The following is a 72089-nucleotide window of genomic DNA, read 5'->3' on the forward strand; positions in this document are numbered from 1 at the left end:
AAAGATGCATGTGCATGCTTAACAAGTGCTGTACAACAAATCGATACATGTGTGCTGAAAAGAGCAGCATGGGCGTGCTTGGCAGGTCCTTTGGAAGAAATTCACGTGCGCGCTCTCCCAAAAGCAGCATGTGCATTCTTAGCTTGTGGTTGGACAGAAAACAACGTGCACGTCTACCGAAAGATGCATGTGCATGCTTAACAAGTGGTTTACCACAAATCGATGCGCGTGTGCTGAAGAGAGCATAATGGGCGTGCTTAGGACGTGTATTGGTAGAAATCCACATGCGCGCTCTACCAAAAGCAGCATGTCCTTGCACAACTTGTGGTTTGGCAGAAAACAACGTGCGCGTCTACCGAAAGATGCACGTGCATGCTTAGCAAGTGGTTTGGCACAAATCGATGCGCGTCTGCTGAAAAGAGCAGCATGGGCGTGCTTAGCACGTGGTTTGGTAGAAATGCACATGCGCGCTCTGCCATAAGCAGCATGTGCATGCATAACTTGTGGTTTGGCAGAAAACTACGTGCTCATCTACGGAAAGATGTCTGTGCATGCTTAACAAGTGGTTTGGCACAAATCGATGGGCGTGTGCTGAAAAGAGCAGCAAGGGCGTTCCTAGCACGTTGTTTGGTAGAAATCCACATGCGCGCTCTGCCAAAAGCAGCATGTGCATGCTTAACTTGTGGTTAGGCAGAAAACAACGTGCGCGTCTACCGAAAGATGCATGTGCATACTTAAAAAGTGGTTTAGCACAAATCGATGCGCGTGTGCTGAAAAGAGCAGAATGGGCGTGCTTGGCACGTCGTTTGGCAGAAAAACACGTGCGCGCTCTTCCAACATCTGCATGTGCATGCTTAGCATGTGGTTTGGCAGAAAACAACGTGCGCGTCTACCAAAAGATGCATGTGCATGCTCAGCAAGTGGTTTGGCACAAATCGATGCGCGTGTGCTGAAAAGAGCAGCATGGGCGTGCTTAGCACGTGGTTTGGTAGAAATGCACATGCGCGTTCTGCCAAAAGCAGCATGTGCATGCTTAGCATGTGGTTTGGCAGAAAGGACGTGCGCTTCTACGGAAAGATGCATGTGAATACATAACAAGTTATTTGCGACAAATCGATGCGCGAGTGCTGAAAGGAGCAGCAAGGGCGTGCTTAGCACGTCGTTTGGTAGAAATCCACATGCGCGCTCTGCCAAAAGCAGCATGTGGATGCATAACTTGTGCTTTGGCACAAAACAGCGTGCGCGTCTACGGAAAGATGTCCGGACATGCTTAACGATAGGTTTGGCACAAATCCATCCGCGTGTGCTGAAAAAAGCAACATAGGCCTGCTTAGCACATGGTTTGGTAGAAATCCACGTAAGCGCTCTGCCATACGCAATATGTGTATGCTTAGCTTGTAGTTTGGTAGAAAACAACGTGCGCGTCTACCGAAAGATGCATGTGGATGCTTAGCAAGTGGTTTACCACAAATCGATGCGCGTGTGCTGAAAAGAAAAGCATGGGCGTGCTTAGCACATGGTTTGGTAGAAATACACGTGCCCGCCCCGCCAAAAGCAGCATGTGCATGCATAACTTGTGGTTTGCCAGAAAACAACGTGCGCGTCTACCGAGAGATGCATGTGCATGCTTAACATTTGGTTTGGCCAAATAGATGCGCCTGTGCTGAAAAGAACAGCATGGGCGTGCTTAGGCCGTGGTTTGGCAGAAATCGACGTGCCCGCTCTGCCAAAAGCAGCATCTGCATGCTTAACTTGTGGTCTGGCAGAAAACAACATCCGCTTCTACCAAAAGATGCATGTGCATGCTTAACAAGTGGTTTGGCACAAATCGATGCGCGTGCGCTGAAAATAGCAGCATGGGCGTGCTTAGTGAGTGGTTTGGTAGAAATCCACACGCGTGCTCTACCAAAAGCAGCATGTGCATGCATAAAACTTGGTTTTGCAGAAAACAACGTGCGCGTCTACCGAAAGATGAACGTGCATGTTTAACAAGTGGTTTGGCCAAATCGATGCACCTGTACTGAAAAGAGCAGCATGGGCGTGCTTAGCACGTGGTTTGGTAGAAATCCACGTGCGCGCTTCGCCAAAAGCAGCATGTGCATCATAACTTGTGGTTTGCCAGAAAACAACGTGACGGCCTGCCGAAAGATGCATGTGCATGCTTAACAAGTGGTTTGGCACAAATGGATGCGCGTGTGCTGAAGAGAGCAGCATGGGCGTGCGTAGGACGGTGTTTGGTATAAAACTAATTGGGCGCTCTGCGCAAAGCAGCACGTGGATGCATAACTTGTGCTTTGGCAGAAAACAGCGTGCGCGTCTACGGAAAGATCTCTGTGCATGCTTAACGATAGGTTTGGCACAAATCCATGCGCGTGTGCTGAAAACAGCAGCAAGGGCGCGCTTAGTAGGTGGTTTGGTAGAAATAGACGTGCCCGCTCTGCCAAAAGCAACATCTGCATGCTTAACTTGTGGTCTGGCAGAAAACAACATCCGCTTCTACCAAAAGATGCATGTGCATGCTTAACAAGTGGTTTACCACAAATCGATGCGCGTGTGCTGAAAAGAGCAGCATGGGCGTGCTTGGCACGTCGTTTGTCCGAAAACAACGTGCGCGTCTACCGAAAGATGGATGTGCTTGCTTAACAAGTGGTTTGGCACAAATCGATGATCTTGCGCTGAAAATAGCAGCATGGGCGTGCATAGCACGTTGTTTGGTAGAAATCCACACGCCTGTTCTGCCAAAAGCAGCATGTGCATGCATAACTTGTGGTTTGGCAGAAAACAACGTGCGCGTCTACCGAAAGATGCATGTGCATGTTTAACAAGTGGTTTGGCCAAATCGATGCAGCTGTGCTGAAAAGAGCAGCATGGGCGTGCTTAGCACGTGGTTTGGTAGAAATCCACGTGTGCGCTCTGCCAAAAGCAGCATGTGCATGCTTAATTTGTGGTTTGGCAGAAAACAACGCCCGCGTCTACCAAAAGATGCATATGCATGCTTAAGAAGTGGTTTACCACAAATCGATGCGCTTGTGCTGAAAAGAGCAGCATGGGCGTGCTTGGCACGTCGTTTGGCAGAAATCCACGTGCGCGCTCTGCCAAAAGCAGCATGTGCATGTTTAGCTTGTGGTTTGGCAGAAAACAATGAGCATGTCCACCGAAAGATGCATGTGCATGCTTAACAAGTGGTTTACCACAAATCGATGCGCGTGTGTTGAAAAGAGCAGCATGGGTGTGCTTGGCACGTCGTTTGGCAGAAATCCACGTGCGCGCTCTGCCAAAAGCAGCATGTGCATGTTTAACTTGGAGTTTGGCTGAAAACAACGTGCGTGTCTACCAAAAGATGTATGTGCATGCTTAGAGAGTGGTTTGGCACAAATCAATGCGCGTGTGTTGAAAACGACAGCTAGGGCGATCCTAGCAAATGGTTTGGTAGAAATCCACATGCGCGCTCTCCCAAAAGCAGCATGTGCATGCATAACATGTAGTTTTGCAGAAAACAACGTGCGCGTCTACCGAAAAATGCATGTGCATGCTTAACAAGTGGTTTACCACAAATCGATGCGCTTGTGCTGAAGAGAGCATAAAGGGCGTGCTTAGCAGGTGTATTGGTAGAAATCCACATGCGCGCTCACCTAAAAGCAGCATGTGCATGCGTAACTTGTGGCTTGGCAGAAAACACCGTGCGCGTCTACCAAAGATGCATGTGCATGCTTAACAAGCGGTTTGCCACAAATTGATGCGCGTGTGCTGAAAAGAGCAGCACGGGCACGTGGTTTGGTAGAAATCCACATGCACCCTCTGCCAAAAGCAGCAGGTGCATGCATAACTTGTGGTTTGGCATAAAACAACGTGCGCTTCCACGGAAACATGCATGTGCATGCTTAACAAGTGGTTTGGCACAAATCGATGCGCGTGTGCTGAAAAGAGCAGCACGGGGGTGCTTAGCACGTGGTTTGGTAGAAATCCACATGCCCGCTTTGCCGAAAGCAGCATGTGCATGCTTAACTTGTGGTCTGGCGGAAAACAACGTGCGCTTCTACTGAAAGATGCATGTGCATCCTTAACAAGTGGTTTGGCACAAATCCATGTCCGTGTGCTGTAAAGAGCAGAGAGGGCGTTCCTAGCGCGTGGTTTGGTAGAAATCCACATGCCCGCTCTGCTAAAAGCAGCATGTGCACGCTTAGCATGTGGTATCGCAGAAAACAATGTCGGCGTCTACCAAAAGATGCATGTGCGTGCTTAACAAGTTGTTTACTACAAATCAATGCGCCTGTGCTGAAAAGAGCAGCAAGGGCGTGCTTATCACATGGTTTGGTAGAAATCCACATGCGCGCTCTGCCAAAAGCAGCATCTGGATGCATAACTTGTGGTTTGGCAGAAAACAACGTGCGCGTCTACGGAAAGATGCATGTGCATGCTTAACAATAGGTTTGGCACAAATCCATGCGCGTGTGCTGAAAAGAGCAGCATGGGCGTGCTTAGTAGGTCGTTTCGTAGAAATCGACGTGCCCGCTCTCCCAAAAGCAGCATGTGCATGATTAACTTGTGGTCTGGCAGAAAACAACGTCCGCGTCTACCAAAAGATGCATGCGCATGCTTAACAAGTGGTTTACCACAAATCGAAGCGCGTGTGCTGAAAAGAGAAGCATGGGCGTGCTTAGCACATGGTTTGGTAGGAATACACATGCGCGCTCCGCGAAAAGCAGCATGTGCATACATAACTTGTGGTTTGACAGAAAACAGCGTGCGCGTCTTCCAAAAGATGCATCTGCATGCTTAACAAGTGGTTTACAGCAAATCGTTGCGCGTACGTTGAAAAGAGCAGCATGGGCGTGCTTGGCACGTCGTTTGGCAGAAATCCACGTACGCGCTCTGCCAAAGGCAGCATGTGCATGCTTAACTTGTGGTTTCGCAGAAAACAACGTCCGCGTCTACCAAAAGATGCATGTGCATGCTTAACAAGTTGTTTACGACAAATCGATGCGCCTGTGCAGAAAAGAAGAGCATGGTCGTGCTTAGCACGTGGTTTGGTAGAAATCCACATCCGCGCTCTGCTAAAAGCGGCATGTGCACGCTTAGCATGTGCTTTGGCAGAAAAGAACGTACGTTTCTACGAAAAGATGCGTCTGCATGATTAACAAGAGGTTTACCAGAAATCGATGCGCGTGCGCTGAAAAGAGCACCAAGGGCGTTCCTAGCACGTGGTTTGGTAGAAATCCACATGCGCGCTCTGCCGAAAGCAGCATGTCCATGCATAACTTGTGGTATGGCAGAAAACAACGTCCGCGTCTACAAAAGATGCATGTGCATGATTAACAAGTTGTTTACGACAAATCGATGCTCGCGTGCAGAAAAGAGCAGAGAGGGCGTTCCTAGCACGTGGTTTGCTAGAAATCCACATGCGCGCTCTGCGAAAAGCAGCATGTGCATGCATAACTTATGGTTTGGCAGAAAACAACGTGCGCGTCTACTGAAAGATGCATGTGCATCCTTAACAAGTGGTTTGGCACAAATCCATGCACGTCTGTTGAAAAGAGCAGCATGATGGTGCTTGGCACGTGGTTTGGCAGAAATACAAGTGCGAGCTCTGCCAAAAGTAGGATGTGCATGCTTAACTTGTGGTTTGGCAGAATAGAACGTGCGCGTCTACCAAAAAAAGCATGTGCATGCTCACTAAGTGGATTACCGAAAATCGATGCGCGTGTGCTGAAAAGAGCAGCATGGGCGTGCTTGCCACGTTGTTTGGCCGAAATACACGTGCGCGCTCTGCCAAAAGCAGCATGTGCATGCTTAACTTGTGGTATGGCAGAAAACAACGTCCGCGTCTACCAAAAGACGCATGTGCGTGCTTAACAAGTTGTTTACGACAAATTGATGCGTGTGTGCGGAAAAGAGCAGCTAGGGCGTGCTTAGCACGTGGTTTGGTAGAAATCCAGATATGCGCTCTGCCAAAAGCAGCATGTGGATGCATACCTTCTGGTTTGGCAGAAAACAACGTGCCCGTCTACGGAAAGATGCATGTGCATGCTTAACAAAAGGTTTGGCACAAATCCATGCGCGTGTGCTGAAAATAGTGCAAGGGCCTGCTTAGCACGTGGTTTGGTAGAAATCCACGTACGCTCTCTGCCATAAGCAACGTGTGCATGCTTAGCTTGTGGTTTGGCAGAAAACAACGTGCGCGTCTACCGAAAGATGCATGTGCATGCTTAACAAGTGGTGTGGCACAGTCGATGCGCATGTGCAGAAAAGAGCAGCATGGGCGTGCTTAGCACGTGTTTGGCAGAAATCCAGGTGCGCGCTCTGCCAAAAGCTGCATGTGCATGATTAGCTTGTGGTTTGGCGGCAAACAACGTCCGCGTCTACCAAAAGATACATGTGCATGCTTAACAAGTGGTTTACCACAAATCGATGCGCGTGTGCTGAAAAGAGCAGGATGGGCGTGCTTGGCACGTCGTTTGGCAGAAATCAACGTGCGCGTTCTGCCAAAAGCAGCATGTGCATTCTTGGCTTGTGGTTTGTCAGAAAACAACGTGCGCGTCTACTGAAAGATACATGTGCATGCTTAACAATTGGTTTCGCACAAATCGATGCGCGTGTGCTGAAAATAGCAGCATGGGCGTGCTTAGCATGTTGTTTGGTAGAAATACATATGCGCGCTCTGACAAAAGCAGCATGTGCATGCATAGCTTGTGGTTTGGCAGAAAACAACGGGCGTGACTACCGAAAGATGCATGTGCAAGCTTAACAAGTGGTTTGGCACAATTCGATGCGCGTGCGCTGAAAAGAGCAGCATGGGCGTGCTTAGCACGAGGGCTGGGAGAAAGTCACGTGCGCGCTCTGCCAAAAGCAGCACGTGCATGCTTAACTTGTGGTTTGGCAGAAAACAACGTCCGCGTCTACCAAAAGATGCAAGTGCATGCTTAACAAGCGGTTTACCACAAATCGATGCGCGTGTGCTGAAAAGAGCAGCATCGGCGTTCTTGGCACGTGGTTTGGCAGAATTCCACGTGCGCGCTCTGCCAAAAGCAGCATGTGCATGCTTAGCTTGTGGTTTGGGAGAAAACAATGTGCGCGTCTACAGAAAGATGCATGTGCATGCTTAACAAGTGGTTTACCACAAATCAATGCGCGTATGCTGAAGAGAGCATAATGGGCGTGTTTAGCACGTGTATTGGTAGAAATCCACTTGCGCGCTCACCTAAAAGCAGCATGTGCATGCATACCTTGTGGTTTGGCAGAAAACAACGTGCGCGTCTACTGAAAGATACATGTGCATGCTTAACAATTGGTTTGGCACAAATCGATGCGCGTGTGCTGATAAGAGCAGCATGGGCGTGCTTAGTCCGTGGTTTGGTAGAAATACACGTGCGCGCTCTTCCAAAAGCTGCATGTGCATGCTTAGCAAGTGGTTTGGCAGAAAACAACATGCGCGTCTACCAAAAGATGCATGTGCACGCTTAACAAGTAGTTTGGCACAAGTCCATGCGCGTGTGCTTAAAAGAGCAGTATGGGCGTTCTTGGCACGTCGTTTGGCAAAAATCCGCGTGCGCGCTCTGCCAAAAGCAGCATGTGCTTGCTTAGCTTGTGGTTTCGCAGAAAACAACGTGCGCGTCTACCGAAAGATGCATGTGCAAGCTTAACAAGTGGTTTGGCACAAATCGATGCGCGTGTGCTGATAAGAGCAGCATGGGCGGGCTTGGTCCGTGGTTTGGTAGAAATACACGTGCGCGCTCTTCCAAAAGCTGCATGTGCATGCTTAGCAAGTGGTTTGGCAGAAAACAACATGCGCGTCTACCAAAAGATGCATGTGCACGCTTAACAAGTAGTTTGGCACAAGTCCATGCGCGTGTGCTTAAAAGAGCAGTATGGGCGTTCTTGGCACGTCGTTTGGCAAAAATCCGCGTGCGCGCTCTGCCAAAAGCAGCATGTGCTTGCTTAGCTTGTGGTTTGGCAGAAAACAACGTGGATGTCTACCGAAAGATGCATGTGCAAGCTTAACAAGTGGTTTGGCACAAATCGATGCGCGTGTGCTGATAAGAGCAGCATGGGCGGGCTTAGTCCCTGGTTTGGTAGAAATACACGTGCGCGCTCTTCCAAAAGCTGCATGTGCATGCTTAGCAAGTGGTTTGGCAGAAAACAACATGCGCGTCTACCAAAAGATGCATGTGCACGCTTAACAAGTGGTTTGGCACAAATCGATGCGCGTGTGCTGAAAAGAGCAGCATGGGCGTGCTTAGCCCGTGGTTTGGTAGAAATCCACTTGTGCGCTCTACCAAAAGCGGCATGTGCATGAATAACTTGTGCTTTGGCAGAAAACAACGTGCGCGTCTACCAAAAGATGCATGTGCATGCTTAACAAGTGGTTTAGCACAAATCGATGCGCGTGTGCTGAAAAGAGCACCATGGGCGTTCTTAGCACGTGGTTTGGTAGAAATCCACATGCGCGCTCTGCCAAAAGCAGCATCTGGATGCATAACTTGTGGTTTGTCAGAAAACAACGTGCGCGTCTACGGAAAGATGCATGTGCATGCTTAACAATAGGTTTGGCACGAATCCATGCGCGTGTGCAGAAAAAAGCAGCATGGGCCTGCTTAGCACGTGGTTTGGTAGAAATCTACGTACGCTCTCTGCCATAAGCTAAATGTGCATGCTTAGCTTATGGTTCGGCAGAAAACAACATGCGCCACTACCGAAAGATGCATGTGCATGCTTAACAAGTGGTTTACCACAAATAGATGCCCGTGTGCTGAAAAGAGCAGCATGGGCATGCTAAGCACGTGGTTTGGTAGAAATCCACATGCGCCCTCTGCCAAAAGCAGCAGGTGCATACATAACTTGTGGTTTGGCAGAAAACAACGTGTGCTTCCACGGAAAGATGCATGTGCATGCTTAACAAGTGGTTTGGCCAAATCGATGCGCCTGTGCTGAAAAGAGCTCCATGGGCGTCCTTAGCATGTGGTTTGGTAGAAATCCACGTGCGCGCTCTGCCATTGGCAACATGTGCATGCTTAGCTTGTGGTTTGGAAGAAAACAACCTGCGCGTCTACCGAAAGATGCATGTGCATGCGTAACAAGTGGTGTGGCACAAAACGATGCGCGTGTGCTGAAAATAGCAGCATGGGCGTGCTTAGCACGTGGTTTGGTAGAAATCCACATGCGCCCTCTGCCAAAAGCAGCATGGGCATGCACAACTTGTGGTTTGGCAGAAAACAACGTGCGCGTCTACCGAAAGATGCATGTGCATGCTTTACAAGTAGTTTACCCAAATCGATGTGCCTGTGCTGAAAAGAGCAGCATGGACGTGCTTAGCCTGTGGTTTGGTAGAAATCCACATGCGCGCTCTGCTAAAAGCAGCATGTGCTCGCTTAGCATGTGTTTTGGCAAAAATCCATGCACGTGTGTTGAAAAGAACAGCATGATGGTGCTTGGCACGTGGTTTGGTAGAAATCCAAGTGCGAGCTCTGCCAAAAGCAGGATGCGCATGCTTAACTTGTGGTTTGGCAGAAAACAACGTCCGTGTCTACCAAAAGATAGACATGCGTGCTTTACAAGTTGTTTACGGCAAATCAATGCGCCTGTGCTGAAAAGAGCAGCAAGGGCGTGCTTAGCACGTGGTTTGGTAGAAATCCACATGCGCGCTCTGCCAAAAGCAGCATCTGGATGCATAACTTGTGGTTTGTCAGAAAACAACATGCGCGTCTACGGAAAGATGCATGTGCATGCTTAACAATAGGTTTGGCACAAATCCATGCGCGTGTGCTGAAAATAACAGCATGGGTGTGCTTAGCACGTGGTTTGGTAGAAATCCACACGCGCGCTCTGCCAAAAGCAGCATGTGCATGCATACCTTGTGGTTTGGCAGAAAACAACGTGCACGTCCACCGAAAGATGCATGTGCATGCTTAACAAGTGGCTTGGCCAAATCGATGCGCCTATGTTGAAAATAGCAGCATGGGCGTGCTTGGCACGTCATTTGGCAGAAATCCACGTGCGCGCTCTGCCGAAAGCTGCATGTGCATGCTTAACATGTGGTTTGGCAGAAAACAACGTGCGCGTCTACCAAAAGATGCATATGCATGCTTAGCAAGTGGTTTCGCACAAATCGATGCCCGTGTGCTGAAAAGTGCAGCAAGAGCGTTAATAGCACGTGGTTTGGTAGACATCCACTAGCGCGCTCTGCCGAAAGCAGCATGTACATGCATAACTTGTGGTTTGGCAGAAAACAACGTGCGCTTCTACGGAAAGATGCATATGCATGCTTAACAAGTGGTTTGGCACAAATCCATGCGCGTGTGTTGAAAAGAGCAGCATGAGGGTGCTTGGCACGTGGTTTGGTAGAAATCGACGTGCGCGCTTTGCCAAAAGCAGCATGTGCATGCTTAGCTTGTGGTTTGGCAGAAAACAACGTGCGCGTCTACCGAAAGATGCATGTGCATGCTTAACAAGTGGTTTGGCACAAATCGATGCGCGTGTGCTGAAAAGAGAAGCATGGGCGTGCTTAGCACATAGTTTGCTAGAAATACACATGCGCGCTCCGCCAAAAGCAGCATGTGCATGCATAACTTGTGGTTTGGCAGAAAACAACGTCTGCGTCTACGAAAAGATGCATGCGCATGCTTAACAAGTTGTTTACGACAAATCAATGCGCGTGTGCTGAAAAGAGCAGCATGGGAGTGCTTGGCACGTCATTTGGCAGAAATCCACGTGCACGCTCTGCCACAAGCTGCGTGTGCATGCTTAACATGTGGTTTGGCAGAAAACAACGTGCGCGTCTACCGAAAGATGCATGTGCATGTTTAACAAGCGGTTTGGCCAAATCGATGCGCGTGTGCTGAAAAGAGCAGCATGGGCGTGCTAGCACGTGGTTTGGTAGAAATCCACGTGCGCGCTCTGCCAAAAGCAGCATGTGTATGCTTAATTTGTGGTTTGGCAGAAAACAACGCCCGCGTCTACGAAAAGATGCATATGCATGCTTAGCATGTGGTTTACCACAAATCGATGCGCGTGTGCTGAAAAGAGCAGCATGGGCGTGCTTGGCACGTCGTTTGGCAGAAATCCACGTGCGCGCTCTGCCAAAAGCAGCATGTGCATGTTTAGCTCGTGGTTTGGCAGAAAACAATGAGCACGTCCACCGAAAGATGCATGTGCATGCTTAACAAGTGGTTTACCACAAATCGATGCGCGTGTGTTGAAAAGAGCAGCATGGGCGTGCTTGGCACGTCGTTTAGCAGAAATCCACGTGCGCGCTCTGCCAAAAGTAGCATGTGCATGTTTAGCTTGTGGTTTGGCAGAAAACAACGTGCGCGTCTACCAAAAGATGCATGTGCATGCTTCACAAGTGGTTTGGCCAAATCGATGCGCCTGCGCTGAAAAGAGCAGCATGGGCGTGCTTAGCACGTGGTTTGGTAGAAATCAATATGCGCGCTCTGCCAAAAGCAGCATGTGGATGCATAACTTGTGGTTTGGCAGAAAACAACGTGCGCGTCTACGGAAAGATGCATGTGCATGCTTAACAATAGGTTTGGCACAAATCCATGCGCGTGTGCTGAAAAAAGCAGCATGGGCCTGCTTAGAACGTGGTTTGCTAGAAATCCAGGTACGCGCTCTGCCATAAGCAACATGTGTATGCTTAGCTTTTAGTTTGGCAGATAACAACGTGCCCGTCTACCAAAAGATGCATGTGCTTGCTTAACAAGTGGTTGGGCACAAATTGATGCGCGTGTGCTGCAAATAGCAGCATGGGCGTGCTTAGCACGTGGTTTGATAGAAATGCACGTGCGCGCTCTGCCAAAAGCAGCATGTGCATGCTTAACTTGTGGTTTGGCAGAAAACAACGTCCGCGTCTACCAAAGGATGCATGTGCATGCTTAACAAGTGGTTTACCACAAATCGATGCATGTGTGCTGAAAAGAGCAGCATAGGCGTGCTTGGCACGTTGTTTGGCAAAAAAATCCACGTGCGCGCTCTGACAAAAGCAGCATGTGCATGCTTAACTTGTGGTTTGGCAGAAAACAACGTCTGCGTCTACCAAAAGATGCATGCGCATGCTTAACAAGTTGTTTACGACAAATCGATGCGCGTGTGCTGAAAAGAGCAGCATGGGAGTGCTTGGCACGTCATTTGGCAGAAATCCACGTGCACGCTCTGCCAAAAGCTGCGTGTGCATGCTTAACATGTGGTTTGGCAGAAAACAACGTGCGCGTCTAGCGAAAGATGCATGTGTATGTTTAACAAGTGGTTTGGCCAAATCGATGCGCGTGTGCTGAAAAGAGCAGCATGGGCGTGCTTAGCACGTGGTTTGGTAGAAATCCACGTGCGCGTTCTGCCAAAAGCAGCATGTGCATGCTTAATTTGTGGTTTGGCAGAAAACAACGCCCGCGTCTACCAAAAGATGCATATGCATGCTTAGCATGTGGTTTACCACAAATCGATGCGCGTGTGCTGAAAATACCAGCATGGGCGTGCTTAGCACGTGGTTTGATAGAAATCCACGTGCGCGCTCTGACAAAAGCAGAATGTGCATGCTTAACTTGTGGTTTGGCAGAAAACAACGTCTGCGTCTACCAAAAGATGTATGCGCATGCTTAACAAGTGGTTTACCACAAATCGATGCGCGTGTGCTGAAAAGAGCATCATGGGCGTGCTTGGCAGGTCATTTCGCAGAAATCCACGTGCGCGCTATGCCAAAAGCAGCATGTGCATGCTTGGCTTGTTGTTTGTCAGAAAACAACGTGCGCCTCTACCGAAAGATACATGTGCTTGCTTAACCAGTGGTTTGGCACAAATCGATGCGCGTGTGCTGAAAATAACAGCATGGGCGTGCTTAGCACGTGGGCTGGGAAAAGTTCACATGCGCGCTTGGCCGAATGCAGCATGTGCATGCGTAACTTGTGGTTTGGCAGAAAACACCGTGCGCGGCTACCAAAGATGCATGTGCATGCATAACAAGTGGTTTACCACAAATTGATGCGCGTGGGCTGAAAAGAGCAGCATGGGCGTGCTTAGCACGTGGTTTGGTAGAAATCCACATGCGCCCTCTGCCAAAAGCAGCGGGTGCATGCATAACTTGTGATTTGGCATAAAACAACGTGCGCTTCCACGGAAACATGCATGTGCATGCTTAACAAGTGGTTTGGCACAAATCCAGGCGCGTGCGCTGAAAACAGCAGCAAGGGCGTGCTTAGTAGGTGGTTTGGTAGAAATCGACGTGCCCGCTCTGCCAAAAGCAGCATGTGCATGCATAACCTGTGGTTTGGCAGAAAACAACGTGCGCGTCTACCGAAAGATGCATGTGCGTGCTTAACAGGTTGTTTACGACAAACCGATGCGCATGTGCTGAAAAGAGCAGCAAGGGCGTGCTTAGCACTTGGTTTGGTAGAAATCCACGTGCGCGCTCTGACAAAAGCAGCATGTGCACGCTTAACTTGTGGTACGGCAGAAAACAACTGTCCACGTCTACCAAAAGATGCATGTGCATGCTTTACAAGTAGTTTACCCAAATCGATGTGCCTGTGCTGAAAAGAGCAGCATGGACGTGCTTAGCCTGTGGTTTGGTAGAAATCCACATGCGCGCTCTGCTAAAAGCAGCATGTGCTCGCTTAGCATGTGTTTTGGCAAAAATCCATGCACGTGTGTTGAAAAGAACAGCATGAGGGTGCTTGGCACGTGGTTTGGTAGAAATCCAAGTGCGAGCTCTGCCAAAAGCAGGATGTGCATGCTTAACTTGTAGTTTGGCAGAAAACAACGTCCGCGTCTACCAAAAGATACACGTGCGTGCTTAACAAGTTGTTTACGACAAATCAATGCGCCTGTGTTGAAAAGAGCAGGAAGGGAGTGCTTAGCACGTGGTTTGGTAGAAATCCACATGCGCGCTCTGCCAAAAGCAGCATCTGGATGCATAACTTGTGGCTTGTCAGAAAACAACATGCGCGTCTACGGAAAGATGCATGTGCATGCTTAACAATAGGTTTGGCACAAATCCATGCGCGTGTGCAGAAAAAAGCAGCATTGGCCTGCTTAGCACGTGGTTTGGGAGAAATCCACGTGCGCGCTCTGCCATAGGCAACATGTCCATGCTTAGCTTGTGGTTTGGCAGAAAACAACGTGCGCGTCTAAGAAGAGATGCATGTGCATGCTTAGCAAGTGATTTACCACAAATCTATGCGCGTGTGCTGAAAAGAGCAGCATGGGCATGCTTGGCACGTCGTTTGGCAGAAATCCACGTGTGCGCTCTGCCAAAAGCAGCATGTGCATGCTTATCTTGCCGTTTGGCAGAAAACCACGTGCGCGTCTCCCGAAAGATGCATGTGCATGCTTAACAAGTGGTTTGACCAAATCGATGCGCGTGTGTTGAAAAGAGCAGCATGGGCGTGCTTAGCCCGTGGTTTGGTAGAAATCTACAGGCGCCCTCGGCCAAAAGCAGCAGGTGCATACATAACTTGTGGTTTGGCAGAAAACAACCTGCGCTTCCACGGAAAGGTGCATGTGCATGCTTAAAAAGTGGTTTAGCACAAATCGATGCGCGTGTGCTGAAAAGAGCAGCATGGGCGTGCTTGGCAAGTGGTTTGATAGAAATCCGCGTGCGCGCTCTTCAAAAAGCTGCATGTGCATGCTTAGCATGTGGTTTGGCAGAAAACAACGTGCGCGTCTACTAAAAGATGCATGTGCATGCTTAGCAAGTGGTGTGGCAAAAATCCATGCGCGTGTGCTGAAAAGAGCAGCAAGGGCGTGCTTAGCACGTGGTTTGATAGAAATCCACGTGCGCGCTCTGCCAAAAGCACCATGTGCATGCTTTACTTGTGGTTTGGCAGAAAACAACGTGCGCGTCTACCGAAAGATGCATGTGCATGATTAACAAGCGGTTTGGCACAAACCGATGCGTGTGTGCTGAAAAGAGCAGCATGGCCCTGCTTAGCACGGTGTTTTGTAGTAATCCACAATGGCGCTCTGCGAAAAGCACCATGTGCGTGCATTACTTGTGGTTTGGCAGAATACAACGTGCGCATCTACCAAAAGATGCATGTGCATGCTTAACAAGTGGTTTACCACAAATCTATGCGCATGTGCTGAAAAGATCAGCATGGGCGTGCTTGGCACGTCGTTTGGCAGAAATCCACGTGCGCGCTCTGCCAAAAGGAGCATGTGCATGCTTAACTTGAGGTTTGGTAGAAAACAATGTCCGCTTCTATGGTAAGATGCATATGCATGCTTAACAAGTTGTTACGCACAAACCGCTGCGCGTGTGCTGAAAAGAGCAGCATAGCCCTGCTTAGCATGGTGTTTTGTAGTAATCCACCATGGCGCTCTGCGAAAAGCAGCATATGCATGCATAACTTGTGGTTTGGCAGAAAACAACGTGCGCATCCACCAAAAGATGTATGTGCATGCTTAACAAGTGGTTTACCACAAATCGATGCGCGTGTGCTGAAAAGGTCAGCATGGGCGTCCTTTGCACGTCATTTGGCAGAAATCCACACGCGCACTCTGCCAAAACCAGGATGCGCATGCTTAACTTGTGGTTTGGCAGAAAACAACGTGCGCGTCTACAAAAGATGCGTGTGCATGCTTAACAAGTGTTTACCACAAATCGATGTGCGTGTGCTGGAACGAGCAGCATGGGCGTGCTTGGCATGTCGTTTGGCCGAAATCCACGTGCGCGCTCTGACAAAAGCAGCATGTGCATGCTTAGCTTGTCGTTTGGCAGAAAACAACGTGCGCGTCTACGGAAGGATGCATGAGCATGCTTAACAAATGGTTTGGCACAAATACATGCGCGTGGGCTGAAAAAGGCAGCATGGGCATGCTTAGCACGTGGTTTGGTAGAAATCCACGTGCGCGCTCTGCGAAAAGCTGCGTGTGCATGCTTAGCTTGTGGTTTGGCGGAAAACAACGTGCGCTTCTTCGGAAAGATGCATGTGCATGCTTAACAAGTGGTTTGGCACAAATCAAAGCGCGTGTGCTGAAAAGAACAGCATGGCCGGGTTTAGCACGTGGTTTGGTAGAAATCCACATGTGCGCTCTGCAAAAAGTAGCATGTGCATCCATAACTTGTGGTTTGGCAGAAAACAACGTGCGCGTCTACCGAAAGATGCATGTGCATGCTTAACAAGTTGTTTACGACAAATCGCTGCGCGTGTTCTGTAAAGAGCAGCAGGGGCGTGCTTAGCACGTGGTTTGGTAGAAATCCACATTGGCGCTCTGCAAAAAGCAGCATGTGCATGCATAAATTGTGGTTTGGCAGAAAACAACATACGCATCTACGGAAAGATGCATGTGCATGCTTAACAAATCGTTTGGCAGAAATCCATGCGCGTGGGCTCAAAAGAGCAGCATGGGCAAGCTAAGCACGTGGTTTGGTAGAAATCCACATGCGCGCTCTGCTAAAAGCAGCATGTGCACGCTTAGCATGTGGTTTGGCACAAATCCATGCACGTCTGTTGAAAAGAGCAGCATGAGGGTGCTTGGCACGTGGTTTGGCAGAAATCCAAGTGCGAGCTCTGCCAAAAGTAGGATGTGCATGCTTAACTTGTGGTTTGGCAGAATAGTATGTGCGCGTCTACCAAAAAATGCATGTGCATGCTTACTAAGTGGATTACCGAAAATCGATGCGCGTGTTCTGTAAAGAGCAGCAGGGGCGTGCTCAGCACGTGGTTTGGTAGAAATCCACATTGGCGCTCTGCAAAAAGCAGCATGTGCATGCATAAATTGTGGTTTGGCAGAAAACAACATACGCATCTACGGAAAGATGCATGTGCATGCTTAACAAATGGTTTGGCAGAAATCCATGCGCATGGGCTCAAAAGAGCAGCATGGGCAAGCTAAGCACGTGGTTTGGTAGAAATCCACATGCGCGCTCTGCTAAAAGCAGCATGTGCACGCTTAGCATGTGGTTTGGCACAAATCCATGCACGTCTGTTGAAAAGAGCAGCATGAGGGTGCTTGGCATGTCGTTTGGCCGAAATGCACGTGCGCGCTCTGAGAAAAGCAGCATGTGCATGCTTAGCTTGTGGTTTGGCGGAAAACAACGTGCGCTTCTACGGAAAGATGCATGTGCATGCTTAACAAGTGGTTTGGCACAAATCAATGCGCCTGTGCTGAAAAGAGCAGCAAGGGCGTGCTTTGCACGTGGTTTGATAGAAATCCACGTGCGCGCTCTGCCAAAAGCAGCATGTGCATGCTTAACTTGTGGTATGGCAGAAAACAACGTCCGCGTCTACCAAAAGACGCATGTGCGTGCTTAACAAGTTGTTTACGACAAATTGATGCGTGTGTGCTGAAAAGAGCAGCTAGGGCGTGCTTAGCATGTGGTTTGGTAGAAATCCACGTATGCGCTCTGCCAAAAGCAGCATGTGGATGCATAACTTGTGGCTTGGCAGAAAACAACGTGCGCGTCTACGGAAAGATGCATGTGCATGCTTAACAATAGGTTTGGCACAAATCCATGCGCGTGTGCTGAAAATAGTGCAAGGGCCTGCTTAGCACGTGGTTTGGTAGAAATCCACGTACGCTCTCTGCCATAAGCAACGTGTGCATGCTTAGCTTGTGGTTTGGCAGAAAACAACGTGCGCGTCTACCGAAAGATGCATGTGCATGCTTACCAAGTGGTGTGGCACAAATAGATGCGCATGTGCTGAAAAGAGCAGCAAGGGCGTGCTTAGCACGTGTTTGGCAGAAATGCAGGTCCGCGCTCTGCCAAAAGCTGCATGTGCATGATTAGCTTGTGGTTTGGCGGAAAACAACGTCCGCGTCTACCAAAAGATGCATGTGCATGCTTAACAAGTGGTTTACCACAAATCGATGCGCGTGTGCTGAAAATAGCAGCATGGGCGTGCTTGGCTTGTGGTTTGGCAGAAAACAACGTGCGCTTCTACGGAAAGATGCATGTGCATGCTTAACAAGTTGTTACGCACAAACCGCTGCGCGTGTGCTGAAAAGAGCAGCATAGCCCTGCTTAGCATGGTGTTTTGTAGTAATCCACAATGGCGCACTGCGAAAAGCAGCATATGCATGCATAACTTGTGGTTTGGCAGAAAACAACGTGCGCATCCACCAAAAGATGCATGTGCATGCTTAACAAGTGGATTACCACAAATCGATGCGCGTGTGCTGAAAAGATCACCATGGGCATCCTTTGCACGTCATTTGGAAGAAATCCACGCGCGCACTCTGCCAAAACCAGGATGCGCATGCTTAACTTGTGGTTTGGCAGAAAACAACGTGCGCGTCTACAAAAGATGCATGTGCATGCTTAACAAGTGGTTTACCACAAATCGATGTGCGTGTGCTGGAACGAGCAGCAAGGGCGTGCTTGGCATGTCGTTTGGCCGAAATCCACGTGCGCGCTCTGACAAAAGCACCATGTGCATGCTTAGCTTGTGGTTTGGCAGAAAACAACGTGCGCATCTACGGAAGGATGCATCAGCATGCTTAACAAATGGTTTGGCACAAATACATGCGCGTGTGCTCAAAAGAGCAGCATGGGCATGCTTAGCACGTGGTTTGGTAGAAATCCACGTGCGCGCTCTGCGAAAAGCTGCGTGTGCATGGTTAGCTTGTGGTTTGGCGGAAAACAACGTGTGCTTCTACGGAAAGATGCATGTGCATGCTTAACAAGTTGTTTACGACAAATCAATGCGCGTGTTCTGTAAAGAGCAGCAGGGGCGTGCTTAGCACGTGGTTTGGTAGAAATCCACATTGGCGCTCTGCAAAAAGCAGCATGTGCATGCATAAATTGTGGTTTGGCAGAAAACAACATGCGCATCTACGGGAAGATACATGTGCATGCTTAACAAATGGTTTGGCAGAAATCCATGCGCGTGGGCTGAAAAGAGCAGCATGGGCAAGCTTAGCACGTGGTTTGGTAGGAATCCACGTGCGCACTCTGCCAAAAGCAGCATATGCATGCTTAGCTTGTGGTTTTGCAGAAAACAACGTGCGCGCCTACCGAAAGATGCATGTGCATGCTTAAGAAGTGGTTTGGCACAAATCGATGCTCGTGTGCTGAACAGACCAGCATGGACGTGCTTAGCACGTGTTTGGCAGAAATCCACGTGCGCGCTCTGACAAAAGCTGCATGTGCATGCTTAGCTTGCGGTTTGGCAGAAAACAACGTGCGCGTCTACCGAAAAATGCATGTGCATGCTTAACAAGTGGTTGGGAAGAAATCTATGCTCGTGTGCTGAAAAGAGCAGCATGGGCGTGCTTAGGACGGGGTTTGGTAGAAATTCACATGCGCGCTCGCCAAATGCAGCATGTGCATCATAACTTGTGGTTTGGCAGAAAACAACGTGCGCGTCTACCGAAAGATGTATGTGCATGCTTAAAAAGTGGTTTGGCACAAATCGATGCGCGTGTGTTAAAAGAGCAGCATGGGCGTGCTTAGCATGGGGTTTGGTAGTAATCCACATGCGCGCTCTGCCAAAAGGAGCATGTGCATGCATACCTTGTGGTTTGGCAGAAAACAACGTGCGCGTCTACCGAAATATGCATATTTATGCTTAACAAGTTGTTTACCACAAATCGATGCGTGTGTGCTGAAGAGAGCAGCAAGCGCGTGCTTAGCACGTGGTTTGGAATAAATCCACATGCGCGCATTGCCAAAAGCAGGATGTGCATGCTTTACTTTTGGTTTGGCAGAAAACAACGTGCGCGTCTACCAAAAGATGCATATGCATGCTTAACACGTGGTTTGGCACAAATCGATACGCGTGTGCTGAAAAGAGCATTATGGGCGTGCTTAGCACGTGTTTGGCAGAAATCCATCTGCGCGCTCTGCCAAAAGCTGCATGTGCATGTTTAGCTTGTGGTATGGTGGAAAACAACGTGCGCTTCTACGGAAAGATGCACGTGCATGCTTAACAATTGGTTTGGCACAAATCCATGCGAGTGTGCTGAAAAGAGCAGCAACGGCGGGCTTAGTACATTGTTTGGTAGAAATCCACGTGCACGCTCTGCCAAAAGCAGCATGTGCATACTTAGCATGTGGTTTGGCAGAAAACGACGTGCGCTTCTACGGAAAGATGCATGTGCATGCTTAACAAGCACTTTGGCACATATCCATGCGCGTGTGTTGAAAAGAGCAGCATTCGCGTGCTTGGCACGTGGTTTGGTACAAATCCACGTGCGCGCTCTGTCAAAAGCAGCGTATGCATGCTTAGCTTGTGGTTTGGCAGAAAACAACGTGCGCGTCTACCGAAAGATGCATGTGCATGCTTAACAAATGGTTTGGCACAAATCCATGCGCGTGTGCTGAAAAGAGCAGCATGGGCCTCCTTAGCACGTGGTTTGGTAGAAATCCACGTGCGAGCTCTGCCAAAAGCAGCATGTGCGTGCTTGGCTTGTGGTTTGGCAGTAAACAACGTGCCCGTCTACCGAAAGATGGATGTGCATGCTTAACAAGTGGTTTACCACAAATCGATGCGCGTGTGCTGAAAAGATCAGCATGGGCATCCTTTGCACGTCATTTGGCAGAAATCCACGCGCGCACTCTGCCAAAACCAGGATGAGCATGCTTAACTTGTGGTTTGGCAGAAAACAACGTGCGCGTCTACAAAAGATGCATGTGCATGCTTAACAAGTGGTTTACCACAAATCGATGTGCGTGTGCTGGAACGAGCAGCAAGGGCGTGCTTGGCATGTCGTTTGGCCGAAATCCACGTGCGCGCTCTGACAAAAGCACCATGTGCATGCTTAGCTTGTGGTTTGGCAGAAAACAACGTGCGCATCTACGGAAGGATGCATCAGCATGCTTAACAAATGGTTTGGCACAAATACATGCGCGTGTGCTCAAAAGAGCAGCATGGGCATGCTTAGCACGTGGTTTGGTAGAAATCCACGTGCGCGCTCTGCGAAAAGCTGCGAGTGCATGGTTAGCTTGTGGTTTGGCGGAAAACAACGTGTGCTCCTACGGAAAGATGCATGTGCATGCTTAACAAGTTGTTTACGACAAATCGATGCGCGTGTTCTGTAAAGAGCAGCAGGGGCGTGCTTAGCACGTGGTTTGGTAGAAATACACATTGGCGCTCTGCAAAAAGCAGCATGTGCATGCATAAATCGTGGTTTGGCAGAAAACAACATGCGCATCTACGGGAAGATACATGTGCATGCTTAACAAATGGTTTGGCAGAAATCCATGCGCGTGGGCTGAAAAGAGCAGCATGGGCAAGCTTAGCACGTGGTTTGGTAGGAATCCAATTGCGCACTCTGCCAAAAGCAGCATATGCATGCTTAGCTTGTGGTTTTGCAGAAAACAACGTGCGATCCTACCGAAAGATGCATGTGCATGCTTAACAAGTGGTCTGCCACAAATCGATGCTCGTGTGCTGAATAGACCAGCATGGACGTGCTTAGCACGTGTTTGGCAGAAATCCACGTGCGCGCTCTGCCAAAAGCTGCATGTGCATGCTTAGCTTGCGGTTTGGCAGAAAACAACGTGCGCGTCTACCGAAAAATGCATGTGCCTGCTTAACAAGTGGTTGGGAAGAAATCTATGCTCGTGTGCTGAAAAGAGCAGCATGGGCGTGCTTAGGACGGGGTTTGGTAGAAATTCACATGCGCGCTCGCCAAATGCAGCATGTGCATCATAACTTGTGGTTTGGCAGAAAACAACGTGCGCGTCTACCGAAAGATGTATGTGCATCCTTAAAAAGTGGTTTGGCACAAATCGATAAGCGTGTGTTAAAAGAGCAGCATGGGCGTGCTTAGCAAGGGGTTTGGTAGTAATCCACATGCGCGCTCTGCCAAAAGGAGCATGTTCATGCATACCTTGTGGTTTGGCAGAAAACAACGTGCGCGTCTACAAAAGATGCATGTGCATGCTTAACATGTGGTTTACCACAAATCGATGTGCGTGTGCTGGAACGAGCAGCAAGGGCGTGCTTGGCATGTCGTTTGGCCGAAATCCACGTGCGCGCTCTGACAAAAGCACCATGTGCATGCTTAGCTTGTGGTTTGGCAGAAAACAACGTGCGCATCTACGGAAGGATGCATCAGCATGCTTAACAAATGGTTTGGCACAAATACATGCGCGTGTGCTCAAAAGAGCAGCATGGGCATGCTTAGCACGTGGTTTGGTAGAAATCCACGTGCGCGCTCTGCGAAAAGCTGCGAGTGCATGGTTAGCTTGTGGTTTGGCGGAAAACAACGTGTGCTTCTACGGAAAGATGCATGTGCATGCTTAACAAGTTGTTTACGACAAATCGATGCGCGTGTTCTGTAAAGAGCAGCAGGGGCGTGCTTAGCACGTGGTTTGGTAGAAATCCACATTGGCGCTCTGCAAAAAGCAGCATGTGCATGCATAAATCGTGGTTTGGCAGAAAACAACATGCGCATCTACGGGAAGATACATGTGCATGCTTAACAAATGGTTTGGCAGAAATCCATGCGCGTGGGCTGAAAAGAGCAGCATGGGCAAGCTTAGCACGTGGTTTGGTAGGAATCCAATTGCGCACTCTGCCAAAAGCAGCATATGCATGCTTAGCTTGTGGTTTTGCAGAAAACAACGTGCGCGCCTACCGAAAGATGCATGTGCATGCTTAACAAGTGGTCTGCCACAAATCGATGCTCGTGTGCTGAATAGACCAGCATGGACGTGCTTAGCACGTGTTTGGCAGAAATCCACGTGCGCGCTCTGCCAAAAGCTGCATGTGCATGCTTAGCTTGCGGTTTGGCAGAAAACAACGTGCGCGTCTACCGAAAAATGCATGTGCCTGCTTAACAAGTGGTTGGGAAGAAATCTATGCTCGTGTGCTGAAAAGAGCAGCATGGGCGTGCTTAGGACGGGGTTTGGTAGAAATTCACATGCGCGCTCGCCAAATGCAGCATGTGCATCATAACTTGTGGTTTGGCAGAAAACAACGTGCGCGTCTACCGAAAGATGTATGTGCATCCTTAAAAAGTGGTTTGGCACAAATCGATGCGCGTGTGTTAAAAGAGCAGCATGGGCGTGCTTAGCAAGGGGTTTGGTAGTAATCCACATGCGCGCTCTGCCAAAAGGAGCATGTTCATGCATACCTTGTGGTTTGGCAGAAAACAACGTGCGCGTCTACCGAAATATGCATGTGCATCCTTAAGAAGTTGTTTACCACAAATCGATGCGTGTGTGCTGAAGAGAGCAGCAAGCGCGTGCTTAGCACGTGGTTTGGAATAAATCCACATGCGCGCATTGCCAAAAGCAGGATGTGCATGCTTAACTTTTGGTTTGGCAGAAAACAACGTGCGCGTCTACCAAAAGATGCTTATGCATGCTTAACACGTGGTTTGGCACAAATCGATACGCGTGTGCTGAAAAGAGCAGCATGGGCCTGCTTAGCACGTGGTTTGGTAGAAATCCACGTGCGAGCTCTGCCAAAAGCAGCATGTGCATGCTTGGCTTGTGGTTTGGCAGTAAACAACGTGCCCGTCTACCGAAAGATGCATGTGCATGCTTAACAAGTGGTTTACCACAAATCTATCTGCGTGTGCTGAAAAGAGCAGCATGGGCGTGCATGGCACGTCGTTTGGCAGAAATTCACGTACGCGCTCTACCAAAAGATGCATGTGCATGCTTAACAAGTGCTTTGGCACATATCCATGCGCGTGTGCTGAAAAAAGCAGCATCGGCGTGCTTGGCACGTGGTTTGGTAGAAATCCACGTGCACGCTCTGCCAAAAGCAGCGTGTGCATGCTTAGCTTGTGGTTTGGCAGAAAACAACGTGCGCGTCTACCGAAAGATGCATGTGCATGCATAAAAAGTGGTTTGGCACAAATCGATGCGCGTGTGCTGAAAAGAGCAGCATGGGCGTGCTTAGCAAGGGGTTTGGTAGTAATCCACATGCGCGCTCTGCCAAAAGGAGCATGTGCATGCATACCTTGTGGTTTGGCAGAAAACAACGTGCGCGTCTACCGAAATATGCATGTGCATCCTTAACAAGTTGTTTACCACAAATCGATGCGCGTGTGCTGAAGAGAGCAGCAAGCTCATGCTTAGCACGTGGTTTCGAATAAATCCACGTGCGCGCTCTGCCAAAAGCAACATGTGCATGCTTTGATTGTGGTTTGGCAGAAAACAAGGTGCGCGTCTACCGTAATAGGCGTGTGCATGCTTAACAAGTTGTTTACCAGAAATCGATCTGCGTGTGCTGAAAATAGCAGCAAGGGCGTGCCTGGCACGTCGTTTGGCAGAAATCTTTGTGCGCGCTCTAGCGAAAGCTGCATGTGCATGCTTAGCATGCGGTTTGGCAGAAAACAACGTGCGCTTCTACGAAAATATGCATGTGCATGCTCAACAAGTGGTTTGGCACAAATCCATGCGCGTTTGTTGAAAGGAGAAGCATGAGCGTGCTCGGCGCGTGGTTTGGTAGAAATCCACGTGCGCGCTCTGCCAAAGGCAGAAAGTGCATGCTTGGCTTGTGGTTTGGCAGAAAACAACGTGCCCGTCTACCGTAAGATGCATGTACATGCTTAACAAGTGGTTTGGCACAAATCAATGCGTGAGTGCTGAAAAGAACAGCATTGGCGTGCTGAGCACGTGGTTTGGTAGAAATCCACATGCGCGCTCTGCCAAATGCAGCGTGTGCATGCATAACTTGTGGTTTGGCAGAAAACAACGTCCGCGTCTACCAAAACATGCATGTGCATGCTTAGCAAGTGGTTTGGCACAAATCGATGCGCGTGTGCTGAAAAGAGCAGCCTTGGCGTGCTTAGCATGTGGTTTGGTAGAAATACACATGCGCGCTCTGCCAAAAGCAACATGTGCATGCTTAGCTTGTGGTTTGGAGGAAAACAACGTGCGCTACTACCGAAAGATGCATGTGCATGCTTAAAAAGTTTTTACGACAGATCGATGTGCCTTTGCTGAAAAAAGCAGCAAGGGCGTTCCTAGCACGTGGTTTGGCAGAAATTCACATGCGCGTTCTGCCAAAAGCTGCATGTGCATGCATAACTTGTGGTTTGGTAGAAAACAACGTGCGCGTCTACCGAAAGCTGCTTGTTCATGCTTAGCAAGTGGTTTGGCCAAATCGATGCGCCTGTTCTGAAAGAGCAGATATGGGCGTGCTTAGCACGTGGTTTGGTGGAAATCCCTATGCGCACTCTGCAAAAGCTGCATGTGCACGCTTAGCATGTGGTTTGGCAGAAAACAACGTGCGCTTCTACGGAAAAATGCATGTGCATGCTTACCAAGTGGTTTGGCACAAATCTATGCCCGTGTGTTGAAAAGAGCTGCATGAGGGTGCTTGGCACGTGGTTTGGTAGAAATCCACATGCGCGCTCTGCCAAAAGCAGGATGTGCATGCTTAACTTGTGGTTTTGCAGAAAACAACGTGCGCGTCTACCGAAAGATGCATGTGCATGCTTAACAAGTGGTTTGGCACAAATCGATGCGCGTGGGCTGAAAAGAGCAGCATCGGCGTGCTTAGCACGTCATTTGGCAAAAATCCACGTGCGCGCTCTGCCAAAAGCAGCATGTGCATTCTTAGCTTGTGGTTTGGCAGAAAACAACGTGTTCGACTACTGAAAGATGCATGTGCATGCTTAACAAGTGGTTTACCACAAATCGATGCGCGTGTGCTGAAGAGATCATAATGGGCGTGTTAAGCACGTGGATTGGTAGAAATCCACATGCGTGCTCACCTAAAAGCAGCATGTGCATGCATATCTTGTGGTTTGGCAGAAAACCCCGTGGGCGTCTACCGAAATATGCATGTGCATGCTTAACAAGTGGTTTGACCAAATCGATGCGTGTCTGCTGAAAAGAGCAGCATGGGCGTGCTTAGCCGATGGTTTGGTAGAAATCCACATGCGCGCTCTACCAAAAGATGCATGTGCACGCTTAACAAGTGGTTTAGCACAAATCGATGCGCGTGTGCTGAAAAGAGCAGCATGGGCATGCTTGGCAAGTCGTTTGGCAGAAATACCCGTGCGCGCTCTTCCAAAAGGTGCATGTGCACGCTCAGCATGTGGTTTGGCAGAAAGCAACGTACGCGTCTACCAAAAGATGCATGTGCATGCTTAGCAAGTGGTTTGGCACAAACCGATGCGCGTGTGCTGAAAAGAGCAGCCTGGGCGTGCTTAGCACGTGGTTTGGTAGAAATGCGCATGCGCGCTCTGCAAAAGCAGCATGTGCATGCTTAGCTTGTGGTTTGGAGCAAAACAACGTGCCCTACTACGGAAAGATGCATGTACATGCTTAACAAGTGGTTTACCACAAATCGATGCGCATGTGGTGAAAAGAGAAGCGAGGGCGTGCTTAGTAGGTGGTTTGGTAGAAATCGACGTGCCCGCTCTGCCAAAAGCAGCATGTGCATGCTTAACTTGTGGTTTGGCCGAAAACAACGTGCGCGTCTACCGAAAGATGCATATGCATGCTTAACAAGTGGTTTACCACACATCGATGCGCGTGTGCTGAGGGGAGCATAATGGGCGTGCTTAGCACGTGTATTGGTAGAAATCCACATGCGCGCTCACCTAAAAGCAGCATGTGCATGCATATCTTGTGCTTTGGCAGAAAACCACATGCGCGTCTACCGAAAGATGCATGTGCATGCTTACGAATTGGTTTACCGCAAATCGATGCGCGTGTGCTGAAAAGAGCAGCATTGGCGCGCTTGGCACGTCGTTTGGCAGAAATCCACGTACGCGCTCTGCCAAAAGCAGCATGCGCATGCTTAGCTCGCGGTTTGGCTGAAAACAACGAGCGCGTCTACCGAAAGATGCATGTGCATGCTCTACAAGTGGTTTACCCCAAATCGTTGCGCGTGTGCTGAAAAGAGCAGCATTGGCGTGCTTAGCACGTCATTTGGCAGAAATCCACGTGCGCGCTCTGCCAAAAGCAGCACGTGCATTCTTAGCTTGTGGTTTGGCAGAAAACCCCGTGAACGTCTACCGAAATATGCATGTGCATGCTTAACAAGTGGCTTGACCAAATCGATGCGTGTCTGCTGAAAAGAGCAGCATGGGCGTGCTTAGCCGATGGTTTGGTAGAAATCCACATGCGCGCTCTACCAAAAGATGCATGTGCATGCTTAACAAGTGGTTTAGCACAAATCGATGCGCGTGTGCTGAAAAGAGCAGCATGGGCATGCTTGGCCAGTCGTTTGGCAGAAATACCCGTCCGCGCTCTTCCAAAAGGTGCATGTGCATGCTTAGCATGTGGTTTGGCAGAAAGCAACGTGCGCGTCTACCAAAAGATGCATGTGCATGCTTAGCAAGTGGTTTGGCACAAATCGATGCGCGTGTGCTGAAAAGAGCAGCCTGGGCGTACTTAACACGTGGTTTGGTAGAAATACACATGCGCGCTCTGCCAAAAGCAATATGTGCATGCTTAGCTTGTGGTTTGGAGGAAAACAACGTGCGCTACTACGGAAGGATGCATGTGCATGCTTAACAAGTGGTTTACCACAAATCGATGCGCGTGTGCTGAAAACAGCAGCAAGGGCGTTCCTAGCACGTGGTTTGGTAGAAATCCACATGCGCGCTCTGCGAAAAGCTGCATGTGCATGCATAACTTGTGGTTTGGCAGAAAACAACGTGCGCGTCTACAGAAAGCTGCTTGTTCATGCTTAGCAAGTGGTTTGGCCAAATCGATGCGCCTGTTCTGAAAGAGCAGATATGGGCGTGCTTAGCACGTGGTTTGGTAGAAATCCCTATGCGCACTCTGCAAAAGCTGCATGTGCACGCTTAGCATGTGGTTTGGCAGAAAACAACGTGCGCTTCTACGGAAAAATGCATGTGCATGCTTACCAAGTGGTTTGGCACAAATCTATACGCGTGTGTTGAAAAGAGCTGCATGAGGGTGCTTGGCACGTGGTTTGGTAGAAATCCACATGCGCGCTCTGCCAAAAGCAGGATGTGCATGCTTAACTTGTGGTTTTGCAGAAAACAACGTGCGCGTCTACCGAAAGATGCATGTGCATGCTTAACAAGTGGTTTGGCACAAATCGATGCGCGTGTGCTGAAAAGAGCAGCATCGGCGTGCTTAGCACGTCATTTGGCAAAAATCCACGTGCGCGCTCTGCCAAAAGCAGCATGTGCATTCTTAGCTTGTGGTTTGGCAGAAAACAACGTGTTCGACTACTGAAAGATGCATGTGCATGCTTAACAAGTGGTTTACCACAAATCGATGCGCGTGTGCTGAAGAGATCATAATGGGCGTGTTAAGCACGTGGATTGGTAGAAATCCACATGCGTGCTCACCTAAAAGCAGCATGTGCATGCATATCTTGTGGTTTGGCAGAAAACCCCGTGGGCGTCTACCGAAATATGCATGTGCATGCTTAACAAGTGGTTTGACCAAATCGATGCGTGTCTGCTGAAAAGAGCAGCATGGGCGTGCTTAGCCGATGGTTTGGTAGAAATCCACATGCGCGCTCTACCAAAAGATGCATGTGCATGCTAAACAAGTGGTTTAGCACAAATCGATGCGCGTGTGCTGAAAAGAGCAGCATGGGCATGCTTGGCAAGTCGTTTGGCAGAAATACCCGTGCGCGCTCTTCCAAAAGGTGCATGTGCACGCTCAGCATGTGGTTTGGCAGAGAGCAACGTACGCGTCTACCAAAAGATGCATGTGCATGCTTAGCAAGTGGTTTGGCACAAACCGATGCGCGTGTGCTGAAAAGAGCAGCCTGGGCGTGCTTAGCACGTGGTTTGGTAGAAATGCGCATGCGCGCTCTGCCAAAAGCAGCATGTGCATGCTTAACTTGTGGTTTGGAGCAAAACAACGTGCCCTATTACGGAAAGATGCATGTACATGCTTAACAAGTGGTTTACCACAAATCGATGCGCATGTGGTGAAAAGAGAAGCGAGGGCGTGCTTAGTAGGTGGTTTGGTAGAAATCAACGTGCCCGCTCTGCCAAAAGCAGCATGTGCATGCTTAACTTGTGGTCTGGCAGAAAACAACGTCCGCGTCTACGAAAAGATGAGTGTGCATGCTTAACAAGTGGTTTACCACAAATGGATGCGCGTGTGGTGAAAAGAGTAGCAAGGGCGTGCTTGGCACGTCGTTTCGCAGAAATCCACGTGCGCGCTCTGCCAAAAGCAGCATTTGCATTCTTAGCTTGTGGTTTGGCCGAAAACAACGTGCGCGTCTACCGAAAGATGCATGTGCATGGTTAACAAGTGGTTTACCACAAATCGATGCGCGTGTGCTGAAGGGAGCATAATGGGCATGCTTAGCACGTGTATTGGTAGAAATCCACATGGGCGCTCACCTAAGAGCAGCATGTGCATGCATATCTTGTGGTTTGGCAGAAAACCACGTGCGCGTCTACCGAAAGATGCATGCGCATGCTTAACAATTGGTTTACCACAAATCGATGCGCGTGTGCTGAAAAGAGCAGCATGGGCGTGCTTGGCACGTCGTTTGGCAGAAATCCACGTGCGCGCTCTGCCAAAGGCAGCATGCGCATGCTTTGCTCGCGGTTTGGCTGAAAACAACGAGCGCGTCTACCGAAAGATGCATGTGCATGCTTTACAAGTGGTTTACCACAAATCGTTGCGCGTGTGCTGAAAAGAGCAGCATGGGCGTGCTTAGCACGTGGTTTGGTAGAAATCCACGTGCGCGCTCTGCCAAAAGCAGCATGTGCATGCTTAATTTGTGGTTTGGCAGAAAACAACGCCCGCGTCTACCAAAAGATGCATATGCATGCTTAACAAGGGTTTACCACAAATCGATGCGCGAGTGCTGAAAAGAGCAGCAGGGGCGTGTTTAGCACGTGGTTTGGTAGAAACACACATGCGCACTCTGCCTAAAGCAGCATGTGCATGGATAACTTGTGGTTTGGCAGAAAACAACGTGCGCGTCTTCCAAAAGATGCATGTGCATGCTTAACAAGTGGTGTACAACAAATCGATACATGTGTGCTGAAAAGAGCAGCATGGGCGTGCTTGGCAGGTCGTTTGGAAGAAATTCACGTGCGCGCTCTCCCAAAACCAGCATGTGCATTCTTAGCTTGTGGTTGGGCAGAAAACAACGTGCACGTCTACCGAAAGATGCATGTGCATGCTTAACAAGTGGTTTACCACAAATTGATGCGCGAGTGCTGAAAAGAGCAGCATTGGCGTGCTTAGCACGTGGTTTGGCAGAAATCCACATGCGCGCTCTGCGAAAAGCAGTATGTGCATGCATATCTTGTGGTTTGGCAGAAAACAACGTGCGCGTCTACCGAAAGATGCATGTGAATGCTTAACAAGTGGTTTGGCCAAATCGATGCGCGTGTGCTGAAGAGAGCATAATGGGCGTGCTTAGCACGTGTATGGGTAGAAATCCATATGCGCGCTCACCTAATAGCAGCATGTGCATACATAACTTGTGGTTTGCCAGAAAACAACGTGCGCGTCTACCGAAAGATCCATTTGCATGCTTAACAAGTGGTTTGGCCAAATCGATGCGCCTGTGCTGAAAAGAACAGCATGGGCGTGCTTAGGCCGTGGTTTGGTAGAAATCCACATGCGCGCTCTACCAAAAGCAGCATGTCCATGCATAACTTGTGGTTTGGCAGAAAACAACGTCCGCGTCTACCTAAAGGCGCATGTGCATGCTTAACAATTGGTTTGGCACAAATCGATGCGCGTGTGCTGAAAAGACCAGCATGGGCGTACTTAGCACGTGGTTTGTTAGAAATCCACATGCGCCCTCGGCCAAAACAGCAGGCGCATGCATGTCTTGTGGTTTGGCAGAAAACAACGTGCGCTTCCACGGAAACATGCATGTGCATGCTTAACAAGTTATTTGGCACAAATCCATGCGCGTGTGCTGAAAACAGCAGCAAGGGCGTGCTTAGTAGGTGGTTTGGCAGAAATCGACGTGCCCGCTCTGCCAAAAGCAGCATCTGCACGCTTAACTTGTGGTCTGGCAGAAAACAACATCCGCTTCTACCAAAAGATGCATGTGCATGCTTAACAAGTGGTTTGGCACAAATCGATGCGCGTGCGCTGAAAATAGCAGCATGGACGTGCTTAGCGCGTGGTTTGGTAGAAATCCACACGCGTGCTCTACCAAAAGCAGCATGTGCATGCTTAGCTTGTGGTTTGGCAGAAAACAACGAGCGCGTCTACCGAAAGATGCATGTGCATGCATAACAAGTGCTTTACCACAAATCGATGCGCGTGTGCTGAAGAGAGCATAATGGGCGTGCTTAGGGCGTGTATTGGTAGAAATCCACATGCGCGCTCAACTAAAAGCAGCATGTGCATGCATAACTTGTGGTGTGGCAGAAAACAACGTGCGCGTCTACCGAAAGATGCATGTGCATGCTAAACAAGTGGTTTGGCCAAATCGATGCGTCTGTGCTGAAAAAAGCACCATCGGCGTGCTTAGCACGTGGTTTGGTAGAATTTCCACGTGCGCGCTCTGCCAAAAGCAGCATGTGCATGCTTAATTTGTGGTTTGGCAGAAAACAACGTCCGCGTCAACCAAAAGATGCAGGTGCATGCTTAACAAGTGGTTTACCACAAATTGATGCGCGTGTGCTGAAAAGAGCAGCATGGGCGTGCTTGGCATTTCGTTTGGCAGAAATCCACATGCGCGCTCTGCCAAAAGCAGCATGTGCATGCTTAGCTTGTGGTTTGGCAGAAAACAACGAGCGCGTCTACCGAAAGATGCATGTGCATGCATAACAAGTGCTTTACCACAAATCGATGCGCGTGTGCTGAAGAGAGCATAATGGGCGTGCTTAGGACGTGTATTGGTAGAAATCCACATGCGCGCTCAACTAAAAGCAGCATGTGCATACATAACTTGGGTTTGCCAGAAAACAACGTGCGCGTCTACCGAAAGATGCATGTGCATGCTTAACAAGTGGTTTGGCCAAATCGATGCGCCTGTGCTTAAAAGAACAGCATGGGCGTGCTTAGGCCGTGGTTTGATAGAAATCCACATGCGCGCTCTACCAAAAGCAGCATGTCCTTGCATAACTTGTGGTTTGGCAGGAAACAAGGTGCGCGTCTACCGAAAGATGCATGTGCATGCTTAGAAAGTGGTTTGGCACAAATCGATGCGCGTCTGCTGAAAAGAGCAGCATGGGCGTGCTTAGCACGTGGTTTGGTAGAAATGCACATGCGCGCTCTGCCAAAAGCAGTATGTGCATGCTTAGCTTGTGGTTTGGCGGAAAACAACGTGCGCTTCTACGGAAAGATGCATATGCATGCTTAACAAGTGGTTTGGCATAAATCCATGCGCCTGTGCTGAAAAGAGCAGCAAGGGCGTGCTTTGCACGTGGTTTGATAGAAATCTACGTGCGCGCTCTGCCTAGAGCAGCATGTGCATGTTTAACTTGTGGTTTGGCAGAAAACAACGTCCGCGTCTACCAAAGGATACATGTGCATGCTTAACAAGTGGTTTACCACAAATCGATGCACGTGTGCTGAAAAGAGCAGCATAGGCGTGCTTGGCACGTCGTTTGGCAAAAAATCCACGTGCGCGCTCTGACAAAAGCAGCATGTGCATGCTTCACTTGTGGTTTGGCAGAAAACAACGTCCGCGTCTACCAAAAGATGCATGCGCATGCTTAACAAGTGGTTTGGCACAAATCGATGCGCGTGTGCTGAAAAGAGCAGCAAGGGCGTTCCTAGCGCGTTGTTTGGTAGAAATCCACATGCGCGCTCTGCCAAAAGCAGCATGTGCATGCTTAACTTGTGGTTAGGCAGAAAACAACGTGCGCGTCTACCGAAAGATGCATGTGCATACATAACAATTGGTTTAGCACAAATCGATGCGCGTGTGCTGAAAAGAGCAGCATGGGCGTGCTTGGCACGTCGTTTGGCAGAAAAACACGTGCGCGCTCTTCCAAAATCTGCATGTGCATGCTTAGCATGTGGTTTGGCAGAAAACAACGTGCGCGTCTACCAAAAGATGCATGTGCATGCTCAGCAAGTGGTTTGGCACAAATCGATGCGCGTGTGCTGAAAAGAGCAGCATGGGCGTGCTTAGCACGTGGTTTGGTAGAAATGCACATGCGCTTTCTGCCAAAAGCAGCATGTGCATGCTTAGCTTCTGGTTTGGCGGAAAACAACGTGCGCTTCTACGGAAAGATGCATGTGCATGCTTAACAAGTGGTTTGGCACAAAGCCATGCGCGTGTGCTGAAAAGAGCAGCAAGGGCGTGCTTTAACACGTGGTTTGATAGAATTCCACATGTGCGCTCCGCTAAACGCAGCGTGTGCACGCTTAGCATGTGGTTTGGCAGAAAGGACGTGCGCTTCTACGGAAAGATGCATGTGAATACTTAACAAGTTATTTGCGACAAATCGATGCGCGTGTGCTGAAAAGACCAGCATGGGCGTACTTAGCACGTGGTTTGTGAGAAATCCACATGCGCCCTCGGCCAAAACAGCAGGCGCATGCATGTCTTCTGGTTTGGCAGAAAACAACGTGCGCTTCCACGGAAACATGCATGTGCATGCTTAACAAGTTATTTGGCACAAATCCATGCGCGTGTGCTGAAAACAGCAGCAAGGGCGTGCTTAGTAGGTGGTTTGGCAGAAATCGACGTGCCCGCTCTGCCAAAAGCAGCATCTGCACGCTTAACTTGTGGTCTGGCAGAAAACAACATCCGCTTCTACCAAAAGATGCATGTGCATGCTTAACAAGTGGTTTGGCACAAATCGATGCGCGTGCGCTGAAAATAGCAGCATGGGCGTGCTTAGCGCGTGGTTTGGTAGAAATCCACACGCGTGCTCTACCAAAAGCAGCATGTGCATGCATAATACTTGGTTTGGCAGAAAACAACGTGCGCGTCTACCGAAAGATGCACGTGCATGTTTAACACGTGGTTTGGCCAAATCGATGCACCTGTGCTGAAAAGAGCAGCATGGGCGTGCTTAGCACGTGGTTTGGTAGAAATCCACGTGCGCGCTCTGCCAAAAGCAGCATGTGCATGCTTAATTTGTGGTTTGGCAGAAAACAACGCCCGCGTCTACCAAAAGATGCATATGCATGCTTAACAAGGGTTTACCACAAATCGATGCGCGAGTGCTGAAAAGAGCAGCATGGGCGTGTTTAGCACGTGGTTTGGTAGAAAAACACATGCGCACTCTGCCAAAAGCAGCATGTGCATGCATAACTTGTGGTTTGGCAGAAAACAACGTGCGCGTCTTCCAAAAGATGCATGTGCATGCTTAACAATTGGTGTACAACAAATCGATACACGTGTGCTGAAAAGAGCAGCATGGGCGTGCTTGGCACGTCGTTTGGCAGAAAAACACGTGCGCGCTCTTCCAAAATCTGCATGTGCATGCTTAGCATGTGGTTTGGCAGAAAACAACGTGCGCGTCTACCAAAAGATGCATGTGCATGCTCAGCAAGTGGTTTGGCACAAATCGATGCGCGTGTGCTGAAAAGAGCAGCATGGGCGTGCTTAGCACGTGGTTTGGTAGAAATGCACATGCGCTTTCTGCCAAAAGCAGCATGTGCATGCTTAGCTTCTGGTTTGGCGGAAAACAACGTGCGCTTCTACGGAAAGATGCATGTGCATGCTTAACAAGTGGTTTGGCACAAAGCCATGCGCGTGTGCTGAAAAGAGCAGCAAGGGCGTGCTTTAACACGTGGTTTGATAGAATTCCACATGTGCGCTCCGCTAAACGCAGCGTGTGCACGCTTAGCATGTGGTTTGGCAGAAAGGACGTGCGCTTCTACGGAAAGATGCATGTGAATACTTAACAAGTTATTTGCGACAAATCGATGCGCGTGTGCTGAAAAGACCAGCATGGGCGTACTTAGCACGTGGTTTGTTAGAAATCCACATGCGCCCTCGGCCAAAACAGCAGGCGCATGCATGTCTTGTGGTTTGGCAGAAAACAACGTGCGCTTCCACGGAAACATGCATGTGCATGCTTAACAAGTTATTTGGCACAAATCCATGCGCGTGTGCTGAAAACAGCAGCAAGGGCGTGCTTAGTAGGTGGTTTGGCAGAAATCGACGTGCCCGCTCTGCCAAAAGCAGCATCTGCACGCTTAACTTGTGGTCTGGCAGAAAACAACATCCGCTTCTACCAAAGGATGCATGTGCATGCTTAACAAGTGGTTTGGTACAAATCGATGCGCGTGCGCTGAAAATAGCAGAATGGGCGTGCTTAGCGCGTGGTTTGGTAGAAATCCACACGCGTGCTCTACCAAAAGCAGCATGTGCATGCATAATACTTGGTTTGGCAGAAAACAACGTGCGCGTCTACCGAAAGATGCACGTGCATGTTTAACACGTGGTTTGGCCAAATCGATGCACCTGTGCTGAAAAGAGCAGCATGGGCGTGCTTAGCACGTGGTTTGGTAGAAATCCACGTGCGCGCTCTGCCAAAAGCAGCATGTGCATGCTTAATTTGTGGTTTGGCAGAAAACAACGCCCGCGTCTACCAAAAGATGCATATGCATGCTTAACAAGGGTTTACCACAAATCGATGCGCGAGTGCTGAAAAGAGCAGCATGGGCGTGTTTAGCACGTGGTTTGGTAGAAAAACACATGCGCACTCTCCCAAAAGCAGCATGTGCATGCATAACTTGTGGTTTGGCAGAAAACAACGTGCGCGTCTTCCAAAAGATGCATGTGCATGCTTAACAATTGGTGTACAACAAATCGATACACGTGTGCTGAAAAGAGCAGCATGGGCGTGCTTGGCAGGTCGTTTGGAAGAAATTCACGTGCGCGCTCTCCCAAAAGCAGCATGTGCATTCTTAGCTTGTGGTTGGGCAGAAAACAACGTGCACGTCTACCGAAAGATGCATGTGCATGCTTAACAAGTGGTTTACCACAAATTGATGCGCGAGTGCTGAAAAGAGCAGCATGGGCGTGTTTAGCACGTGGTTTTGTAGAAATACACATGCGCGCTCTGCGAAAAGCAGCATGTGCATGCATAACTTGTGGTGTGGCAGAAAACAACGTGCGCGTCTACCGAAAGATGCATGTGCATGCTAAACAAGTGGTTTGGCCAAATCGATGCGTCTGTGCTGAAAAAAGCACCATCGGCGTGCTTAGCACGTGGTTTGGTAGAATTTCCACGTGCGCGCTCTGCCAAAAGCAGCATGTGCATGCTTAATTTGTGGTTTGGCAGAAAACAACGTCCGCGTCAACCAAAAGATGCAGGTGCATGCTTAACAAGTGGTTTACCACAAATCGATGCGCGTGTGCTGAAAAGAGCAGCATGGGCGTGCTTGGCATTTCGTTTGGCAGAAATCCACATGCGCGCTCTGCCAAAAGCAGCATGTGCATGCTTAGCTTGTGGTTTGGCAGAAAACAACGAGCGCGTCTACCGAAAGATGCATGTGCATGCTTAACAAGTGCTTTACCACAAATCGATGCGCGTGTGCTGAAGAGAGCATAATGGGCGTGCTTAGGGCGTGTATTGGTAGAAATCCACATGCGCGCTCAACTAAAAGCAGCATGTGCATGCATAACTTGTGGTGTGGCAGAAAACAACGTGCGCGTCTACCGAAAGATGCATGTGCATGCTAAACAAGTGGTTTGGCCAAATCGATGCGTCTGTGCTGAAAAAAGCACCATCGGCGTGCTTAGCACGTGGTTTGGTAGAATTTCCACGTGCGCGCTCTGCCAAAAGCAGCATGTGCATGCTTAATTTGTGGTTTGGCAGAAAACAACGTCCGCGTCAACCAAAAGATGCAGGTGCATGCTTAACAAGTGGTTTACCACAAATCGATGCGCGTGTGCTGAAAAGAGCAGCATGGGCGTGCTTGGCATTTCGTTTGGCAGAAATCCACATGCGCGCTCTTCCAAAAGCAGCATGTGCATGCTTAGCTTGTGGTTTGCCAGAAAACAACGAGCGCGTCTACCGAAAGATGCATGTGCATGCTTAACAAGTGCTTTACCACAAATCGATGCGCGTGTGCTGAAGAGAGCATAATGGGCGTGCTTAGGACGTGTATTGGTAGAAATCCACATGCGCGCTCAACTAAAAGCAGCATGTGCATACATAACTTGGGTTTGCCAGAAAACAACGTGCGCGTCTACCGAAAGATGCATGTGCATGCTTAACAAGTGGTTTGGCCAAATCGATGCGCCTGTGCTTAAAAGAACAGCATGGGCGTGCTTAGGCCGTGGTTTGATAGAAATCCACATGCGCGCTCTACCAAAAGCAGCATGTCCTTGCATAACTTGTGGTTTGGCAGGAAACAAGGTGCGCGTCTACCGAAAGATGCATGTGCATGCTTAGAAAGTGGTTTGGCACAAATCGATGCGCGTCTGCTGAAAAGAGCAGCATGGGCGTGCTTAGCACGTGGTTTGGTAGAAATGCACTTGCGCGCTCTGCCAAAAGCAGCATGTGCATGCTTAGCTTGCGGTTTGGCGGAAAACAACGTGCGCTTCTACGGAAAGATGCATATGCATGCTTAACAAGTGGTTTGGCATAAATCCATGCGCCTGTGCTGAAAAGAGCAGCAAGGGCGTGCTTTGCACGTGGTATGATAGAAATCTACGTGCGCGCTCTGCCTAGAGCAGCATGTGCATGTTTAACTTGTGGTTTGGCAGAAAACAACGTCCGCGTCTACCAAAGGATACATGTGCATGCTTAACAAGTGGTTTACCACAAATCGATGCACGTGTGCTGAAAAGAGCAGCATAGGCGTGCTTGGCACGTCGTTTGGCAAAAAATCGACGTGCGCGCTCTGACAAAAGCAGCATGTGCATGCTTCACTTGTGGTTTGGCAGAAAACAACGTCCGCGTCTACCAAAAGATGCATGCGCATGCTTAACAAGTGGTTTGGCACAAATCGATGCGCGTGTGCTGAAAAGAGCAGCAAGGGCGTTCCTAGCACGTTGTTTGGTAGAAATCCACATGCGCGCTCTGCCAAAAGCAGCATGTGCATGCTTAACTTGTGGTTAGGCAGAAAACAACGTGCGCGTCTACCGAAAGATGCATGTGCATACATAACAAGTGGTTTAGCACAAATCGATGCGCGTGTGCTGAAAAGAGCAGCATGGGCGTGCTTGGCACGTCGTTTGGCAGAAAAACAGGTGCGCGCTCTTCCAAAATCTGCATGTGCATGCTTAGCATGTGGTTTGGCAGAAAACAACGTGCGCGTCTACCAAAAGATGCATGTGCATGCTCAGCAAGTGGTTTGGCACAAATCGATGCGCGTGTGCTGAAAAGAGCAGCATGGGCGTGCTTAGCATGTGGTTTGGTAGAAATGCACATGCGCTTTCTGCCAAAAGCAGCATGTGCATGCTTAGCTTCTGGTTTGGCGGAAAACAACGTGCGCTTCTACGGAAAGATGCATGTGCATGCTTAACAAGTGGTTTGGCACAAAGCCATGCGCGTGTGCTGAAAAGAGCAGCAAGGGCGTGCTTTAACACGTGGTTTCGTAGAAATCCACATGCGCGCTCTGCCAAAAGCAGCATGTGGATGCATAACTTGTGGTTTGGCACAAAACAGCGTGCGCGTCTACGGAAAGATGTCTGTGCATGCTTAACGATAGGTTTGGCACAAATCCATGCGCGTGTGCTGAAAAAAGCAGCATGGGCCTGCTTAGCACATGGTTTGGTAGAAATTCACGTACGCGCTCTGCCATACGCAATATGTGTATGCTTAGCTTGTGGTTTGGCAGAAAACAACGTGCGCGTCTACCGAAAGATGCACGTGGATGCTTAACAAGTGGTTTGGCACAAATCGATGCGCGTGTGCTGAAAAGAGCGGCATGGGCGCGCTTAGTACGTGGTTTGGTAGAAATCGACTTGCCCGCTCTGCCAAAAGCAGCATCTGCATGCTTAACTTGTGGTCTGGCAGAAAACAACATCCGCTTCTACCAAAAGATGCATGTGCATGCTTAACATGTGGTTTACCACAAATCGATGCGCGTGTGCTGAAAAGAGCAGCATGGGCGTGCTTGGCACGTCGTTTGTCAGAAAACAACGTGCGGGTCTACCGAAAGATGCATGTGCTTGCTTAACAAGTGGTTTGGCACAAATCGATGCTCTTGCGCTGAAAATAGCAGCATGGGCGTCCTTAGCACGTGGTTTGGTAGAAATCCACACGCGTGTTCTGCCAAAAGCAGCATGTGCATGCATAACTTGTGGTTTGGCAGAAAACAACGTGCGCGTCTACCGAAAGATGCATGTGCATGTTTAACAAGTGGTTTGGCCAAATCGATGCAGCTGATCTGAAAGGAGCAGCATGGGCGTGCTTAGCACGTGGTTTGGTAGAAATCCACGTGCGCACTCTGCCAAAAGCAGCATCTGCATGCTTAATTTGTGGTTTGGCAGAAAACAACGCCCACGTCTACCAAAAGATGCATATGCATGCTTAGCAAGTGGTTTGGCACAAATCGATGCGCGTGTGTTGAAAATGACAGCAAGGGCGATCCTAGCAAATAGTTTGGTAGAAATCCACATGCGCGCTCTCCCAAACGCAGCATGTGCATGCATAACTTGTGGTTTGGCAGAAAACAACGTGCGCGTCTACTGAGAAATGCATGTGCATGCTTAACAAGTGGTTTACCACAAATCTATGCGCGTGTGCTGAAGAGAGCATAATGGGCGTGCTTAGCAGGTGTATTGGTAGAAATCCACATGCGCGCTCACCTAAAAGCAGCATGTGCATGCATATCTTGTGGTTTGGCAGAAAACCACGTGCGCGTCTACCGAAAGATGCATGTGCATGCTTAACAAGTGGTGTGGCACAAATTGATGCGCGTGTGCTGAAAAGAGCAGCACGGGCGTGCTTAGCGCGTGGTTTGGTAGAAATCCTCATGGGCGCTCTGCCGAAAGCAGCATGGGCATGCGTAACTTGTGGCTTGGCAGAAAACACCCGACGCGTCTACCAAAGATGCATGTGCATGCTTAAGAAGCGGTTTGCCACAAATTGATGCGCGTGTGCTGAAAAGAGCAGCATGGGCGTGCTTAGCACGTGGTTTGGTAGAAATCCACATGCACCCTCTGCCAAAAGCAGCAGGTGCATGCATAACTTGTGGTTTGGCGTAAAACAACGTGCGCTTCCACGGAAACATGCATGTGCATGCTTAACAAGTGGTTTGGCACAAATCCATGCGCGTGTGCTGAAAACAGCAGCAACGGCGTGCTTAGTAGGTGGTTTGGTAGAAATCGACGTGCCCGCTCTGCCAAAGCAGTATGTGCATGCTTAACTTGTGGTCTGGCAGAAAACAACGTTCCCTTCTACCAAAAGATGCATGAGCATGCTTAACAAGTGGTTTACCACAAATCGATGCGCGTGTGCTGAAACGAGCAGCATAGGCGAGCTTGGCAGGTCGTTTCGCAGAAATCCACGTGCGCGCTATGCCAAAAGCAGCATGTGCATGCTTGGCTTCTTGTTTTTCAGAAAACAACGTGCGCGTCTACCGAAAGATGCATGTGTTTGCTTGACAAGTGGTTTGGCACAAATCGATGCGCGTGTGCTGAAAATAACAGCATGGGCGTGCTTAGCACGTGGTTTGGTAGAAATCGACACGCGCGCTCTGCCAAAAGCAGCATGTGCATGCATACCTTGTGATTTGGCAGAAAACAACGTGCACGTCCACCAAAAGATGCATGTGCATGCTTAACAAGTGGCTTGGCCAAATCGATGCGCCTTTGTTGAAAAGAGCAGAATGGGCGTGCTTGGCACGTCAATTGGCAGAGATCCACGTGCGCGCTCTGCCAAAAGCTGCATGTGCATGCTTAATTTGTGGTTTGGCAGAAAAGAACGCCTGCGTCTACCAAAAGATGCATATGCATGCTTAACAAGGGTTTACCACAAATCGATGCGCGAGTGCTGAAAAGAGCAGCATGGGCGTGTTTAGCACGTGGTTTGGTAGAAACACACATGCGCACTCTGCCAAAAGCAGCATGTCCATGCATAACTTGTGGTTTGGCAGAAAACAACGTGCGCGTCTTCCAAAAGATGCATGTGCATGCCTAACAAGTGCTGTACAACAAATCGATACATGTGTGCTGAAAAGAGCAGCATGGGCGTGCTTGGCAGGTCGTTTGGAAGAAATTCACGTGCGCGCTCTCCCAAAAGCAGCATGTGCATTCTTAGCTTGTGGTTGGGCAGAAAACAACGTGCACGTCTACCGAAAGATGCATGTGCATGCTTAACAAGTGGTTTACCCCAAATCGATGCGCGAGTGCTGAAAAGAGCAGCATGGGCGTGTTTAGCACGTGGTTTGGTAGAAACACACATGCGCGCTCTGCGAAAAGCAGCATGTGCATGCTTAATTTGTGGTTTGGCAGAAAACAACGCCCACGTCTACCAAAAGATGCATATGCATGCTTAGCAAGTGGTTTGGCACAAATCGATGCGCGTGTGTTGAAAATGACAGCAAGGGCGATCCTAGCAAATAGTTTGGTAGAAATCCACATGCGCGCTCTCCCAAACGCAGCATGTGGATGCATAACTTGTGGTTTGGCACAAAACAGCGTGCGCGTCTACGGAAAGATGTCTGTGCATGCTTAACGATAGGTTTGGCACAAATCCATGCGCGTGTGCTGAAAAAAGCAGCATGGGCCTGCTTAGCACATGGTTTGGTAGAAATTCACGTACGCGCTCTGCCATACGCAATATGTGTATGCTTAGCTTGTGGTTTGGCAGAAAACAACGTGCGCGTCTACCGAAAGATGCACGTGGATGCTTAACAAGTGGTTTGGCACAAATCGATGCGCGTGTGCTGAAAAGAGCGGCATGGGCGCGCTTAGTACGTGGTTTGGTAGAAAAACACGTGCGCGCTCTTCCAACATCTGCATGTGCATGCTTAGCATGTGGTTTGGCAGGAAACAACGTGCGCGTCTACCAAAAGATGCATGTGCATGCTCAGCAAGTGGTTTGGCACAAATCGATGCGCGTGTGCTGAAAAGAGCAGCATGGGCGTGCTTAGCACGTGGTTTGGTAGAAATCCACGTACGCGCTCTGCCATACGCAATATGTGTATGCTTAGCTTGTAGTTTGGTAGAAAACAACGTGCGCGTCTACCGAAAGATGCATGTGGATGCTTAGCAAGTGGTTTACCACAAATCGATGCGCGTGTGCTGAAAAGAAAAGCATGGGCGTGCTTAGCACATGGTTTGGTAGAAATACACATGCGCGCTCCGCCAAAAGCAGCATGTGCATGCATAACTTGTGGTTTGCCAGAAAACAACGTGCGCGTCTGCCGAGAGATGCATGTGCATGCTTAACAAGTGGTTTGGCCAAATCGATGCGCCTGTGCTGAAAAGAACAGCATGGGCGTGCTTAGGCCATGGTTTGGTAGAAATGCACATGCGCGCTCTGCCAAAAGCAGCATGTGCATGGTTAGCTTGTGCTTTGGCAGAAAACAACGTGCGCTTCCACGGAAACATGCATGTGCATGCTTAACAAGTTATTTGGCACAAATCCATGCGCGTGTGCTGAAAACAGCAGCAAGGGCGTGCTCAGTAGGTGGTTTGGCAGAAATCGACGTGCCCGCTCTGCCAAAAGCAGCATCTGCATGCTTAACTTGTGGTCTGGCAGAAAACAACATCCGCTTCTACCAAAAGATGCATGTGCATGCTTAATAAGTGGTTTGGCACAAATCGATGCGCGTGCGCTGAAAATAGCAGCATGGGCGTGCTTAGTGAGTGGTTTGGTAGAAATCCACACGCGTGCTCTACCAAAAGCAGCATGTGCATGCATAAAACTTGGTTTTGCAGAAAACAACGTGCGCGTCTACCGAAAGATGAACGTGCATGTTTAACAAGTGGTTTGGCCAAATCGATGCACCTGTACTGAAAAGAGCAGCATGGGCGTGCTTAGCACGGGGTTTGGTAGAAATCCACGTGCGCGCTCCGCCAAAAGCAGCATGTGCATCATAACTTGTGGTTTGCCAAAAAACAACGTGACGGCCTGCCGAAAGATGCATGTGCATGCTCAACAAGTGGTTTGGCACAAATGGATGCGCGTGTGCTGAAGAGAGCAGCATGGGCGTGCGTAGGACGGTGTTTGGTATAAAACTAATTGGGCGCTCTGCGCAAAGCAGCATGTGGATGCATAACTTGTGGTTTGGCAGAAAACAGCGTGCGCGTCTACGGAAAGATCTCTGTGCATGCTTAACGATAGGTTTGGCACAAATCCATGCGCGTGTGCTGAAAACAGCAGCAAGGTCGCGCTTAGTAGGTGGTTTGGTAGAAATCGACGTGCCCGCTCTGCCAAAAGCAGCATCTGCATGCTTAACTTGTGGTCTGGCAGAAAACAACATCCGCTTCTACCAAAAGATGCATGTGCATGCTTAACAAGTGGTTTACCACAAATCGATGCCCGTGTGCTGAAAAGAGCAGCATGGGCGTGCGTAGCACGTGGTTTGGTAGAAATCCACACGCCTGTTCTGCCAAAAGCAGCATGTGCATGCATAACTTGTGGTTTGGCAGAAAACAACGTGCGCGTCTACCGAAAGATGCATGTGCATGTTTAACAAGTGGTTTGGCCAAATCGATGCAGCTGTGCTGAAAAGAGCAGCATGGGCGTGCTTAGCACGTGGTTTGGTAGAAATCCACGTGTGCGCTCTGCCAAAAGCAGCATGTGCATGCTTAATTTGTGGTTTGGCAGAAAACAACGCCCGCGTCTACCAAAAGATGCATATGCATGCTTAAGAAGTGGTTTACCACAAATCGATGCGCGTGTGCTGAAAAGAGCAGCATGGGCGTGCTTGGCACGTCGTTTGGCAGAAATCCACGTGCGCGCTCTGCAAAAAGCAGCATGTGCATGTTTTGCTTGTGGTTTGGCAGAAAACAATGAGCATGTCCACCGAAAGATGCATTTGCATGCTTAACAAGTGGTTTACCACAAATCGATGCACGTGTGTTGAGAAGAGCAGCATGGGTGTGCTTGGCACGTCGTTTGGCAGAAATCCACGTGCGCGCTCTGCCAAAAGCAGCATGTGCATGTTTAGCTTGGAGTTTGGCTGAAAACAACGTGCGTGTCTACCAAAAGATGTATGTGCATGCTTAGAGAGTGGTTTGGCACAAATCAATGCGCGTGTGTTGAAAACGACAGCTAGGGCGATCCTAGCAAATGGTTTGGTAGAAATCCACATGCGCGCTCTCCCAAAAGCAGCATGTGCATGCATAACATGTAGTTTTGCAGAAAACAACGTGCGCGTCTACCGAAAAATGCATGTGCATGCTTAACAAGTGGTTTACCACAAATCGATGCGCGTGTGCTGAAGAGAGCATAAAGGGCGTGCTTAGCAGGTGTATTGGTAGAAATCCACATGCGCGCTCACCTAAAAGCAGCATGTGCATGCGTAACTTGTGGCTTGGCAGAAAACACCGTGCGCGTCTACCAAAGATGCATGTGCATGCTTAACAAGCGGTTTGCCACAAATTGATGCGCGTGTGCTGAAAAGAGCAGCACGGGCACGTGGTTTGGTAGAAATCCACATGCACCCTCTGCCAAAAGCAGCAGGTGCATGCATAACTTGTGGTTTGGCATAAAACAACGTGCGCTTCCACGGGAACATGCATGTGCATGCTTAACAAGTGGTTTGGCACAAATCCATGCGCGTGTGCTGAAAACAGCAGCAAGGGCGTGCTTAGTAGGTGGTTTGGTAGAAATCGACGTGGCCGCTCTGCCAAAGCAGCATGTGCATGCTTAACTTGTGGTCTGGCAGAAAACAACGTGCGCTTCTACTGAAAGATGCATGTGCATCCTTAACAAGTGGTTTGGCACAAATCCATGTGCGTGTGCTGAAAAGAGCAGAGAGGGCGTTCCTAGCGCGTGGTTTGCTAGAAATCCACATGTGCGCTCTGCGAAAAGCAGCATGTGCATGCATAACTTATGGTTTGGCAGAAAACAACGTGCGCGTCTACTGAAAGATGCATGTGCATCCTTAACAAGTGGTTTGGCAAAAATCCATGCGCGTGTGCTGAAAAGAGCAGCAAGGGCGTGCTTAGCCCGTGGTTTGATAGAAATCCACATGCCCGCTCTGCTAAAAGCAGCATGTGCACGCTTAGCATGTGGTATCGCAGAAAACAATGTCCGCGTCTACCAAAAGATGCATGTGCGTGCTTAACAAGTTGTTTACGACAAATCAATGCGCCTGCGCTGAAAAGAGCAGCAAGGGCGTGCTTATCACATGGTTTGGTAGAAATCCACATGCGCGCTCTGCCAAAAGCAGCATCTGGATGCATAACTTGTGGTTTGGCAGAAAACAACGTGCGCGTCTACGGAAAGATGCATGTGCATGCTTAACAATAGGTTTGGCACAAATCCATGCGCGTGTGCTGAAAAGAGCAGCATGGCCGTGCTTAGTAGGTCGTTTCGTAGAAATCGACGTGCCCGCTCTGCCAAAAGCAGCATGTGCATGATTAACTTGAGGTCTGGCAGAAAACAACGTCCGCGTCTACTAAAAGATGCATGCGCATGCTTAACAAGTGGTTTACCACAAATCGAAGCGCGTGTGCTGAAAAGAGAAGCATGGTCGTGATTAGCATGTGGTTTGGTAGAAATCCACATCCGCGCTCTGCTAAAAGCGGCATGTGCACGCTTAGCATGTGGTTTGGCAGAAAACAACGTCCGCGTCTACCAAAAGATGCATGTGCATGATTAACAAGTTGTTTACGACAAATCGATGCGCGCGTGCAGAAAAGAGCAGAGAGGGCGTTCCTAGCACGTGGTTTGCTAGAAATCCACATGCGCGCTCTGCGAAAAGCAGCATGTGCATGCATAACTTATGGTTTGGCAGAAAACAACGTGCGCGTCTACTGAAAGATGCATGTGCATCCTTAACAAGTGGTTTGGCACAAATCCATGCACGTCTGTTGAAAAGAGCAGCATGATGGTGCTTGTCACGTGGTTTGGCAGAAATACAAGTGCAAGCTCTGCCAAAAGTAGGATGTGCATGCTTAACTTGTGGTTTGGCAGAATAGAACGTGCGCGTCTACCAAAAAAAGCATGTGCATGCTTACTAAGTGGATTACCGAAAATCGATGCGCGTGTGCTGAAAAGAGCAGCATGGGCGTGCTTGCCACGTTGTTTGGCCGAAATACACGTGCGCGCTCTGCCAAAAGCAGCATGTGCATGCTTAACTTGTGGTATGGCAAAAAACAACGTCCGCGTCTACCAAAAGACGCATGTGCGTGCTTAACAAGTTGTTTACGACAAATTGATGCGTGTGTGCGGAAAAGAGCAGCTAGGGCGTGCTTAGCAAGTGGTTTGGTAGAAATCCAGATATGCGCTCTGCCAAAAGCAGCATGTGGATGCATACCTTGTGGTTTGGCAGAAAACAACGTGCCCGTCTACGGAAAGATGCATGTGCATGCTTAACAATAGGTTTGGCACAAATCCATGCGCGTGTGCTGAAAATAGTGCAAGGGCCTGCTTAGCACTTGGTTTGGTAGAAATCCACGTACGCTCTCTGCCATAAGCAACGTGTGCATGCTTAGCTTGTGGTTTGGCAGAAAACAACGTGCGCGTCTACCGAAAGATGCATGTGCATGCTTAACAAGTGGTGTGGCACAGTCGATGCGCATGTGCAGAAAAGAGCAGCATGGGCGTGCTTAGCACGTGTTTGGCAGAAATCCAGGTGCGCGTTCTGCCAAAAGCAGCATGTGCATTCATGGCTTGTGGTTTGTCAGAAAACAACGTGCGCGTCTACTGAAAGATACATGTGCATGCTTAACAATTGGTTTCGCACAAATCGATGCGCGTGTGCTGAAAATAGCAGCATGGGCGTGCTTAGCATGTTGTTTGGTAGAAATACATATGCGCGCTCTTACAAAAGCAGCATGTGCATGCATAGCTTGTGGTTTGGCAGAAAACAACGGGCGTGACTACCGAAAGATGCATGTGCAAGCTTAAGAAGTGGTTTGGCACAATTCGATGCGCGTGTGCTGAAAAGAGCAGCATGGGCGTGCTGAGCACGAGGGCTGGGAGAGAGTCACGTGCGCGCTCTGCCAAAAGCAGCACGTGCATGCTTAACTTGTGGTTTGGCAGAAAACAACGTCCGCGTCTACCAAAAGATGCAAGTGCATGCTTAACAAGCGCTTTACCACAAATCGATGCGCGTGTGCTGAAAAGAGCAGCATGGGCGTGCTTGGCACGTGGTTTGGCAGAATTTCACGTGCGCGCTCTGCCAAAAGCAGCATGTGCATGCTTAGCTTGTGGTTTGGGAGAAAACAATGTGCGCGTCTACAGAAAGATGCATGTGCATGCTTAACAAGTGGTTTACCACAAATCAATGCGCGTGTGCTGAAGAGAGCATGATGGGCGTCTTTAGCACGTGTATTGGGAGAAATCCAATTGCGCGCTCACCTAAAAGCAGCATGTGCGTGCATATCTTGTGGTTTGGCAGAAAACCACGTGTACGTCTACCGAAAGATGCATGTGCATACTTAACAAGTGCTTTGACCAAATCGATGCGCGTGTGCTGATAAGAGCAGCATGGGCGTGCTTAGTCCGTGGTTTGGTGGAAATACACGTGCGCGCTCTTCCAAAAGCTGCATGTGCATGCTTAGCAAGTGGTTTGGCAGAAAACAACATGGGCGTCTACCAAAAGATGCATGTGCACGCTTAACAAGTAGTTTGGCACAAGTCCATGCGCGTGTGCTTAAGAGAGCAGCATGGGCGTGCTTGGCACGTCGTTTGGCAGGAATACACGTGCGCGCTCTTCCAAAAGCTGCATGTGCATGCTTAGCATGTGGTTTGGCAGAAAACAACGTGCGCGTCTACTAAAAGATGTATGTGCGTGCTTAGCAAGTGGTTTGGCACAAATCGATGCGCGTGTGCTGAAAAGAGCAGCATGGGCGTGCTTAGTACGTGGTTTGGCAGAAATCCACGTACGCGCTCTGCCAAAGGCAGCATGTGCATGCTTAACTTGTGGTTTGGCAGAAAACAACGTCCGCGTCTACCAAAAGATGCATGTGCATGCTTAACAAGTTGTTTACGACAAATCGATGCGCCTGTGCAGAAAAGAAGAGCATGGTCGTGCTTAGCACGTGGTTTGGTAGAAATCCACATGCGCGCTCTGCCGAAAGCAGCATGTGCATGCATAACTTGTGGTTTGGCAGAAAACCACGTCCGCGTCTACCAAAAGATGCATGTGCATGATTAACAAGTGGTTTGGCCAAATCGATGCGCCTGTGCTGAAAATAGTACAAGGGCCTCCTTAGCACGTGGTTTGGTAGAAATCCACGTACGCTCTCTGCCATAAGCAACGTGTGCATGCTTAGCTTGTGGTTTGGCAGAAAAACACGTGCGCGTCTACCAAAAAATGCATGTGCATGCTTACTAAGTGGATTACCGAAAATCGATGCGCGTGTGCTGAAAAGAGCAGCATGGGCGTGCTTGCCACGTTGTTTGGCCGAAATCCACGTGCGCGCTCTGCCAAAAGCAGCATGTGCATGCTTAACTTGTGGTATGGCAGAAAACAACGTCCGCGTCTACCAGAAGGCGCATGTGCGTGCTTAACAAGTTGTTTACGACAAATTGATGCGTGTGTGCTGAAAAGAGCAGCTAAGGCTGGCTTAGCACGTGGCTTGGTAGAAATCCAGATATGCGCTCTGCCAAAAGCAGCATGTGGATGCATACCTTGTGGTTTGGCAGAAAACAACGTGTGCGTCAACGGAAAGATGCATGTGCATGCTTAACAATAGGTTTGGCACTAATCCATGCGCGTGTGCTGAAAATAGTGCAAGGGCCTGCTTATCACGTGGTTTGGTAGAAATCCACGTACGCTCTCTGCCATAAGCAACGTGTGCATGCTTAGCTTGTGGTTTGGCAGAAAACAACGTCCGCGTCTACCAAAAGATGCAAGTGCATGCTTAACAAGCGGTTTACCACAAATCGATGCGCGTATGCTTAAAAGGGCAGCATGGGCGTTCTTGGCACGAGGTTTGGCAGAATTCCACGTGCGCGCTCTGCCAAAAGCAGCATGTGCATGCTTAGCTTGTGGTTTGGGAGAAAACAATTTCCGCGTCTACAGAAAGATGCATGTGCATGCTTAACAAGTGGTTTACCACAAATCAATGCGCGTGTGCTGAAGAGAGCATAATGGGCGTGTTTAGCACGTGTATTGGTAGAAATCCACTTGCGCGCTCACCTAAAAGCAGCATGTGCATGCATATCTTGTGGTTTGGCAGAAAACAACGTGCGCGTCTACTGAAAGATACATGTGCATGCTTAACAATTGGTTTCGCACAAATCGATGCGCGTGTGCTGAAAATAGCAGCATGGGCGTGCTTAGCATGTTGTTTGGTAGAAATACATATGCGCGCTCTGACAAAAGCAGCATGTGCATGCATAGCTTGTGGTTTGGCAGAAAACAACGGGCGTGACTACCGAAAGATGCATGTGCAAGCTTAACAAGTGGTTTGGCACAAATCGATGCGCGTGTGCTGATAAGAGCAGCATGGGCGTGCTTAGTCCGTGGTTTGGTAGAAATACACGTGCGCGCTCTTCCAAAAGCTGCATGTGCATGCTTAGCAAGTGGTTTGGCAGAAAACAACATGCGCGTCTACCAAAAGATGCATGTGCACGCTTAACAAGTAGTTTGGCACAAGTCCATGCGCGTGTGCTTAAAAGAGCAGTATGGGCGTTCTTGGCACGTCGTGTGGCAAAAATCCGCGTGCGCGCTCTGCCAAAAGCAGCATGTGCTTGCTTAGCTTGTGGTTTGGCAGAAAACAACGTGCGCGTCTACCGAAAGATGCATGTGCAAGCTTAACAAGTGGTTTGGCACAAATCGATGCGCGTGTGCTGATAAGAGCAGCATTGGCGGGCTTAGTCCGTGGTTTGGTAGAAATACACGTGCGCGCTCTTCCAAAAGCTGCATGTGCATGCTTAGCAAGTGGTTTGGCAGAAAACAACATGCGCGTCTACCAAAAGATGCATGTGCACGCTTAACAAGTAGTTTGGCACAAGTCCATGCGCCTGTGCTTAAAAGAGCAGTATGGGCGTTCTTGGCACGTCGTTTGGCAAAAATCCGCGTGCGCGCTCTGCCAAAAGCAGCATGTGCTTGCTTAGCTTGTGGTTTGGCAGAAAACAACGTGCGCGTCTACCGAAAGATGCATGTGCAAGCTTAACAAGTGGTTTGGCACAAATCGATGCGCGTGTGCTGATAAGGGCAGCATGGGCGGGCTTAGTCCGTGGTTTGGTAGAAATACACGTGCGCGCTCTTCCAAAAGCTGCATGTGCATGCTTAGCAAGTGGTTTGGCAGAAAACAACATGCGCGTCTACCAAAAGATGCATGTGCACGCTTAACAAGTAGTTTGGCACAAGTCCATGCGCGTGTGCTTAAAAGAGCAGTATGGGCGTGCTTGGCACGTCGTTTGGCAAAAATCCGCGTGCGCGCTCTGCCAAAAGCAGCATGTGCTTGCTTAGCATGTGGTTTGGCAGAAAACAACGTGCGCGTCTACTAAAAGATGCATGTGCATGCTTAGCAAGTGTTTTGGCACAAATAGATGCGCGTGTGCTGAAAAGGGCAGCATGGGCATGCTTAGCACGTGGTTTGGTAGAAATCCACATGCGCCCTCTGCCAAAAGCAGCATGTGCATGCGTAACTTGTGGTTTGGCAGAAAACAACGTGCGCATCTTCCAAAAGATGCATGTGCATGCTTAACAAGTGGTTTAGCACAAATCGATGCGCGTGTGCTGAAAAGAGCAGCATGGGCGTTCTTAGCACGTGGTTTGGTAGAAATCCACATGCGCGCTCTGCCAAAAGCAGCATCTGGATGCATAACTTCTGGTTTGTCAGAAAAGAACGTGCGCGTCTACGGAAAGATGCATGTGCATGCTTAACAATAGGTTTGGCACAAATCCATGCGCGTGTGCAGAAAAAAGCAGCATGGGCCTGCTTAGCACGTGGTTTGGTAGAAATCTACGTACGCGCTCTGCCATAAGCTAAATGTGCATGCTTAGCTTATGGTTCGGCAGAAAACAACATGCGCCACTACCGAAAGATGCATGTGCATGCTTAACAAGTGGTTTACCACAAATAGATGCCCGTGTGCTGAAAAGAGCAGCATGGGCATGCTAAGCACGTGGTTTGGTAGAAATCCACATGCGCCCTCTGCCAAAAGCAGCAGGTGCATACATAACTTGTGGTTTGGCAGAAAACAACGTGCGCTTCCACGGAAAGATGCATGTGCATGCTTAACAAGTGGTTTGGCCAAATCGATGCGCCTGTGCTGAAAAGAGCTGCATGGGCGTGCTTAGCACGTGGTTTGGTAGAAATCCACGTGCGCGCTCTGCCATTGGCAACATGTGCATGCTTAGCTTGTGGTTTGGAAGAAAACAACGTGCGCGTCTACCGAAAGATGCATGTGCATGCGTAACAAGTGGTGTGGCACAAAACGATGGGCGTGTGCTGAAAATAGCAGCATGGGCGTGCTTAGCACGTGGTTTGGTAGAAATCCACATGCGCCCTCTGCCAAAAGCAGCATCTGCATGCTTAACTTGTGGTTTGGCAGAAAACAACGTCCGTGTCTACCAAAAGATAGACGTGCGTGCTTTACAAGTTGTTTACGGCAAATCAATGCGCCTGTGCTGAAAAGAGCAGCAAGGGCGTGCTTAGCACGTGGTTTGGTAGAAATCCACATGCGCGCTCTGCCAAAAGCAGCATCTGGATGCATAACTTGTGGTTTGTCAGAAAACAACATGCGCGTCTACGGAAAGATGCATGTGCATGCTTAACAATAGGTTTGGCACAAATCCATGCGCGTGTGATGAAAATAACAGCATGGGCGTGCTTGGCACGTCATTTGGCAGAAATCCACGTGCGCGCTCTGCCAAAAGCTGCATGTGCATGCTTAACATGTGGTTTGGCAGAAAACAACGTGCGCGTCTACCAAAAGATTCATATGCATGCTTAGCAAGTGTTTTCGCACAAATCGATGCCCGTGTGCTGAAAAGAGCAGCAAGGGCGTTAATAGCACGTGGTTTGGTAGACATCCACTAGCGCGCTCTGCCGAAAGCAGCATGTACATGCATAACTTGTGGTTTGGCAGAAAACAACGTGCGCTTCTACGGAAAGATGCATATGCATGCTTAACAAGTGGTTTGGCACAAATCCATGCGCGTGTGTTGAAAAGAGCAGCATGAGGGTGCTTGGCACGTGGATTGGTAGAAATCGACGTGCGCGCTTTGCCAAAAGCAGCATGTGCATGCTTAGCTTGTGGTTTTGCAGAAAACAACGTGCGCGTCTACCGAAAGATGCATGTGCATGCTTAACAAGTGGTTTGGCACAAATCGATGCGCGTGTGCTGAAAAGAGAAGCATGGGCGTGCTTAGCACATGGTTTGGTAGAAATACACATGCGCGCTCCGCCAAAAGCAGCATGTGCATGCATACCTTGTGGTTTGCCAGAAAACAACGTCTGCGCCTACGAAAAGATGCATGCGCATGCTTAACAAGTTGTTTACGACAAATCGATGCGCGTGTGCTGAAAAGAGCAGCATGGGAGTGCTTGGCACGTCCTTTGGCAGAAATCCACGTGCACGCTCTGCCACAAGCTGCGTGTGCATGCTTAACATGTGGTTTGGCAGAAAACAACGTGCGCGTCTACCGAAAGATGCATGTGCATGTTTAACAAGTGGTTTGGCCAAATCGATGCGCGTGTGCTGAAAAGAGCAGCATGGGCGTGCTTAGCACGTGGTTTGGTAGAAATCCACGTGCGCGCTCTGCCAAAAGCAGCATGTGTATGCTTAATTTGTGGTTTGGCAGAAAACAACGCCCGCGTCTACCAAAAGATGCATATGCATGCTTAGCATGTGGTTTACCACAAATCGATGCGCGTGTGCTGAAAAGAGCAGCATGGGCGTGCTTGGCACGTCGTTTGGCAGAAATCCACGTGCGCGCTCTGCCAAAAGCAGCATGTGAATGTTTAGCTCGTGGTTTGGCAGAAAACAATGAGCACGTCCACCGAAAGATGCATGTGCATGCTTAACAAGTGGTTTACCACGAATCGATGCGCGTGTGTTGAAAAGAGCAGCATGGGCGTGCTTGGCACGTCGTTTAGCAGAAATCCACGTGCGCGCTCTGCCAAAAGCAGCATGTGCATGTTTAGCTTGTGGTTTGGCAGAAAACAACGTGCGCGTCTACCAAAAGATGTATGTGCATGCTTAGCAAGTGGTTTGGCACAAATCGATGCGCGTGTGCTGAAAAGCAAGGGCGATCCTAGGAAATGGTTTGGTAGAAATCCACATGCGCGCTCTCCCAAAAGCAGCATGTGCATGCATAACTTGCGGTTTGGCAGAAAACAACGTGCGCGTCTGCCGAAAAATGCATGTGTATGCTTAACAAGTGGTATGGCACAAATCGAAGCGCGTGTGCTGAAAAGAGCAGCACGGGCGTGCTTAGCGCGTGGTTTGGTAGAAATCCTCATGCGCGCTCTGCCGAAAGCAGCATGTGCATGCGTAACTTGTTGCTTGGCGGAAAACAACGTCCGCGTCTACCAAAAGATGCATGTGCATGCTTAACAAGTGGTTTGGCCAAATCGATGCGCCTGTGCTGAAAAGAGCAGCATGGGCGTGCTTAGCACGTGGTTTGGTAGAAATCATTATGCGCGCTCTGCCAAAAGCAGCATGTGGATGCATAACTTGTGGTTTGGCAGAAAACAACGTGCGCGTCTACGGAAAGATGCATGTGCATGCTTAACAATAGGTTTGGCACAAATCCATGCGCGTGTGCTGAAAAAAGCAGCATGGGCCTGCTTAGCACGTGGTTTGCTAGAAATCCAGGTACGCGCTCTGCCATAAGCAACATGTGAATGCTAAGCTTTTAGTTTGGCAGGTAACAACGTGCGCGTCTACCAAAAGATGCATGTGCTTGCTTAACAAGTGGTTTGGCACAAATTGATGCGCGTGTGCTGCAAATAGCAGCATGGGCGTGCTTAGCACGTGGTTTGATAGAAATGCACGTGCGCGCTCTGCCAAAAGCAGCATGTGCATGCTTAACTTGTGGTTTGGCAGAAAACAACGTCCGCGTCTACCAAAGGATGCATGTGCATGCTTAACAAGTGGTTTACCACAAATCGATGCACGTGTGCTGAAAAGAGCAGCATAGGCGTGCTTGGCACGTAGTTTGGCAAAAAAATCCACGTGCGCGCTCTGACAAAAGCAGCATGTGCATGCTTAACTTGTGGTTTGGCAGAAAACAACGTCTGCGTCTACCAAAAGATGCATGCGCATGCTTAACAAGTTGTTTACGACAAATCGATGCGCGTGTGCTGAAAAGAGCAGCATGGGAGTGCTTGGCACGTCATTTGGCAGAAATCCACGTGCACGCTCTGCCAAAAGCTGCGTGTGCATGCTAAACATGTGGTTTGGCAGAAAACAACGTGCGCGTCTAGCGAAAGATGCACGTGCATGTTTAACAAGTGGTTTGGCCAAATCGATGCGCGTGTGCTGAAAAGAGCAGCATGGGCGTGCTTAGCACGTGGTTTGGTAGAAATCCACGTGCGCGTTCTGCCAAAAGCAGCATGTGCATGCTTAATTTGTGGTTTGGCAGAAAACAACGCCCGCGTCTACCAAAAGATGCATATGCATGCTTAGCATGTGGTTTACCACAAATCGATGCGCGTGTGCTGAAAATACCAGCATGGGCGTGCTTAGCACGTGGTTTGATAGAAATCCACGTGCGCGCTCTGACAAAAGCAGCATGTGCATGCTTAACTTGTGGTTTGGCAGAAAACAACGTCTGCGCCTACCAAAAGATGTATGCGCATGCTTAACAAGTGGTTTACCACAAATCGATGCGCGTGTGCTGAAAAGAGCATCATGGGCGTGCTTGGCAGGTCATTTCGCAGAAATCCACGTGCGCGCTATGCCAAAAGCAGCATGTGCATGCTTGGCTTGTTGTTTGTCAGAAAACAACGTGCGCGTCTACCGAAAGATACATGTGCTTGCTTATCCAGTGGTTTGGCACAAATCGATGCGCCTGTGCTGAAAATAACAGCATGGGCGTGCTTAGCACGTGGGCTGGGAGAAGTCCACATGCGCGCTCGGCCGAATGCAGCATGCGCATGCGTAACTTGTGGTTTGGCAGAAAACACCGTGCGCGGCTACCAAAGATGCATGTGCATGCATAACAAGTGGTTTACCACAAATTGATGCGCGTGGGCTGAAAAGAGCAGCATGGGCGTGCTTAGCACGTGGTTTGGTAGAAATCCACATGCGCCCTCTGCCAAAAGCAGCGGGTGCATGCATAACTTGTGATTTGGCATAAAACAACGTGCGCTTCCACGGAAACATGCATGTGCATGCTTAACAAGTGGTTTGGCACAAATCCAGGCGCGTGCGCTGAAAACAGCAGCAAGGGCGTGCTTAGTAGGTGGTTTGGTAGAAATCGACGTGCCCGCTCTGCCAAAAGCAGCATGTGCATGCATAACCTGTGGTTTGGCAGAAAACAACGTGCGCGTCTACCGAAAGATGCATGTGCGTGCTTAACAGGTTGTTTACGACAAACCGATGCGCATGTGCTGAAAAGAGCAGCAAGGGCGTGCTTAGCACTTGGTTTGGTAGAAATCCACGTGCGCGCTCTGACAAAAGCAGCATGTGCACGCTTAACTTGTGGTACGGCAGAAAACAACTGTCCACGTCTACCAAAAGATGCATGTGCGTGCTTAACAAGTTGTTTACGACAAATCGATGCGCGTGTGCTGAAAAGAGCAGCAAGGGCGTGGTTAGCACGTGGTTTCGTAGAAATCAACATGCGCGCTCTGCCAAAAGCAGCATGTGGATGCATAACTTGTGATTTGGCAGAAAACAACGTGCGCGTCTACGGAAAGATGCATGTGCATGCTTAAAAGTAGGTTTGGCACAAATCCATGCGCGTGTGCAGAAAAAAGCAGCATGGGCCTGCTTAGCACGCGGTTTGGTAGAAATCCACATGCGCCCTCTGCCAAAAGCAGCCTGGGCATGCACAACTTGTGGTTTGGCAGAAAACAACGTGCGCGTCTACCGAAAGATGCATGTGCATGCTTTTCAAGTAGTTTAGCCAAATCGATGTGCCTGTGCTGAAAAGAGCAGCATGGGCGTGCTTAGCCCGTGGTTTGGCAAAAATCCATGCACGTGTGTTTAAAAGAACAGCATGAGGGTGCTTGGCACGTGGTTTGGTAGAAATCCAAGTGCGAGCTCTGCCGAAAGCAGGATGTGCATGCTTAACTTGTGGTTTGGCAGAAAACAACGTCCGTGTCTACCAAAAGATAGACGTGCGTGCTTTACAAGTTGTTTACGGCAAATCAATGCGCCTGTGCTGAAAAGAGCAGCAAGGGCGTGCTTAGCACGTGGTTTGGTAGAAATCTACATGCGCGCCCTGCCAAAAGCAGCATCTGGATGCATAAATTGTGGTTTGTCAGAAAACAAAGTGCGCGTCTACGGAAAGATGCATGTGCATGCTTAACAATAGGTTTGGCACAAATCCAAGCGCGTGTGCTGAAAGAAGCAGCATGGGCCTGCTTAGCACGCGGTTTGGTAGAAATCCACGTACGCACTCTGCCATAAGCTAAATGTGCATGCTTAGCTTATGGTTTGGCGGAAAACAACGTCCGCGTCTACCAAAAGATGCATGTGCATGCTTAACAAGTGGTTTACCACAAATCGATGCGCGTGTGCTGAAAACAGCAGGATGGGCGTGTTTGGCACGTCGTTTGGCAGAAATCAACGTGCGCGTTCTGCCAAAAGCAGCTTGTGCATGCTTGTCTTGTGGTTTGTCAGAAAACAACGTGCGCGTCTACCGAAAGATACATGTGCATGCTTAGCAATTGGTTTCGCACAAATCGATGCGCGTGTTCTGAAAATAGCAGCATGGGCGTGCTTAGCACGTTGTTTGGTAGAAAAACACATGCGCGCTCTGACAAAAGCAGCATGTGCATGCGTAACTTGTGGTTTGGCAGAAAACAACATGCGCGTCTTCCAAAAGATGCATGTGTATGCTTAAAAAGTGGTTTACAACAAATCGATGCGCGTTTGTTGAAAAGGGCAGCATGGGCGTGCTTGGCACGTCGTTTGGCAGAAATCCACGTGCGCGCTCTGCCAGAAGGAGCATGTGCATGCTTAGCTTGTGGTTTGGCAGAAAACAACGTGCGCGTCTACCGAAAGATGCATGTGCATGCTTAACAAGTGGTTTGACCAAATCGATGCGCGTGTGCTGAAAAGAGCAGCATGGGCGTGCTTAGCCCGTGGTTTGGTAGAAATCCACTTGTGCGCTCTGCCAAAAGCAGCATGTGCATGAATAACTTGTGGTTTGGCAGAAAACAACGTGCGCGTCTACCAAAAGATGCATATGCATGCTTAACAAGTGGTTTAGCACAAATCGATGCGCGTGTGCTGAAAAGAGCAGCATGGGCGTGCTTGGCACGTCGTTTCGCAGAAATACACGTGCGCGCTCTTCCAAAAGCTGCATGTGCATGCTTAGATGTGGTTTGGCAGAAAACAACGTGCGTCTACTAAAACATGCATGTGCATGCTTAGCAAGTGGTTTGGCACAAATCGATGCTCGTGTGCTGAAAAGAGCAGCATGGGCGTGCTGAACCCGTGGTTGGGTAGAAATCCACATGCGCGCTCTGCTAAAAGCAGCATGTGCACGCTTAGCATGTGGTTTGGCAAAAATACATGCACGTGTGTTGAAAAGAACAGCATGAGGGTGCCTGGCACGTGGTTTGGTAGAAATCCACATGCGCGCTCTGCCAAAAGCAGCATCTTGATGCATAACTTGTGGTTTGTCAGAAAACAACGTGCGCGTCTACGGAAAGATGCATGTGCATGCTTAACAATAGGTTTGGCACAAATCCATGCGCGTGTGCAGAAAAAAGCAGCATGGGCCTGCTTAGCACGCGGTTTGGTAGAAATCCACGTACGCGCTCTGCCATAAGCTAAATGTGCATGCTTAGCTTATGGTTTGGCGGAAAACAACGTCCGCGTCTACCAAAATATGCATGTGCATGCTTAACAAGTGGTTTACCACAAATCGATGCGCGTGTGCTGAAAACAGCAGGATGGGCGTGTTTGGCACGTCGTTTGGCAGAAATCAACGTGCGCGTTCTGCCAAAAGCAACATGTGCATGCTTGGCTTTTGGTTTGTCAGAAAACAACGTGCGCGTCTACCGAAAGATACATGTGCATGCTTAGCAATTGGTTTCGCACAAATCGATGCGCGTGTTCTGAAAATAGCAGCATGGGCGTGCTTAGCACGTTGTTTGGTAGAAATACACATGCGCGCTCTGACAAAAGCAGCATGTGCATGCATAGCTTGTGGTTTGACAGAAAACAACGGGCGCGACTACCGAAACGTGCATGTGCTAGCTTAACAAGTCGTTTGGCACAAATCGATGCGCGTGTGCTGAAAAGGGCAGCATGGGCGTGCTTGGCACGTCGTTTCGCAGAAATACACATGCGCGCTCTTCCAAAAGCTGCAGGTGCATGCTTAGCATGTGGTTTGGCAGAAAACAACGTGCGTCTACTAAAAGATGCATGTGCAGGCTTAGCAAGTGGTTTGGCGCAAATCCATGCGCGTGTGCTGAAAATAACAGCATGGGTGTGCTTAGCACGTGGTTTGGTAGAAATCCACACGCGCGCTCTGCCAAAAGCAGCATGTGCATGCATACCTTGTGGTTTGGCAGAAAACAACGTGCACGTCCACCAAAAGATGCATGTGCATGCTTAACAAGTGGCTTGGCCAAATCGATGCGCCTATGTTGAAAATAGCAGCATGGGCGTGCTTGGCACGTCATTTGGCAGAAATCCACGTGCGCGCTCTGCCAAAAGCTGCATGTGCATGCTTAACATGTGGTTTGGCAGAAAACAACGTGCGCGTCTACCAAAAGATTCATATGCATGCTTAGCAAGTGTTTTCGCACAAATCGATGCCCGTGTGCTGAAAAGAGCAGCAAGGGCGTTAATAGCACGTGGTTTGGTAGACATCCACTAGCGCGCTCTGCCGAAAGCAGCATGTACATGCATAACTTGTGGTTTGGCAGAAAACAACGTGCGCTTCTACGGAAAGATGCATATGCATGCTTAACAAGTGGTTTGGCACAAATCCATGCGCGTGTGTTGAAAAGAGCAGCATGAGGGTGCTTGGCACGTGGTTTGGTAGAAATCGACGTGCGCGCTTTGCCAAAAGCAGCATGTGCATGCTTAGCTTGTGGTTTTGCAGAAAACAACGTGCGCGTCTACCGAAAGATGCATGTGCATGCTTAACAAGTGGTTTGGCACAAATCGATGCGCGTGTGCTGAAAAGAGAAGCATGGGCGTGCTTAGCACATGGTTTGGTAGAAATACACATGCGCGCTCCGCCAAAAGCAGCATGTGCATGCATAACTTGTGGTTTGGCAGAAAACAACGTCTGCGTCTACGAAAAGATGCATGCGCATGCTTAACAAGTTGTTTACGACAAATCGATGCGCGTGTGCTGAAAAGAGCAGCATGGGAGTGCTTGGCACGTCATTTGGCAGAAATCCACGTGCACGCTCTGCCACAAGCTGCGTGTGCATGCTTAACATGTGGTTTGGCAGAAAACAACGTGCGCGTCTACCGAAAGATGCATGTGCATGTTTAACAAGTGGTTTGGCCAAATCGATGCGCGTGTGCTGAAAAGAGCAGCATGGGCGTGCTTAGCCCGTGGTTTGGTAGAAATCCACGTGCGCGCTCTGCCAAAAGCAGCATGTGAATGTTTAGCTCGTGGTTTGGCAGAAAACAATGAGCACGTCCACCGAAAGATGCATGTGCATGCTTAACAAGTGGTTTACCACGAATCGATGCGCGTGTGTTGAAAAGAGCTGCATGGGAGTGCTTGGCACGTCGTTTAGCAGAAATCCACGTGCGCGCTCTGCCAAAAGCAGCATGTGCATGTTTAGCTTGTGGTTTGGCAGAAAACAACGTGCGCGTCTACCAAAAGATGTATGTGCATGCTTAGCAAGTGGTTTGGCACAAATCGATGCGCGTGTGCTGAAAAGCAAGGGCGATCCTAGGAAATGGTTTGGTAGAAATCCACATGCGCGCTCTCCCAAAAGCAGCATGTGCATGCATAACTTGCGGTTTGGCAGAAAACAACGTGCGCGTCTGCCGAAAAATGCATGTGTATGCTTAACAAGTGGTATGGCACAAATCGAAGCGCGTGTGCTGAAAAGAGCAGCACGGGCGTGCTTAGCGCGTGGTTTGGTAGAAATCCTCATGCGCGCTCTGCCGAAAGCAGCATGTGCATGCGTAACTTGTTGCTTGGCGGAAAACAACGTCCGCGTCTACCAAAAGATGCATGTGCATGCTTAACAAGTGGTTTGGCCAAATCGATGCGCATGTGCTGAAAAGAGCAGCATGGGCGTGCTTAGCACGTGGTTTGGTAGAAATCAATATGCGCGCTCTGCCAAAAGCAGCATGTGGATGCATAACTTGTGGTTTGGCAGAAAACAACGTGCGCGTCTACGGAAAGATGCATGTGCATGCTTAACAATAGGTTTGGCACAAATCCATGCGCGTGTGCTGAAAAAAGCAGCATGGGCCTGCTTAGCACGTGGTTTGCTAGAAATCCAGGTACGCGCTCTGCCATAAGCAACATGTGAATGCTAAGCTTTTAGTTTGGCAGATAACAACGTGCGCGTCTACCAAAAGATGCATGTGCTTGCTTAACAAGTGGTTTGGCACAAATTGATGCGCGTGTGCTGCAAATAGCAGCATGGGCGTGCTTAGCACGTGGTTTGATAGAAATGCACGTGCGCGCTCTGCCAAAAGCAGCATGTGCATGCTTAACTTGTGGTTTGGCAGAAAACAACGTCCGCGTCTACCAAAGGATGCATGTGCATGCTTAACAAGTGGTTTACCACAAATCGATGCACGTGTGCTGAAAAGAGCAGCATAGGCGTGCTTGGCACGTAGTTTGGCAAAAAAATCCACGTGCGCGCTCTGACAAAAGCAGCATGTGCATGCTTAACTTGTGGTTTGGCAGAAAACAACGTCTGCGTCTACCAAAAGATGCATGCGCATGCTTAACAAGTGGTTTACCACAAATCGATGCGCGTGTGCTGAAAAGAGCATCATGGGCGTGCTTGGCAGGTCATTTCGCAGAAATCCACGTGCGCGCTATGCCAAAAGCAGCATGTGCATGCTTGGCTTGTTGTTTGTCAGAAAACAACGTGCCCGTCTACCGAAAGATACATGTGCTTGCTTATCCAGTGGTTTGGCACAAATCGATGCGCGTGTGCTGAAAATAACAGCATGAGAGTGATTGGCACGTGGTTTGGTAGAAATCCACGTACGCGCTCTGTCAAAAGCAGCATGTGCATGCTTAGCTTGTGGTTTGGCAGAAAACAACGTGCGCGTCTACCGAAAGATGCATGTGCATGCTTAACAAGTGGTTTGGCACAAATTGATGCGCGTGTGCTGAAAAGAGCAGCATGGGCGTGTTTGGCACGTCGTTTGGCAGAAATCCATGTGCGCGCTCTCCCAAAAGCAGCATATGCATGCTTAACTTGTGGTTCGGCAGAAAACAACGTGCCCTTCTACGGAAAGATGCATGTGCATGCTTAACAAGTGGTTTGGCACAAATCCATGCGCGCGTGTTGAAAAGAGCAGCATGAGGGTGCTTGGCACATGGTTTGGTAGAAATGCACGTGCGCACTCTGTCAAAAGCAGCATTGCATGCTTAGCTTGTTGTTTGGCAGAAACAACGTGCGCGTCTACCGAAAGATGCATGTGCATGCTTATCAAGTGGTTTGGCACAAATTGATGCGCGTGTGCTGAAAAGAGCAGCATGGGCGTGCTTAGCACGTGGTTTGGTAGAAATCCATATGTGCGCTCTGCCAAAAGCAGCATGTGCATGCCTAGCTTGTGGCTTGGCAGAAAACAACGTGCGCGTCTACCGAAAGATGCATGTGCATGCTTAACAAGCGGTTTGGCACAAATTGATGCGCGTGTGCTGAAAAGAGCAGCATGGGCGTGCTTAGCACATGGTTGGGTAGAAACACACAGGCACGCTCTGCCAAAAGCAGCACGTGCATGCATAACTTGTGGTTTGGCAGAAAACAATGTGCGAGTCAACCAAAAGATGCATGTGCATGCTTAACAGGTGGTTTGGCACAAATTGATGCGCGTGTGCTGAAAAGAGCAGCATGGGCGTGTTTGGCACGTCGTTGGGCAGAAATCCACGTGCGCGTTCTCCCAAAAGCAGCATGTTCATACATAACTTGTGGTTTGGCAGAAAACGACGTGCCCTTCTACGGAAAGATGCATGTGCATGCTTAAGAAGTGGTTTGGCACAAATCCATGCGCGTGTGTTGAAAAGAGCAGCATGAGGGTGCTTGGCACGTGTTTTTGTAGAAATGCACGTGCGCGATCTGTCAAAAGCAGCATGTGCATGCTTAGCTTGTGGTTTGGCAGAAAACAATGTGCGCGTCTACCGAAAGATGCATGTGCATGCTTAACAAGTGGTTTGGCACAAATCGATGCGCGTGTTCTGAAAAGAGCAGCATGAGGGTGCTTGGCAAATGGTTTGGTAGAAATGCACGTGCGCGCTCTGTCAAAAGCAGCATGTGCATGCTTAGCTTGCGGTTTGGCAGAAAACAACGTGCGCGTCTACCGAAAGATGCATGTGCATGCTTATCAAGTGGTTTGGCACAAATCGATGCGCGTGTGCTGAAAAGAGCAGCATGGGCGTGCTTAGCACGTGGTTTGGTAGAAATTCACATGCGCCATCTCCCAAAAGCAGCATGTGCATGCATAACTTGTCGTTTGGCAGAAAACAACGTGCGCTTCTACGGAAAGATGCATGTGCATGCTTAACAAGTGGTTTACAACGAATCGATGCGCGTGTGTTGAAAAGAGCAGCATGAGGGTGCTTGGCATGTGGTTTGGTAGAAATGCACGTGCGCGCTCTGTCAAAAACAGCATGTGCATGCTTAGCTTGTGATTTGGCAGAAAACAACGTGCGCGTCTACCGAAAGATGCATGTGCATGCTTATCAAGTGGTTTGGCACAAATCGATGCGCGTGTGCTGAAAAGACCAGCATGGGCGCTCTTAGCACGTGGCTTGGTAGAAATCCACATGCGCGCTCTGCCAAAAGCAACACGTGCATGCATAACTTGTGGTTTGGCAGAAAACAATGTGCGCGTCAACCAAAAGATGCGTGCGCATGCTTAACAAGTGTTTTACCACAAATCGATGCGCGTGTGCTGAAAAGAGCAGCATGGGCGTGCTTAGCACGTGGTTTGGTAGAAATCCACATGCGCCCTCTCCCAAAAGCAGCATGTGCGTGCATAACTTGTGGTTTGGCAGAAAACAACGTGCACTTCGACGAAAGATGCAAGTGCATGCTTAACAAGTGGTTTGGCACAAATCCATACGCGTGTGTTTAAAAGAGCAGCATGAGGGTGCTTGGCACGTGGTTTGGTAGAAATGCACGTCCGCGCTCTGTCAAAAGCAGCATGTGCATGCTTAGCTTGTGGTTTGGAAGAAAACAACGTGCGCGTCTACCGAAAGATGCATGTGCATGCTTATCAAGTGGTTTGGCACAAATCGATGCGCGTGTGTTGGAAAGAGCAGCATGAGAGTGATTGGCACGTGGTTTGGTAGAAATCCACGTACGCGCTCTGTCAAAAGCAGCATGTGCATGCTTAGCTTGTGGTTTCGCAGAAAACAACGTGCGCGTCTACCGAAAGATGCATGTGCATGCATAACAAGTGGTTTGGCACAAATTGATGCGCGTGTGCTGAAAAGAGCAGCATGGGCGTGTTTGGCACGTCGTTTGGCAGAAATCCACGTGCGCGCTCTCCCAAAAGCAGCATATGCATGCTTAACTTGTGGTTCGGCAGAAAACAACGTGCCCTTCTACGGAAAGATGCATGTGCATGCTTAACAAGTGGTTTGGCACAAATCCATGCGCGCGTGTTGAAAAGAGCAGCATGGGCGTGCTTAGCACATGGTTGGGTAGAAACACACAGGCACGCTCTGCCAAAAGCAGCACGTGCATGCATAACTTGTGGTTTGGCAGAAAACAATGTGCGAGTCAACCAAAAGATGCATGTCCATGCTTAACAAGTGGTTTGGCACAAATTGATGCGCGTGTGCTGAAAAGAGCAGCATGGGCGTGTTTGGCACGTCGTTGGGCAGAAATCCACGTGCGCGTTCTCCCAAAAGCAGCATGTTCATACATAACTTGTGGTTTGGCAGAAAACGACGTGCCCTTCTACGGAAAGATGCATGTGCATGCTTAAGAAGTGGTTTGGCACAAATCCATGCGCGTGTGTTGAAAAGAGCAGCATGAGGGTGCTTGGCACGTGGTTTGGTAGAAATGCACGTGCGCGCTCTGTCAAAAGCAGCATTTGCATGCTTAGCTTGTGGTTTGGCAGAAAACAACGTGCGCGTCTACCGAAAGATGCATGTGCATGCTTAACAAGTGGTTTGGCACAAATCGATGCGCGTGTGCTGAAAAGAGCAGCATGGGCGTGCTTAGCACATGGTTTGGTAGAACTCCACATGCGCGCTCTTCCAAAAGAAGCATGTGCATGCATAACTTGTGGTTTGGCAGAAAACAACGTGCGCGTCTACCGATAGATGCATGTGCATGCTTATCAAGTGGTTTGGCACAAATTGATGCGCGTGTGCTGAAAAGAGCAGCATGGGCGTGTTTGGCACGTCGTTGGGCAGAAATCCACGTGCGCGTTCTTCCAAAAGCAGCATGTTCATACATAACTTGTGGTTTGGCAGAAAACGACGTGCCCTTCTACGGAAAGATGCATGTGCATGCTTAAGGAGTGGTTTGGCACAAATCCATGCGCGTGTGTTGAAAAGGGCAGCATGAGGGTGCTTGGCACGTGGTTTGGTAGAAATGCACGTGCGCGCTCTGTCAAAAGCAGCATTTGCATGCTTAGCTTGTGGTTTGGCAGAAAACAACGTGCGCGTCTACCGAAAGATGCATGTGCATGCTTAACAAGTGGTTTGGCACAAATCGATGCGCGTGTGCTGAAAAGAGCACCATGGGCGTGCTTAGCACGTGGTTTGGTATAAATCCACATGCACCCTCTCCCAAAAGCAACACGTGCATGCATAACTTGTGTTTAGACAAACAACAACGTGCGCGTCCACCAAAAGTTGCATTTGCATGCTTATCAAGTGGTTTAGCACAAATCGATACGAGTGTGCTGAAAAGAGCAGCATGGGCGTGCTTAGCACGTGGTTTGGTAGAAATTCACATGCGCCCTCTCCCAAAAACAGCATGTGCATACATAACTTGTGGTTTGGCAGAAAACAACGTGCGCTTCTACGGAAAGATGCATGGGCATGCTTAACAAGTGGTTTGGCACAAATGCATGCGCGTGTGTTGAAAAGAGTAGCATGAGGGTGCTTGGCACGTGGCTTGGTAGAAATCCACGTGCGCCCTCTGTCAAAAGGAGCATGTGCATGCTTAGCTTGTGGTTTGGCAGAAAACAACGTGGACCTCTACGGAAAGATGCATGTGCATACTTAACAAGTGGTTTGGCACAAATCCATGCGCGTGTGTAGAAAAGAGCAGCATGAGGGTGCTTGGCACGTGGTTTGGTAGAAATGCACGTGCGCGCTCTGTCAAAAAGCAGCATGTGCATGCTTAGCTTGTGGTTTGGCAGAAAAACAACGTGCGCGTGTACCGTAAGATGCATGTGCATGCTTAAAAAAGTGGTTTGGCACAAATCGATGCGCGTGTGCTGACAAAGAGCAGCATGGGCGTGCTTAGGGCGTGGTTTTGTAGAAATCCACATGCGCGCTCTGCCAAAAGCAGCATGTGCATGCTTAACTTGTGGTTTGGCAGAAAACAACGTCCGTGTCTACCAAAAGATGAGTGTGCATGCTTAACAAGTGGTTTGGTACAAATCGATGCACGCGTACTGAAAAGCGCAGCACGGGCGTGCTTGGCACGTCGTTTGGCAGAAATCCACATGCGCACTCTGCCAAAAGCAGCATGTGCATGCTTAGCTTGTGGTTTGGCGGACAACAACGTGGGCTTCCCCGGAAAGAAGCATGTGCATGCTTAACAAGTGTTTTGGCACAAATCGATGCGCGTGTGCTGAAAAAGAGCAGCATGGGCGTGCTTTCCACGTGGTTTGGTAGAAATCCACATGCCCGCTCTGCCAAAAAAGCAACAGGTGCATGCATAACTTGTGGTTTGGCAAAAAAAACAACGTGCGCATCCACCAAAAGTTGCATTTGCATGCTTAACAAGCGGTTTACCACAAATCGATGCGAGTGTGCTGAAAAAGAGCAGCATGGGCGGACTTAGCACGTAGTTTGGTAGAAATCCACATGCGCCCTTTTCCAAATGCAGCATGTGCATGCATTACTTGTGGTTTGGCAGAAAACAACGTGCGCTTCTATGGAAAGATGCATGTGCATGCTTAACAAGTGGTTTGGCACAAATCCATGTGCGCGTGTTGAAAAGAGCAGCATGAGGGTGCTTGGCACGTGGTTTGGTAGAAATGCACGTGCGCGCTCTGTCAAAAGCAGCATGTGCATGCTTAGCTTGTGGTTTGGCAGAAAACAACGTGCGCGTGTACCGTAAGATGCATGTGCATGCTTAAAAAGTGGTTTGGCACAAATCCATGCGCGTGTGTAGAAAAGAGCAGCATGAGGGTGCTTGGCACGTGGTTTGGTAGAAATGCACGTGCGCGCTCTGTCAAAAGCAGCATGTGCATGCTTAGCTTGTGGTTTGGCAGAAAACAACGTGGACCTCTACGGAAAGATGCATGTGCATGCTTAACAAGTGGTTTGGCACAAATCCATGCGCGTGTGTAGAAAAGAGCAGCATGAGGGTGCTTGGCACGTGGTTTGGTAGAATTGCACGTGCGCGCTCTGTCAAAAGCAGCATGTGCATGCTTAGCTTGTGGTTTGGCAGAAAACAACGTGCGCGTGTACCGTAAGATGCATGTGCATGCTTAAAAAGTGGTTTGGCACAAATCGATGCGCGTGTGCTGAAAAGAGCAGGATGGATGTGCTTAGGACGTGGTTTTGTAGAAATCCACATGCGCGCTCTGCCAAAAGCAGCATGTGCATGCATTACTTGTGGTTTGGCAGAAAACAACGTGCGCTTCGAAGGAAAGATGCAAGTGCGAGCTTAAAAAAGTGGTTTGGCACAAATCCATGCACGCGTGTTGAAAAGAGCAGCATGAGGGTGCTTGGCACGTGGTTTGGTAGAAATCCACGTGCGCGCTCTGCCAAAAGCAACATGTGCATGCTTAGCTTGTGGTTTGGCAGAAAACGTGCGCGTCTACCGAAACATGCATGTGCATGCTTAACAAGTGGTTTGGCACAAATTGATGCACGCATACTGAAAAGAGCAGCACGGGCGAGCTTGGCACGTCGTTTGGCAGAAATCCACATGCGCGCTCTGCCAAAAGCAGCATGTGCATGCATTACTAGTGGTTTGGCAGAAAACAACGTGCGCTTCTGTGGAAAGATGCATGTGCATGCTTAACAAGTGGTTTGGCACAAATCCGTGCGCGTGTGCAGAAAAGAGCAGCATGAGGGTGCTTGGCACGTGGTTTGGTAGAAATCCACGTGCGCGCTCTGTCAAGAGCAGCATGTGCATGTTTATCTTGTGGTTTGGCAGAAAACAACGATGGCATCTACCGAAAGATGCATGTTCATGCTTAACAAGTGGTTTGGCACAAATCGATGCGTGTGTGCTGAAAAAAGCAGGTTGGGCATGCTTAGCACGTGGTTTGGTAGAAATCCACGTGCGCGCTCTGCCAAAAGCAGCATGTGCATGCTTAACTTGTGGTTTGGCAGAAAACAACGTCCGTGTCTACCAAAAGATGAGTGTGCAAGCTTAAAAAAGTGGTTTGGCACAAATCCATGCACGCGTGTTGAAAAGAGCAGCATGACGGTGCTTGGCACGTGGTTTGGTAGAAATCCACGTGCGCGCTCTGCCAAAAGCAACATGTGCATGCTTAGCTTGTGGTTTGGCAGAAAACGTGCGCGTCTACCGAAACATGCATGTGCATGCTTAACAAGTGGTTTGGCAGAAATTGATGCACGCGTACTGAAAAGAGCAGCATGGGCGTGCTTGGCACGTCGTTTGGCAGAAATCCACATGCGCGCTCTGCTAAAAGCAGCATGTGCATGCTTAGCTTGTGGTTTGGCAGAAAACAACGTGCGCGTCTACCGAAAGATGCATGTGCATGCTTAAGAAGTGGTTTGGCACAAATCGATGCGCGTGTGATGAAAAGAGTAACATGGGCGTGCTTAGCACGTGGTTTGGTAGAAATCCAAATGCGCTCTCTGCCAAAAGCAGCATGTGCATTCTTAGCTTGTGGTTTGGCGGAAAACAACGTGCGCTTCCCCGGAAAGAAGCATGTGCATGCTTAACAAGTGGTTTGGCACAAATCGATGCGCGTGTGCTGAAAAGAGCAGCATGGGCGTGCTTAGCACGTGGTTTGGTAGAAATCGACATGCACCCTCTCCCAAAAGCAGCATGTGCATGCATAACTTGTGGTTTGGCAGAAAACAACGTGCGCTTCGAAGGAAAGATGCAAGTGCAAGCTTAACAAGTGGTTTGGCACAAATCCATGCGCGCGTGTTGAAAAGAGCAGCATGAGGGTGCTTGGCACTTGGTTTGGTGGAAATCCACGTGCGCGCTCTGCCAAAAGCAACATGTGCATGCTTAGCTTGTGGTTTGGCAGAAAACGTGCGCGTCTACCGAAAGATGCATGTGCATGCTTAACAAGTGGTTTGGCACAAATCGATGCGCGTGTGTTGAAAAGAGCAGCATGGGCGTGCTTGGCACGTCGTTTGGCAGAACTCCACGTGCACACTATGCCAAAAGCAGCATGTGCATGCATAACTTGTGGTTTGGCAGAAAGCAACGTGCGCATATACCGAAAGATGCATGTGCATGCTTAAAAAAGTGGTTTGGCACAAATCGATGCGCGTGTGCTGACAAAGAGCAGCATGGGCGTGCTTAGGACGTGGTTTTGTAGAAATCCACATGCGCGCTCTGCCAAAAGCAGCATGTGCATGCTTAGCTTGTGGTTCGGCGGAAAACAACGTGCGCTTCCCCGGAAAGAAGCATGTGCATGCTTAACAAGTGGTTTGGCACAAATCGATGCGCGTGTGCTGAAAAAGAGCAGCATGGGCGTGCTTTCCACGTGGTTTGGTAGAAATCCACATGCCCGCTCTGCCAAAAAAGCAACACGTGGATGCATAACTTGTGGTTTGGCAAAAAAACAACGTGCGCGTCCACCAAAAGTTGCATTTGCATGCTTAACAAGTGGTTTACCACAAATCGATGCGAGTGTGCTGAAAAAGAGCAGCATGGGCGGACTTAGCACGTAGTTTGGTAGAAATCCACATGCGCCCTTTTCCAAATGCAGCATGTGCATGCATTACTTGTGGTTTGGCAGAAAACAACGTGCGCTTCTATGGAAAGATGCATGTGCATGCTTAACAAGTGGTTTGGCACAAATCCATGCGCGTGTGTTGAAAAGAGCAGCATGAGGGTGCTTGGCACGTGGTTTGGTAGAAATGCACGTGCGCGCTCTGTCAAAAGCAGCATGTGCATGCTTAGCTTGTGGTTTGGCAGAAAACAACGTGGACCTCTACGGAAAGATGCATGTGCATGCTTAACAAGTGGTTTGGCAAAAATCCATGCGCCTGTGTAGAAAGAGCAGCATGAGGGTGCTTGGCATGTGGTTTGGTAGAAATGCACGTGCGCGCTCTGTCAAAAGCAGCATGTGCATGCTTAGCTTGTGGTTTGGCAGAAAACAACGTGCGCGTGTACCGTAAGATGCATGTGCATGCTTAAAAAGTGGTTTGGCACAAATCGATGCGCGTGTGCTGAAAAAGAGCAGCATGGGCGTGCTTTCCACGTGGTTTGGTAGAAATCCACATGCCCGCTCTGCCAAAAAAGCAACACATGCATGCATAACTTGTGGTTTGGCAAAAAAACAACGTGCGCGTCCACCAAAAGTTGCATTTGCATGCTTAACAAGTGGTTTACCAAAAATCGATGCGAGTGTGCTGAAAAAGAGCAGCATGGGCGGACTTAGCACGTAGTTTGGTAGAAATCCACATGCGCCCTTTTCCAAAAGCAGCATGTGCATGCATTACTTGTGGTTTGGCAGAAAACAACGTGCGCTTCTATGGAAAGATGCATGTGCATGCTTAACAAGTGGTTTGGCACAAATCCATGAGCGTGTTTTGAAAAGAGCAGCATGTGGGTGCATGGCACGTGGTTTGGTAGAAATGCACGTGCGCGCTCTGTCAAAAGCAGCATGTGCTTGCTTAGCTTGTGGTTTGGCAGAAAACAACGTGGACCTCTACGGAAAGGTGCATGTGCATGCTTAACAAGTGGTTTGGCACAAATCGATGTGCGTGTGCTGAAAAGAGCAGCATGGGCGTGCTTAGGACGTGGTTTTGTAGAAATCCACATGCGCGCTCTGCCAAAAGCAGCATGTGCATGCATTACTTGTGGTTTGGCAGATAACAACGTGCGCTTCTATGGAAAGATGCATGTGCATGCTTAACAAGTGGTTTGGCACAAATCCATGCGCCTGTGTTGAAAAGAGCAGCATGAGTGTGCTTGGCACGTGGTTTGGTAGAAATCCACATGCACCCTCTCCAAAAAGCAGCATGTGCATGCATAACTTGTGGTTTGGCGGAAAACAACGTGCGCTTCGAAGGAAAGACGCAAGTGCAAGCTTAACAAGTGGTTCGGCACAAATCCATGCACGCGTGTTGAAAAGAGCAGCATGAGGGTGCTTGGCACGTGGTTTGGTAGAAATCCACGTGCGCGCTCTGCCAAAAGCAACATGTGCATGCTTAGCTTGTGGTTTGGCAGAAAACGTGCGCGTCTACCGAAAGATGCATGTACATGCTTAACAAGTGGTCTGGCACAAATCGATGCGCATGTGCTGAAAAGAGCAGCATGGGCGTGCTTATCACGTGGTTTGGTAGAAATCCACATGCACCCTATCCCAAAAGCAGCATGTGCATGCATAACTTGTGGTTTGGCGGAAAACAACGTGCGCTTGCCCGGAAAGAAGCATGTGCATGCTTAACAAGTGGTTTGGCACAAATCGATGCGCGTGTGCTGAAAAGAGCAGCATGGGCGTGCTTTCCACGTGGTTTGGTAGAAATCCATGTGCGCGCTCTGTCAAAAGCAGCATGTGCATGCTTAGCTTGTGGTTTGGCAGAGAACAACGATCGCATCTCCCGAAAGATGCATGTTCATGCTTAACAAGTGGTTTGGCACAAATCGATGCGCGTGTGCTGAAAAAAGCAGCATGGGCGTGCTTAGCACGTGGTTTGGTAGAAATCCACGTGCGCGCTCCGCCAAAAGCAGCATGTGCATGCTTAACTTGTGGTTTGGCAGAAAACAACATCCGTGTCTACCAAAAGATGAGTGTGCATGCTTAACAAGTGGTTTACCACAAATCGATGCGCGTGTGTTGAAAAGAGCAGCATGGACGTGCTTGGCACGTCGTTTGGCAGAAATCCACGTGCGCACTATGCCAAAAGCAGCATGTGCATGCTTAGCTTGTGGTTTGGCAGAAAACAACGAGCGCATATACCGAAAGATCCAGATGCATGCTTAACAAGTGGTTTGGTACAAATCGATGCGCATGTGGTGAAAAGAGCAGCATGGGCGTGCTTAGCACGTGGTTTGGTAGAAATCCACATGCACCCTCTCCCAAAAGCAGCATGTGCATGTATAACTTGTGGTTTGGGAGAAAACAACGTGCGCTTCGAAGGAAAGATGCAAGTGCAAGCTTAACAAGTGGTTTGGTACAAATCCATGCGCGCGTGTTGAAAAGAGCAGCATGAGGGTGCTTGGCACTTGGTTTGGTAGAAATCCACATGCGCTCTCTGCCAAAAGCAACATGTGCATGCTTAGCTTGTGGTTTGGCAGAAAACAACGTGCGCGTCTACCGAAAGATGCATGTGCCGGCTTAAGAAGTGGTTTATCACAAATCGATGCGCGTGTGCTGAAAAGAGCAACATGGGCGTGCTTAGCACGTGGTTTGGTAGAAATCCCCCTGCGCCCTCTGCCAAAAGCAGCATGTGCATGCAAAACTTGTGGTTTGGCAGATAACAACGTGCGCGTCTACCAAAAGATGCATGTGCTTGCTTAACAAGTGGTTTACCACAAATCGATGCGCCTGTGCTGAAAAGAGCAGCATGGGCGTGCTTAGCACGTGGTTTGGTAGAAATCCGCATGCGCGCTCACCCAAAAGCAGCATGTGCACGCATATCTTGTGGTTTGGCAGAAAACCACGTGCGC

Source organism: Dermacentor variabilis, chromosome 3 (assembly GCF_050947875.1).
Source record: "Dermacentor variabilis isolate Ectoservices chromosome 3, ASM5094787v1, whole genome shotgun sequence".
NCBI classification, from domain to species: domain Eukaryota; kingdom Metazoa; phylum Arthropoda; class Arachnida; order Ixodida; family Ixodidae; genus Dermacentor; species Dermacentor variabilis.